The sequence below is a fragment of the Aythya fuligula genome, chromosome 11 (genome assembly GCF_009819795.1).
Source record: "Aythya fuligula isolate bAytFul2 chromosome 11, bAytFul2.pri, whole genome shotgun sequence".
NCBI classification, from domain to species: Eukaryota; Metazoa; Chordata; class Aves; order Anseriformes; family Anatidae; genus Aythya; species Aythya fuligula.
This window is the reverse complement of record NC_045569.1, coordinates 1959870-2031051: the sequence shown is the minus strand read 5'-3', so window position 1 is coordinate 2031051 and position 71182 is coordinate 1959870. Positions and strand designations below refer to the sequence as shown.

General features: G+C 42.0%; 3 protein-coding genes across 9 annotated transcripts in view; 1 reads left to right on the top strand and 2 right to left on the bottom strand.

Moving 5' to 3' along the window:
* Window positions 1–6255, bottom strand: part of LEO1 (LEO1 homolog, Paf1/RNA polymerase II complex component) — an 11031-nt gene extending 4776 nt beyond the window's left edge. For both annotated transcript variants that reach the window (XM_032195168.1, XM_032195169.1), the window contains exons 1-9: window positions 6183–6255; window positions 4776–5501; window positions 4407–4511; window positions 3583–3677; window positions 3002–3147; window positions 1503–1587; window positions 1047–1141; window positions 627–761; window positions 1–34 (exon numbers count right to left, since the gene is read on the bottom strand). The exon at window positions 1–34 is cut by the window's left edge and continues 102 nt beyond it. In XM_032195168.1, coding sequence (XP_032051059.1) covers window positions 1–34; window positions 627–761; window positions 1047–1141; window positions 1503–1587; window positions 3002–3147; window positions 3583–3677; window positions 4407–4511; window positions 4776–5501; window positions 6183–6240 — 1479 coding nt within the window. In that variant the 5' untranslated portion in view covers window positions 6241–6255. The remainder of the gene's footprint in view (window positions 35–626; window positions 762–1046; window positions 1142–1502; window positions 1588–3001; window positions 3148–3582; window positions 3678–4406; window positions 4512–4775; window positions 5502–6182) is intronic.
* Window positions 6256–6980: 725 nt separating this feature from the next.
* On the bottom strand, window positions 6981–32312 carry LOC116493348 (tropomodulin-3). 3 transcript variants are annotated; one of them, XR_004253744.1, is made up of 11 exons: window positions 32253–32312; window positions 27210–27396; window positions 25711–25867; window positions 17065–17187; window positions 16369–16458; window positions 15716–15846; window positions 14414–14521; window positions 12846–12989; window positions 12346–12490; window positions 11058–11199; window positions 6981–10070 (listed from the first exon to the last, which is right to left on the bottom strand). XR_004253744.1 is itself a non-coding variant. In XM_032194660.1 (10 exons), the coding sequence occupies exons 2-10, from the start codon at window positions 27333–27335 to the stop codon at window positions 10036–10038; spliced, it is 1059 nt and encodes a 352-aa protein (XP_032050551.1). In that variant the 5' UTR covers window positions 27336–27396; window positions 32253–32312; the 3' UTR covers window positions 6981–10035. The 3 variants fall into 3 exon arrangements, 1 of the variants encoding a protein (XP_032050551.1); XR_004253745.1 differs by lacking the exon at window positions 32253–32312 and adding an exon at window positions 31417–31435; XM_032194660.1 differs by lacking the exon at window positions 11058–11199.
* Window positions 32313–37123: 4811 nt separating this feature from the next.
* TMOD2 (tropomodulin 2) lies at window positions 37124–70350 on the top strand. 4 transcript variants are annotated; one of them, XM_032194615.1, is made up of 10 exons: window positions 37124–37181; window positions 47094–47299; window positions 48991–49147; window positions 60138–60260; window positions 61814–61900; window positions 64493–64623; window positions 65256–65363; window positions 65620–65763; window positions 66089–66233; window positions 68282–70350. In XM_032194615.1, the coding sequence occupies exons 2-10, from the start codon at window positions 47174–47176 to the stop codon at window positions 68314–68316; spliced, it is 1056 nt and encodes a 351-aa protein (XP_032050506.1). In that variant the 5' UTR covers window positions 37124–37181; window positions 47094–47173; the 3' UTR covers window positions 68317–70350. The 4 variants fall into 4 exon arrangements, with proteins under 4 accessions (XP_032050506.1, XP_032050507.1, XP_032050505.1 ...); XM_032194616.1 differs by lacking the exon at window positions 37124–37181 and adding an exon at window positions 46016–46136; XM_032194614.1 differs by lacking the exon at window positions 37124–37181 and adding an exon at window positions 46016–46136 and having other exon boundaries at window positions 46857–47299.
* Window positions 70351–71182: the final 832 nt, after the last annotated feature.

Here is a 71182-nt window from a genome sequence, read left to right as displayed (position 1 = left end):
CTTCCTGTGAGTGGCGCTGTCTGTAGAGTGTGGCCTGTTGGAGAATTTTTATGGGTTAAATACTTCTAAAAAGAATTTATCAATTTTCAAATGACAGTTGCAGGGCAGGAAGACTTAAGGTTTCAAAGATTCATCTGCACAAAAGTAAAAGCATTATTACTATTATTTTAAATCTTGTGCACTATAATAGGTACTGGAGACATCAATTCCTCTCAGCAAACTGGCTGCAGTCCACCACCACCCTAAATAATCATCCTCACATTTCACTGCAATATCCCAAGGCACAGTCACCATCCTGACGGCCATCATGCATCACAAGAAAGGTTAATTTCAGAGAATATTAATATTCTGATTCACATGAGGACTTGCACTTAAAAATAAAATTAAAATTTATAAAAAAAAAACAAACATGTAGTCTAGATACTGCGGTGAACAGCATATTAGCCTTTCAGACTGGGAAACCTACCTGAGGAAAAATCTTTCCCAAATATGCATAAAAGAGCACATTCTTATAAAACAGCTAAGCTCTGGAGGTTTACTAATTTGTACCTTTAATCTTTATGTACTAGTCACAACATTTATTTGCAAAAATACTAACATCATTTGATACGGAATATTGTGTTTACCTGAAGGTTAACTTTGTCTTGAAGACAGCCTGTCCTTGTAGACCTGTCCCTTGTCTGATAAACAAATGGTTGTGATCTCCCTGCAGTGGTGCCTTGTACACGTCAAAGACCTCATTTCCCAAGTGGAGAGACATGCTTAAAAGAGATTCATATTATCAGTTACTTGATAAAGTCACTGCAGTCTATTTTTTGCCTCGTTTATAAAAAGAGAAAGCCTTCACATTTCCTTTTTGTATACAGCCAATAATTGTATTTCAATCCAAATGAAGCAAAGCATAAAATTTTCAAAGCACCGAGACTAAAATAATTTCTGCTATGCAGAACTGACAGTGAAGTTTGTTGACCTTTCAATTTTGCACGCCACGGCATTTCACTGTAAAAACAACTGTATTCCTTCAACAGCAAGAAGTCCAAACCAACCTTCCATCCGACCACTTGACTATCCGGGCATTACTTTCTCTAATCTCATTCCCTTCCTCATCTCGACGCATCCGCCACCGTATTGTGTTTTCTACCTGTCAGAACATAAACTCCGTTTTAATTCATAGTTTAACTAATAGTAAGGAATATTCTGGTAAAATACTCTCTATAAAGATCGAGAATTACAGTTAGAAGGGTTACTCAATTTACTGTATGATGCAAAGAAACAAAGGTGAAAGGGATGGCTTTTACAGATGAAATGCAGATCTGAAGGGTTTGTTTGTTTGTTTTAGCATTACGAGAACTCAGCAACCTTCCTCAGCAGTGAACTGGTCCACGCCTTCATAACCTGAACCATAAGTCAAAACACCATTCTAAAATACCAGAAATAGACTTTGAAGAAATGTGGCTATTTGAGCATAATAGAGGAAAGTAAAATTAATATTAATATTATACCTTGAGTTTTAACCTAGTTCTACCTTCTTCATCAAGCATCTCCTCATCTTCAAATTCATCCTCATAATACTGGGGATCAAAGGGTCTGTAATAAATTATACAATAGTCTTTACTCTTCTAAAAAATAAGCCAGATTGTTCTTGTGCAAAATAACAGGTGCTTGAAAGGTTTAAACTATACACTGCACACAACAGTAGGCACTGCAGCTGTGAGACAGCCATTTCCACACTAATGTGATTTACTGCATTGATTCTACACCACAGGAGTCCTACCCAAGTGTCTTCACTACCATCAATTACAGCCACTTTAACAGACCCTCTAAATGGCTCTAGCTAAAGCAAGCAAGTCTGCCTCAAAAAGGTTTCCTCGGTATCAACATGATGAAGTCAGGGTTAAATTTACAAATAAATACACATAATTTTATACAGGGAAAATCAAAATGAAAATCTTTTATAAATGTGGTGAGCTATAGATTTTCTCAGAGCACAATCTTTTTAAATTTGAATCTGAGAATCAACCAAACAGAAATAAAGAGACTGTTCTTTTTCTTCAAAAAGAAAACCAAACCTAAACAAAACAAAAACACAAAACACCAAGAACCTGACAGCTGGGGAAAAAATAAGGCCATTCAATAGCTTAATAGTTTCAGGATCGCTTGCAATGGAAAGAAACAATAATCAGGCTCTGCTACTGTAAAATTCTACTTTCAGTCCTGTCTGACCCCAGTGATCTTCAGGACATCTATCACTGATTACAGCCACTAACTGAATTCTTAATAGTTCTCTCCTTATACAGTCTATAGCACGAAAGCTAGGGAGAATGATTTAACTCAGGTATGACAGAAACAATACCATGCTGCCAGGCAAGAAGAATAATTAAATAATCCAATACAGTTCCTAACAGAACACCTGAAGAGATGAAATTAACAGCAGTTTACTAGAGGTGCTGATGGTGGGCTTTGGGGCCACATTTAACATCACAAGCAACTCTATTAATCTGTTTTGTTTCTTCCTCTGAATTCCAGAAAAATTCTTTTGCTTGGGATAGGTAAAAAGTAAAATAAGTAACCACTGTCCCTTTTAATACTTAAATACCACATTTAGCACATGCAGGAAAAAAAGCAGCTTATTCTAAAATTCAGAATTTTTTTTATCACTCAAAAGTGCATAAAGATTCAGTGTGTTTGGCTTTCATGTCTCTGAGAGACTCAGACTTCGTTACTTTCAGTTAAATCATACATACGTATACTTGTATGATTTTAAAGACAAATTTTATTCAATCAGGCTGAACTCCAAGCTTCTAACATAGTTTCTCAGTTCTTGATTAGCTCACAACCAGGCAAGTATTACTATTGACTTACCATCACTAAAAGTATGCATCTTAATGTTAACCATTTTAAATATGACCAATAGATTTAATCTTATTGCTAAAACAAAAACAACATAGTGCAACACAAAAAAAAAAAAAAAAAACTTATCATGTATTTAATACAGAATTACCTGGGCTCCACACTAAGGAAGTTGGGCAGCTTCACAAAATACAAATCATTACCCAAGTCTGTGTTTACTTTTGGTATTTCAACCTCTATTCTTGTCTCTGGAATAGGCTCTTCTTCCTGCTGTTCTTGACTCAGCCCATTCTCATCCTAAGGACAAAAAAGCACAATAAGCAAAAGTGAAAAATGTCAGTCTGTCTCCTGGTGCTGTAATAAGCATTTATATTTTGCCTGAAGAAAAGCCATCAATATGCAGAGAGAGATCAGAAAGCTTCTGATAAAAACACTTCCACCATTTCCGTGAAAGCAATCCAATTCAGCATTTTCATATGATGCTTAAAAAATTTCAAATATCAGCACAAACTCAAGAAACCAAAGACAACGGAAACAGCAAAAGAGCTGCCACGCAGTTTTCAGCTAAGGATGGAAGAATCTGTGGGATAGCTTTTCTCAGATTTAAAAAATAATAATAATTAAAAAAAAAGCCTAATGTTTTTCACTAAAACATTACCAAACTCAATCAACATTCCAGACTTCAAAGTGGAATGGCAGCTTATTTCTTTCAAAAGTCACACGCCTACTCACAATGGGCTGTCCTGGAGTTGGTGGTTTGTCTTCTCCATCACTGCCTGAGGAAATGTCATCTGCACCTCCAAACAGGTCCATGACATCTGCATGTTCTTGAGGAGAAAAATTACTATTTTAAATACATATATATGGAAACACACACACCTATATACAAGTGCAGAAAAAAGGATCACATCCTTCATTCTTATTACCACTTAAAATCACCTACATTTTCCTATCTTGCAAGAAAATGCTTCCCCTTGTGTTTTTAAGCTGAAGATTCAAGGTATGTTTTCCTGGAAAGACCCTATCAAATGTAAGAATCTAGCTGAAAAATTATGACAGAAGAATCAAGAGTCTAAGTTTGTCCTCAAGTTCATACAATTTAAATACAAAGAACAATTTAAATATACATAAAAAACAACTTTGCTGCACATTTTGGAAATTTTATTTCTCATTAGAATCAACGCCTTTTTCTCAGCTAACTAAATGTCATAAAAAAAACAGTATAGGCTTTCTCAGGCTCTTCTGATAACATACACCATGTCTTGGTGTCTTCTGGCAACAGCTCATGAACCAGCACTCATGAAAGAAAAGCTCCATCTTTCACATAGGAAACTGAGAGACTGGCAGAGCTAAGTAGGAATAATCAGCAGACATACAGCGTGTTTTCCCCCTGCAGTGTTCTTGCTGTGCCATTTTGTCATTTCCATGGCACCACAGTTACTCCATATAGAAAATGCTATCAATTGTATCAAGTCCCACAGCAGATGAATGGCGTGCTTAAGATGAGAATTAAAAGACAAATGAACCGAAGCCCACAAAACAACCCCACCATTTACCTTTCTGTCCTTCTGTATCACTGTCCGCCTCTGAATCTGACGCAATTGGTTTCTTTCTCTTCATTCGCAGAACTTCATCCTCGCTATCGCTACCTCTTGCAGACTCTACCAAGGAGCATAATGACTCACAGTAAATCAAGAATTTTGTTGCACATATTTCATAATTCCTTTGTATTATTAAATTTGATTCAGATGGAAAGGAATTTAAATGGGCTTTAAAAAAGCGTTATAAAGATGACTGTAATTAAAAGCTATGTGATTAATGACTTTACATTTAAGTTGGAATCTTGTCAAGCCAATATGAAGTAAACAATAAAGATCAAAACAGGCCTATAAGAAGCAAATCATTACCCCTGTATTTGGTCCTACCAGATTTCCGCTCTTGTTCCTCCTCATCAGAGTGCTGGGCCCTTTCATCATCATCAGAGTTCTGCACCTTCTCCTCGTCAGAATGCTGGGCCCTTTCATCATCATCAGAGTTCTGCATCTTCTCCTCATCTGAGGCCTGCGGCCTCTCCTCCTCATCGGAGTTATGCATCTTCTCCTCGTCAGAGTTCTGGGCTCTCTCCTCATCATCAGACATCTGCGGCCTTTCATCTTCATCAGAGTTCTGCACTTTCTCCTCATCGTCAGAGTTCTGCTGCCTCTCCTCATCATCAGAGTTCTGCTGCCTCTCCTCATCGTCTGACTGATCACTCTTGTCCTCCTTGCCCCACTTCTCATCCTCTGAATGTGCCTTTTCAGAACCATCTCCCTCTGAATGATGACTGCCTTCATCTGACCCGTGCCCTCGATCATCCTCCTCATCGTCGTGAGCAGCTTCTGAAGCACTGTGCTGATCCACGTCTGACTGATCATTATCTTCATGCTCAGAATGTCCTGAGGCTTCAGAGCGATTGTACGATCTGTCAGAGTGGTTGTCGCTGCCTGTATGATGGGATGCTCCTTCATCCTCACTGTCATCTCCAAACAGTTCTTTATTACTAGGTTTTATTGCCTCCCTATCATCGTCCTGGTCACTGTCGCTTCCAGAAGCGTTACTACCAGAGCCAGCATTCTCCTGATCGGAATCAGATTCGGATCCAGAGTCGGAATCTGCAAAACAGACATCGCCCTTTTAAACACTAAATAAAACATCCCTACAGGGAGCCTCACAAGAAGATGAGTATCGATTTAAAAAATAATAATAATAATAATAATAATAATAATAATAATAAAAAAAAGAAACAGCAACAACAGAGATCTATAAGAAAGACGCACGTAAGTTACCTACGACAACAAAATAGAAGGTGACCTGAAATGAAAGGCGTAACGAAACCTGACAGGCGCCACGTTAAGGTCTCACCACCAGCTGCCAAACAAGATCCCGAAGTTTAAAAGGAATCAGTAATTACACAAAACTGGAAACAGCGAGAATTTTAACCACGTAACGGCAGTTTATGAAACCTTTCACGCCTCAGACCGCCGCCGTTCCCGCAGACCCAGCTCCCTCCCCTGCAGCCTCTCTCCGCCCCGGCGGGCCGCGCTTCCAGCCGGGCAGCACAAGGCGCGCCCGCCCCGCGCAGAGGGGGACGAACCCCTCCAGCGCCCGGCCTAACGGCAGAGCAGCGCCCGCCGGGCAGCGTCCCGACACCGCCGCCCCGCTCCCCGCCCTGCCGGCGGACAAGCGGGGCCGCTCCCGGAGCCGGGCTTCCCCGAGCCGGGAACCGACGGCCTCGCCGGCCCGGGGGGGGGCGAGCGGCAGCGGCAGGGCCGGGCGGGGCCGGCGCCGCGCACCTTTCTGCTCGGCCTCCGAGTCGGCGTCGCTGCCGAAGAGCTCCTCCATGTCGGCCATGGCCGGCGCCGCGCAGTGACGCGTCCCGCAGAGCCCCGCCGCCCACCCCCGGCTCGGGGCCGGGCCCGCGCACGCGCCCTCCCCGCGCGGGAAGGCGGCCCCGGGCAGCCGCCATCTTGTGCCGTTAGCGCCCCCCTGGCCCGTGCGTCCCCACACGCGGCGCTCGCCCAGCACGGGGGGCCCGCCGCGAGGTCCCCGTCTGCCCCCAGCCCTGCCCGGGGCCGCGTTTCTCCCCCGCTGCTGTTTAAGCACGCTCAGGTCGCAGCCCAGCCGCCCTTGGCAACGGTCTGCTTCGGGGCACACCGAAAAGGGACAGCCAGCGACGGGCTGCTGCCTGCACGAGCTCGGACGGAGCTGGATGAGACAGCGCAGGGCTCAGAGCGCTAGAGGAGGATGCACAAGGAGCCAGGGCCGTTTTGGAGAAAAGGGGAGTGGTGTAACAGCGCTGCACTTGCCTCCCACAGCTCCCAGCTCTTGCTGTGGCAGCATCTAACGCAGCAGATAGAAAATCAGGTAGAAAAATAAGGTGAAAGGAGAGAGGGGCTGTGGAGATACCCAGCTGCCCCAGGCGCTTCCCTTCCCCAGCAAGCCCAGCCACAAGTGCTTGAACCACATGGCTGAGCTGTAGCTCACAGGCAGACAACTGCAGCCAGCTTACTGCTGGAGTAGGACTACTCCAAGGACTACTACTTAAGTAGTAGTGCACTACTTAAGGGAAAAAAAAAAAAAAAAAGCAGTACTTTAATCATTCAAGAAGTTTACTGTTTTACAGTCTGACAGCATATAGTGCTGATAAGCTAAAAACACTCAATTCATATTTCCTCAACGGAAATTTAAATTGAACACATGCTCGTTTGTAGCTTACAAACAGCCTAGTTTTCTTTACAGCTTGAATAACAGTACATCTTTAAAATACAACAGTAAATATATAACTGTTTTAGAATATAGTATGTGTTTCCATGCTTAGATTGGAGCCAACAGAATCAACAATATGTGGTCATTTGACTTCTGCATTAAACCTGGAAAAGAATCTAGAAGAAAAAGTACCACCTCTTCTGAAAAAAGACCTTGTGTTAACAGTAGCTAGCTATCAGAGTAATACCACTTCTACACTTCAAAACAAAGTCGTGCATAAGATCCCACTACATCTGAAACCATTAAATCACAAGATTCAAGTTTAGACTGTTCACGACTCCTGGCTACAGACTGAATTCCTTCATTTATTCCAGAAAGGTTATACATTGTAGGCAGAAAAGTGACTTGTAACTGTTCCATGCACCACACCACGTGTCCTTCAAAAATTTGGAGGGCCAAACTCTTCTGATTAAAGAGAAAAAAAGAATCTATGCCCATTCTGTCTATCCTGAAAGCTCTGACAAGCAGTGGAATACTTTGCTGCTGTCTGTAGAGCTAAACCAATTAAGAGAGGTGCTCTACTTTTTTCTGTGACAGGGCACCAGAGAGTTGCAACTTTAAAGCCTGTCTTTGACGGGAATATAAACCATCAAGCAGCTAAATTTAATTCTATAAAGAAATAAGGAAGAGATTTTGTCTATTATTTCCATAATCCAGCCTTTCATTTTTTCTCCTTCATCTTCAAACAGGAGATAATTGCATAACTTTGTTTGATAATAGTAAGATAAGTCTCCATAAAATCACAAGCGAACAGATTTCATGAACATGTAACCCTTCAAAAAATGAAGGAAAACATTACAGTCTGGTTTTTGACACAAAATGATTATGGTGCCTAGCAAATAAAAAGTACAGTACAACTTTAGGCAACTCAGCACATGACATGCTTTGGCCACGTTTATACAGCTCTATCTGTAAAAGACATTTAGCTTGCAGAGATACCCATACTATAGAGGTACTTAAATTTCAAAAAATCTAAGAAGTTCTTGACAATTTATAAAAGCCCAAACCAGAAGAAGCCCTTTTTATTGTTACTTGTCAGATCGTTTCTAGTTGCTTCAAGCTTATAGTAATGTAAAGTCTTTGGTTCTAATACAATTAATTCCAAATGTCTTTTCAGAGCACACCTTTATTTGTAATTAGTCAATAAAAGGCCAATTTTGAAACAGGGAAAAATGTCATTCCATAATTATAAACCAGTTATATACATACTCATTGAAGGCACTGTAGTTTAGAATTCTCTGTACAGTTGCAATACGAGTGGAAGTCACCTCCAGAATAAAGTCTGTCTTTAAAATCCAAAATATGATGTGCAGCAAATTATAACGTGGGCACAGCTTCAGAGGATTGCTCTGTTGAATTTTTATAGTACATAATCCGATGCAAAATATCTCAGTCCTATACATTTCCTATATATAAAATGCTCACCATATTATGATCCTTTGATGAAAAACAGTTGTCAGTTGAACTCTCTTTGCTATAAATACAGCCAATCAGTCCTTTAGTTGTGAGTTTATAATCTCATGACAGCATTGAGTAATCTAGTACAATACAGTCCACACAGACCCACACCAGAAAGTCCAGATTTTTGTTATTTCAGAGAAGTCTGCTGTGATTATGCACAGAAATTGAAGCAATTCTTGTGGCCTTATTAGTTTGCTTAAATATAAAACTTGAAATACTTGAATAAGTACTATTACATACAAATATGACACTGCATATTGGTTATTTTCTGCGAGTCTTATGTCACATTTCAACATCAAGACGTAAGTAGAATAGAAAGATCCTTTCTTGAAAGTGTTGCTTCATTGTTTCATAAAAAATGACATATTTCTATGAAGCACTAATATTTTAATGCAAAAGCTTGAAAAAAGGATTTCCCCATTTGCCAGCAACTTACGACTGATTTTACTGGTAAGGTTGCTTTTCCCCATACAAAATTATACAGAACTTAACAAATGCATATCCACTACTTCTAGAGAAGTTCATACTAGTTACACATGTAGATAAGGATTTTTAAACAAATAATATAAACTAAATGCTGATGAGCACATGATAGCAGTCTAAAAACATATCCAGTTTAGATACAGAGAAAGATAAAGTTATGGGACATTTTTTAAAGAGACCTTTAGGACTTATGTCTAATAAGAAACCTCACTTTGCAAGGCTTCTACTTTTTTGGCAAGGCTCCCATTTTTTCCTCTTTTTTTTTTTTTTTAAATCAGTCCCTCAAATTCTCTTGGGAAAAAGGTCTTTAGACAATTTATTTTTGCTTGCTTTTAAGGGATGTTTACACTTAATCACAGTACCAAGAATGAACCAAAAATAAAAAAGAATCACAAATAAAAGTTGTGAAAGATTTCTCTTCAGTGCATATGAACAAGGATGAACAGCTCTACACAATGAGTCCAACTATTGTGTGATGAATCCCTCACTACTAAAGCATTGTTCTCAAGAATATACACACCCCTCCATGTAAACAAGCACCCCTAGATTTTCTGACAACCATTTCAATTGGGTCATTATCTGCCCAATGATCTTCAATATCCCATTCTTTGGCTGCAGACAACTATACCACTGATTCGTGATTACATTTTTAGTAGAAAGCACAGCCAAGGTCCTGAAATACAAAAAAAAAATCTTAAAACAAACAACAACAACAAAAAAAACTATGGTACAGAGACTGGCGCAGTTACAATGTGTCAATCTGAAAAATGTGGTATATACCAGCAGATTTTTAATATAGCTTTGCTTTAAAAGGAATGGGGTTTCCAGTCTTTTCCCTTCTAACCTAGGTAAATGTAGTCCAAGATTGCCAAAGCCCACAGTGAGGAGCACACCTTGAAGACCCTTGAAATCTCCACGTAGTTTTAATAACAAGATCTACTGGCTGTCTCCTTCAACCCTTCTCTTGCGAACTGTAACAAAACAAAAATATTTTAAGATGTTATTATTGCAGCTACATTATATATTTTTAACATCACCATAATGTGCTGTGCAACGTCTCATGCAGTGCAATCTAAAGCAATTAACATTTAGGATTATCCACCATTTTAAGCTTATGTTTTAGCAGTGCTTGTTGTGTTACCCATAAACAGATTCAAATATTTGTGAGGAGTCTTACAGGAAACGTTAATCATTTTTCATTTAGTAAGCAGAGTTATTTATTTTTTTATATTGCCATTTTCTAGTGGTGGACAAGTAAGTTTACATGGCTTCATAAGAAACAATACAGGACTTTCAAACTACACCTGATAAGATTTATACACATCGCAAAAAAAACACCTAAGATGTTATGTTTAATAGCCTAAGCCTAAAAAAAAAAATAAATAAAATCAATTGTCAGAAGCACAAGAGCAACAAAAATCCATGAATAAAATCACTGATGCTCACATGCTGCTTAGACTTAAGAATATGTAAGATTCACTGAATGACTGGAGTTCTGCAGTTTTATCTCTTACAAACATTTGTGATTTGAGTTGATCTTCCTTAACATCAGATCAAACAGAAGGAAAACTATTTTGCTTCCCCTCCCAACTCCTGTCTCAATAAATGCTTTCAATATGGTCTAAAGAAAAAAAAAAAGTAGAATCGTTAGAATTTGACTCTTTATAAAAAGCCAACATGTTGCTTATTTTTAAAGTAGTCCACAGTTGTTTTGTTTTGTTTTTGTTTTTTTTAATTTCAATTTAAATCTAAATATTTTTCACTGGTGACAGAAATTCTGCATGCCTGTTTTCATCAAATTCCAGGAATGGGCGGAAGACTTTCCAACCTTAAACTTCTCCAGTCATGCAGTTACAGGTAGTATGTACACAGTTTCAGACAAACAAGAAAAAGGAAGTAGTACAACACAGTGTAGACAAGGGAGAAATACTTTTTTGGTATATAAAGAAGAAACATACAAAGACAGAAATGAGAGGCTTTGAACATCTCAGTTTTCAGTGCTTGATACCCAACTGGGTACTCAGAGTAACCTGTCTCTGTAGCTTCAGGGCTGGAGAGATGAAAAGGTATTTGCAGAAACTTTTACTCGTATACTCCAGACTAAGAAAGCAAGGGAAAAAAGGCAAGATATCAATAGAAACATAGATTTCTACCAAACACTAATATGAGAATTAGCCAAAAGAGAAACCGTGAAGGAGACAGACATCTGGAGTGCAATGACAAAAAAAATTGGGCTGAAATCCATTTTGAGAAACATTTATGCATATCTAAACACCTTCATTTTCTCTCTCTGCTCTATTTTACCTCTCACACCTCCTCTCTTTCAGTGCTATTCTCCTTCACTTTAAACTTTACTACAAGGGGAAGCAGATCTGTAAACCCAATTCCACCTTCCTATTCTCTATTAGAGGGGATTAGAGCTCTTCCTGTGCTAGCTACTTCTACTGTTGAACTGCTTAGCCCATTTTCACACCAAAGAAACGTGTAATCTGTAACACATCACCAAGCATCTAAAGTGACAAAGTTTAATGAAATGGAGTTTTACAACATACTTCTATTAAATAGATTGACCACATTATCTTGTCATAGTTGAAAGCGTCAAGCATTTGACGCTATCATACGAGTGCTTTCCATTCACATGCCATACTGCTAACCAATTTTCTGCTGTTCCATTTAGTTAGGATTCTAACAGATAAGCTCCAACAAAATAACTGCAGCAAATAAAGATACCACTGCTACCATCTACCCTAAGAGAGGCAAGGAAGGCACCTGTGCATTAACAGAGCTCTAAAGGAAGAGACAAACAACCCCACCCAACCTCTGCACATGACAGTACATTCACTCTCCTTCATCGAGCTTTCCAAATGAGACTGGGTGCACTGGCATGGAGGAGGGCATCTCACACTAATAAATTCATGTACTGCCTTCATTCAAATAAGATTAGTCTCTTTAATCAAAACTATAATTTTTCCTCCCTTTGCCACAACTCATCTGGAATATGAATCGTCTTATTGTTTCTTGACTATGACAAAATCCTCAACTCATACACCTGGACATCCCAAAACAACATAAAAAAACATTGAGCAGCAACAGAAGAGCAAGAGTAAAGCACAGGAGAAATCTGAAACTGATTTTACTTGTATTTTTCTATCCTGGTTATATCAACAGAAAACCTGGAAAAAACAAACACCTTTAAAATTTGTGCCATACACATCATTTGAGTTACATTCTACTGACAGGTCTTACCCAAATCGTTGTTTTTTGTTATAGCTGCAGCTGCCCTGGCTCGAGGTCCCTGTTGTGTGAAATGGTATCCAAATTTAAGGATCTTGGTGTTTTCTTCAAGCATTTTGGCAATTTCTACTTCTGCAAGTGTGCCCAGCTGCTGCCTCTATTAAAAGATGCACAAAGATAGTAGAGCTTAAGTGGTTTCACTCCTCATAAAAAAGAAATCAATACTCTCATCATATTAGTGAATAAATATTTATTTTTTTCATTAATCTAGAAAGTATAAGCTCGTAACATGTTTGTGCACTTTAAAGCACATGAAAGTTCACAGAAGTGAACGAGGAATCACCTTCAACTAGATGCCCACGAGAACCTTAAAGACCAACATGCATGGGGTTAATATATTTAAAAGTAAAGTATTTTGGAATGTTTATCACAAGATGCATTCTAAAAATACTCAACTAGGACAGACAGTGCACGAGCACTGATTGTAATTATATTACCATAACCTCACTTACCTGATTATCAATTTTGATCTCTGTCAATGTTTCATTGTCTTTCAGTGCATCAACCAGTGCCAAAATTCCAACTCCAGTGATGAAGTTTGATTCTATGTTTAAACTTTTTAATTTCGTGTTTACTCTAAGCATATCTGCAAGAGCCTTTGAATGAAAAAAAAGGCATCATTAAACTTTTTAATTGTCCTATAGCACATCATAGGACACTGCAATGACAGTTTCCACTAACTAGTTCAATAGGAGCAACATGGTCACAGATACACAGTGTAACTTTGCAAGTATTCACTTTTTGAGACAATTTGAGAAGTGAATCTTCAGGCATATCTAAACACCTTTTTTTTTTTTTTTTTTTTAAATAGTTCTTAGTCAAGAAAAAGCCCGTCTTATTCATGCTACAAACTAAAAAGCTACATGGAATGTAAATTGTCTGAAATTAGCATATTCCATTTTGTAAGCCTTTGCAGCATACAACAATGCAAACTGCTAAGTAAAGGCCAAAGAAAGGGGGGTTAATCAACTGAAAGGAGAATTAGATACAGTTAATTTGTAAACAGAAGATCTGACTTTCAAAATGCTTGTCTCTACAGATTTGGTAGGAAGCCATGAAAGTCAATGCCCTGAGCACAGTACTAGTACGTAGCTAAGAGGATACTTCTGTGGAAATGGCATATACCTGATCTTGTTTCAGAAAATAAAATTAAAAAAAAAAAAAAGGTAGCTGCTGAGGCTTACTATCATAAAAATCGTAACTTTTTTTTTTTTACTGAGTCACAATGCAAGAACAATAATTAAAAAAACACCACACCCCAAAAACAACCCTCTACATTTTTATTACAAATGTTTCAGTTCCACTAAAAAGGAACTTTTTTACTGACCGAAAACAATGTTTTCAAATACTCATTTGTTCCTTTAAACTAAATTTGAAAAACAAATGCAAAGGATTGTTCCAGAAAAACAGTTAGTGCTGTTCTCTTACCTCTTTACGTTCAAATAAATAAGGAACTGCTTTTGATTCAGTATAGAAAACCAGGACCAGACAACAAATACTTAGGTTTCAATTTTGTCAAATACCTTTATACGTCAATGCTTTGAGCTAAACTTCAGTACCAGGGAGATCAGAGAAAGAGGTATTTTGTAACGTTCTTCAACCAAAACTCTACTTAGTTGAAAAAAAAATGATGAATATTTTCAGTCTCAAATGGGTTTCCTTTAAAGGTAATTTTGAACATACTATTACTATTCATTCCATGAACTAGTAACTATACAATCATGAAAGAAAGAAAAACAAGGAGGTTATCAAAATTAAAAATTAGGGGGAAGGTCTGGCAAAAAAATCTCATTTATCTCATGCATCCAATGCATTGCTACGTATTCGTCAAGAAGTAATTGTTTACCAACTTTGACACAGCAAAGGTTTGTTATAGTAAACATACTATTCACCGTGAAAGAATTTAATCATTTTCATCCCTATATAAAAGCATGACTTGATTCAATCCAATCCCTTACTGTCATCTTTCACTCCTAGCTTCTCTTGCCCCCCACTTAAGCGAGTTTACAAAAGTACTTACAACTGCAACAGGATCATTGCTTCGGGTGGCCGCAAGGCTAAAATTCTTCACATGCGTGTTGGTTTCTAGGGCTTTTGCAAATTCTTTCAGCGTTGGAATTGGTATGTTCTTGAATTAAAAATAGCATTTCAGTCTCTTGAGATACATAAGTTTAACCCCAACTCTCCACCCCCCAACTTCTTCTAGTGCCTGATTCTCCTCACAGCAGAACGCACTATTATCTTAACAGTTACTGGTCTCCTGCAGCCTCACAGTACAGGCTTAGACACACAGCAGAGCTACACACAAGATGCAATGGCTGTTAGCCACCAGTTCTATAAAGTAAAATCACCTTTACTACATCTGTGCCATTGCCACAACACAAGTATTAAAAAAATATTTAGCTGACATTTACTTGAACTGAATGTTCTGTTTCCCATCAGTATCATGCTAACCTCTCAAAAATACATTTAGAGCTTTAACTTGGTGAAACCAACAGAATTCTATTCTGTGTTTACTAAGAATAACTCCAGAGTTTGCTAATTTACTGTTTCATCATTTTTACAGTGTAGTAGCAACAAACTGTAAAAGGAATAATTGTGGATAATTAACGAAGGTAGCAAGTTTCTCTGTTTATTATAATAATCATTTTGTTTTGCTACCTTTTTAGGCATTTATTTTGGTTAGTACTTCTCTATGGTGCAGTGTTCTTAAACCATTTATTTCGTTTGCTTCCTTCAGTAAGAGCAACAACTGGCCTAGCTTGCTAGTGAGACAGGGCAGAAAGCAGTGACAGGCTGCTAGCTGTAGCAGGTCAGGAGTGGTATAGTTCTGTTTTCTTTCATGCAAACATACAACGAATTTCAGTCATGTTTAAAAACACAACTGTTATACTTATGAGCTGCTAATTGCTGACTATTCTTTTGTACAAAAATCAGGAAGATGTTAATACAAACACCACTTCGTTTGCAGTAGCAGTAACTGAGAGCACATTGCTTCATAAAGCACAAAGAATTCAAAGAAGTAGTGAACTTCATCATGGTGAGCTGCTGGAAATGTCACCAGCTTGGCAGCAAGAGAAAGCTGAGCTGGCAGTAAGAAAATCTGAGGTTTTTAAGTACGCTTTTGGCAAAAGATATCAGGATGGCTTATCAGTTTAGCTGCAGGTTTCTGGTCTGAGATAACATACGCTGCAACATTTAGCAAGAAGGCTGCTGTACTTAAAAGAAATCCACCATGCCCTCTCATAGTTTTACAACTTTACAACAAGTGTCTTCTACAGAGAAAAGGCAACATATGGAATTACATACTTCATGCAATTACCTTAATATTATTTAGATTAACTTCAACAAGACGGGAATCATTATCTTTAATCCTTTGCAAAGTCTCCTCTACGTTTGTGGGATTTGGCGGTTCATCAAAAACAGGTAACATTTTTTCACCTTTTACTATATCTGAAAAAAGAAACAAATGTAATCAAACAGCTCACTGTGAACAAGTGATACATACACTAAGTACTTACTGTATTTAAAGACTATATCACCAGTCTTTACATCCTCCCTCCCTCCTCCCCAAGAAATATACCACCCCCTCCTGACCATATTTTCATAAAGTACAATTCTTTTCCAATGGTCCTCACAGCCTTCCTGCTCTTCTTGCACACAAGTTTTTTTTCAGAAAGCACAAGGGAGTTTAATTACAAACATACATATTAAACCTAAAAGCCAAGGCACACAAACATATCTTTGCACCCACTTTTATCCCTTCAAAAAGTGAATTAGCTGCAGAATAGATTTTAGTGTGCACAGCTACATTTCCAGTCTTGCCAGAAGTCAACTAGAAATGTTATAAACATGTTTCCAACTTAAAACTGAATATTCCATCAAAAATGCTAGTGCAACAGAAGATAGTTAATGCTATAGTAACTGTGTGCAGTACAAAGAACTCATTTATTTAGGACTTGTGTAAATACTTACTTGAGAAGCTGTCTTTGTCTACCCCATTACTGCTTCCTACTACATCACAGAACTGATTGTTTGTTATCAAGTTGGACATTCCTAGTATAGCTGTAAAAGAGAGAACAGTTCTTTTAAATAACAAAAACTAATATCTGTAAAACACCAGATCACAAGACCAATATGCTATTGAATCTCTTAATTTTAAGAAAAGTAGAAAAACTCCTTTCATTAATTACAGACTTCTTAGTTAGATTTCACATCTTGGAAAGCTTCAGCATCACCAAGTTCAGGCATCATAGTTAAAACTGTAGTTCAGTTAAAAAAATCCTGACCAAAGCTTTAAGCATACAGGTGTGTACCAACATAAATGTATGAAAAAGCAGTAGCGTACATGTAACAAAAAACAGCCAGTCGAAGGAATAAACCGAAAGGTTTTGAGTGTAAAAATTGGGCATCTTAAACCAAAGTAATCCACTTTCTTACATATTCTTTAAGGTCCCCTTCCAACCCAAACTATTCTATGACTGTATAATAGCCCAAATCAATAAAGATGTTATGCTGCAAGCACACTGGTATATACCCCGATCTAGTTTCTACCACAACCGTGACTTCATCTAGTTACATTTCAGATAACAAATACGTTATAGCACACCAGCCCATTCACACTTTAAAAAAGGGAAAAGAAAATTGAAAAAAAAAATCCAGACCACTAACCTGCAAGGTCACATAGTTCTGTGTCTGTGGCACTAGTCAAGGCTTCCTCCAGTTCTGGATCTAGAGCAATTTTTTCTTCTGTATACGACTGTACAGGCTTTTGCTTGGGGATAAATATTTTCCCTATAGTAAAGAAAATTAAAAGTCTGATATTACTTTTCATTATATAGCTACTTATCTTTAAATTTTTCTATACATAAGGAGTACATACAATATTTAGAAAATCCTGAGAAGAACAGCAAGGGCAACATAAAGGAACGAGGTTTCTTCTGTTTGCTCTTGAAAGTCAGAGATGAAAGAGCATGAACAGCAACATAATGTTAACAAGATCACAAATTTCAGTAGTCTGTATCATGACTCCAATCTTATTTGTTTCTCCTAAGTATTAGAAAGTAAAATACAAGCCTACATTAAACAGCCTATGAAAAAGTGCCATCCAATAAAGTTTACTATTGCTGGAAAACAATGACTGAAGCACTTAACTACATCGAGGGGAAGAGGGACCCAGGGAGAGCTGTAACTTGAGAATGTCAGAGAAATAAGGTGAAATAAGATAAGAAAGAATCATCTCAAATCATGGACATGAGCATTCATTGCAGTTTTGCAGCACATACCAGATTTCAAATTTGAGCAAGTACCTGAAATCGGAAGTTTAAAAAAAAAAAAAAAAAGCGATGCCTGAGCTGCTTAAGAAAACCATGGATTTGTGACCAGCAGAAAATAGGATGGTAATTTGCATCATCTCTAACACAAACTGCCAGAAGACACTACTTTCTAAATGATAATTAGACAAAAGATAGGTCCCAGAAAATTCAACGAGGAAAAGGAGCAGTAGTGATGCTATATTCTGTACCAACTTCTTAGTCATTAGACAGGTGAAGGGAAAACTTATGTTGGGGGACATGCATTATAAAGAGGTGTAGGTACGCGGTGTAATTCCTGCACGTGTCTTAGGCTGAAAAGTTAGGGTAAGAAACTATTATATAAGAAAGCTATTCTAACAATTGTTCTGAAAAAGAATTCAGATTTGAGTGCTATAGAATTAGCCTTTCAGAACAACACAAAAGTTTACAGCTGCATAAGAAAGAACAGATTAACGTGGAAAGGAAAAGCTTTGGTACCGGATGACTGAACAAAACTGATACATTTGATAAAAGTAATTCACAACTAGGAAACTTGAATCTAACCTTGTTAGTTATTCAAAGTTTTTGCATATAAAGTGACTGAAAGTGAGATAACAATATGAAAACAATACATGTATCAGACAGGCCCTGGTCTGATCATTTTGGCCTAGCACACTGCATCTCATTAAAGCAAAGCGTGGTGCACCTCGGCCACCGCAATCCCGGTACAGCACCTGGCGTATGCACAGCACCGAGCTTCCTCGCCTGCGCCGACAGAAGCCAGAACTGCAGGATCCGGCTTCCCACTGCCTTTAATTATTTCCCAGGGTAGGAGGTGACGCCAACAACCTCCCTGTGAAGTCTCAACACTAATTCGGAAACCCATCCTCTTCCGCATGCACAGCTAGAGTGCACTGCCACAGGCTCCCACGGGCCACGCCAGCCCGTCCCCATCGGGCGACAGCAGCCGCCCTGCCCCAGAACCAGAGCAGCTGGGCCGGAGCCAGAAGCCTTGCATTTTTTTCCTCATACTGCACACAAGTGTATCTCATGGCATGTTTGGACTAAGCCTAAATTTAGTATTTTTTAAATACCTTCTAGTGACAAGAAGCTTTACAGGGATATTTCAGTTTTAATTCTGGGTAAATTCTGACAAACCTGGGGTTTGGTTTCACCATTTCTGGAGCCAACTGATGACAGCTTCTGTGTGCTACATCAAACACAAACACAACTCCACCTATCCACCTTTTCTCTCTCTCCAAATCCACACCCTTGATTACAATAGTTTGTGGTTAATTTACTTTTTAAAGGAAGTCAGGCATCACCTCTAGCTATCAGTTTCTTCTCTTCAAAACAACAGTCTGATGACCAAGATTTGTTGCTAGCAACACAGTATTTTTGTTCCCGAGTTGCTATCACTTTGGAAAGTTGTATAAATGGTCATTATCCATATTTAGAAGCAGAAAATAGATCTCCTTACATAACTGTACTGACTACAAACAGCAGCTGAAAGCAGCTGACATGCATTGCCACAGATTCCTTGGTTCTGGTGGCCAGTTTAAAAGAAACAACGCTTGTGGTAATTCAGGATTAATACAAAACCTTCATAAATTGAAGGCCTAGGTGATAAATGTCTAAGATTACTTTGATATAATTGACACAGTACATTTTCTACCCACGGTTTAATTTACCAGCATCACCTACTGGGGAAAGAATAACTTTCAGCTTAAACCGAAATTTTCAAAAGAGGTATGAGGACATCCGGCAAGGTTTCCATCAGACTCTGAAGCACAGCATGGACATGATCTAAAGCCTTTTGTCATCTACATTTGTGGTGTTTTCCCTCAGTAATTCAGAATAGTGAAAAAGGTGAAGCTTTTGGAGTACAAGAAGGAAGAGAAGGAAACAGCGAGACTGAGTGCCGGAGCCTTCATTCATGCCACCTGATTTACAGCATCAGAACATTTCATGCTCTTTTTTCCAAATTAAGCTGGCTTCTTCTGTGAGCACTACATGACTTCTGTCTAGAAATGTAAAAAACACAGGGTATCTTAAACAGTCTTGTACATCTCAGTCATGCAATTTAATAACCAGTCTTTTCAAAAAATAAACACCTATACTTGTAAAAAAAAAAAATTAAAAGAATTAAAATCAAACCACTTATTCAGAGATACCAATGCATACAGTATTCAATTCTCATTCACTTTCCCAATGAGAAAAGAAGAACGACACTTTGCAAGAAAGTCAGCAAAAAAAGCACAACCCAAACAGGTACAGATTTGTGGCAACAAGTGTATAGCAGTCTAAGAAAATATTTTACAAAAAGCATTGAATGATGTTTTCTGACCTTTTGAGACTACTTTGAGCAACTTAAAGTCAAGGATTCTTATGTTTTCAGAATCTCTTTCAGGACAGTTCTAGAGTTCATGCTTAGAGCTGTTTTTCAGCATGCATCTTGCAGTGCAGTGTAAGCATCTGAAGAACAGGAATCTGCTTTAGCAGTATTGTGGGATCTCTCCCCAGTCTTCACACCGATTCTTGACTAAGCCATCTGTTCTGTTTGTTTTGGAAAGAAGTCCAGGAAAGAATCTAGTTATCCATCTGCAGATCTGCACTAATGCTTTAGGTCCACTGACACTTCAGCCCTATTGCTGAACAATCCAAAAAATAAAAACAAAAAATTTCACAACCCTTTTCAAATCCATTCATTTACAACTCCTATTCCCTACCTACACCCTATCACACAGCACCCATCCACAAAATCTGCTACTTTTTCTGATGTTAAGTTAGAAACTTCAGGTTCTAAACATTTGCTTCCTAAAAGACTAACTTTGTCTTAAGAGTCAGGCTCATATGGATAATCTTTAGAAAAAATAAAAAGGTAGCATTTTTATTTTTTATTTTTTTTAAAGAAAAAAGCAAAAAATGTTAAAAGCTGCTCCCTGCCAAAGGAGCTAATTACAGCAACTCCACGCACATGAAGTGGGTCAGGAGCACTTTTTGTTATAAAACAGGTCACACCCTTGTATATATAATCTCTCATTCACTGGCTTCATCTTGTCCTAGGCCAGAGTTCAGAGATTCACAGCACGTACATGAGAGCAGGGAGCAGGTCCTTCCCTGCTTCTTGTAACAGACAAACACTTCAAAAAAGAGGACCCCTGTGTCTCTAGGGACAATGATCTAACTCAAGGTCTGCTGCCAAGGCAGTTTGGAGATTTCCTCCCTCCCCTTACTGTAAGCTTTTTTTTTTTTTTTTAATACACATCTGCACAGCCCATAGAATGAATAGCTTTCTTGCCTCTGAAGTGGAACTCTTCCAAACAGCAGGGATTTGATCACATGAAGAAACAAGACATCCTCCTTGCTCTTCAGCCAACAAGGATACCGCAAAGATTAAGCAATACAACATAAAAAGGCAAATTTCAGAGATGATCACGTCATTTCTGTAATAATAATTACATATTCAGGTTCTTTATAGCTTTAGCTAACACTTTAAATGATGCACATCTTGGGATTAATTCACAGGCTTCCTTTGCAACAGAATGAACTTCCAGTTTCAAGTTACACGCTACTGTACTCCTCTAAAGGCAGAAAAGGCGTATGATGTCTACGAGGTGTACTAGACACACACACAGTACCTAAGATGAGACCAAAAACCTTGCAAAAGGCAGGTGCACTCAGCATGGCCACGCACCTCTAATGGCTAGCACTGTTCTCCCAAACCTCACGGTCCAGGAGGCAGCAAGCAACCACGAGCAGCAGCCAGAACAAATTCCAACATCGGTATGGCAGTACCCTGATGTGGAAAAGGAATCGCATGTCACCTGAGGACAACCTCTTCTCATCAGTGACTTCATGAAGAAGAGCAAGCAACAGCTGACATCCCACATGTCCTGTGTCCACTAAAAATTCATCTGTCCAGAAACTGTTAATCCACACCTCACCAATCACCACTTCTTACCATAAAACAGGCTTATGTTTGCTGACTTGCTTTGGGTACAAGTTAATACTAATTTTTTGTAATTCAACTTACGAGCAACGTCCTTAGTGTCTTACTGAGGAAACAGTGCTGTTACTTATCTGGTTACAGAACACGTAGCTGTGAGTTAGAAAACTGTTTTACATTAAGGCTGGTGTATCACATGTTATTTTGTTCCAGTGTTCTTGTATGGAGAATGTCAATTTGACAAGTTGTTTCTTCAACGCTCCTACAGGACATTAACTTCATTTCACAACGCGCAGGACATTTCCTTTAAAGACTAGTGATTGAAGGGCAAGAGAAGAATACAGCACCCCAAGTTCTGCTGCTGCAAACACAAATGGTGGCTGAGAGCAACACAAGCTGACTGAGCAGGTCTGCACAAAAAAGCTCTATCCACGTGGTATCAGCCTAAAATATTATCTGTGTGATAGAGCAGAAAAAGAAAAAGTTAAAACTTTATGAAAAGCAAACCCACACAGAACACAGCCTGGCAGAAACGCTGAGGGAAAACTGGAAGAGAAAGTCACGAGAGGAGCACAGAGCCCAGAAACACAGAGCCTCGTTCATCTAGTATTTCGCTGAAGCCCACGCAGCAGAAAGCAGCCACCAACGCCAGGCACGTTTCTGTCTCGGATCAGCTGCAGCGATCCCTGTGCTCGGGGCCGTGCAGAGCAGGGGCAGCAGGACAGGACGGCTGGCTGCGCCTTGCCTGTTCACATCTTCATGGACACAGACTGAGACAACGCCAGTGCTGTTGAAATTATTACCACATCACTTTCACAAATCTCTTGCTTGAATTATTTTTCAGGCAACAATGCTTTACTGTATGGTTCGACACTTAATTGGAACGGAATGTGACTGAAGTCATTAAATCCTGTTTAAAAACAAAGTACGTTTTGAAGGATGCTTCTAGAAACCAAGCCAGAAAAACACAATATAACAATATGGAGACTGTGAGGCTTCGCATTTCTTTAGCGCTGCTCATCTCACTGCATCAGGACACTTGATGTGATTTCGCGCCTTCCACGTCTTGTGGCACAGCAAAAAAAAAAAAAAAAAAAAGTCCAAAGCACTGGAGAAGTCAGAGCACCCACCGGAGCAGGGGATGCAATACTGTTTTACTAACACATCTTAACCCAAAATGACTTAGGGCCACTGGAAGACAGGATTTTGTTTTACACTGTAGTAAGGAAACAAGATCACTGGGGCTGGCAGCAAGCCAGGATGTTTGAAGCTTACCCAGGGTAAACTCCTTCAATGAACCCGCAGCCACCATGCTGACAGCAGTCCTACTGAAACACGAAAACAAGAGAGAAGGAAGGGTTTCACCCCTTCTTACTCCAAGAAAGGAATAATCAGACCAAATTAGAACAGTGAGACCAGCTAGGCATATGGAAACATGTCAGCAAAGCCTGACCCACAAAGATGGCACCAAGAAGGTGGCTGCAAATCGAGCCCATCTCTCCCTCAAAACCTTTACACCTGAAGATTAGGATTGTCATTTTCTTCTTCTGAATCAGCAGGATAACCAGAGCTCCCCACCTACCCCAATTCCACAACTTGCTAGTTTTTCTCCATGCTGCATTTACCTAGCCAAACAAGAGTTGTAAGCCAGCTTTTTTTTTTTTCATTTTAATGTTAGATGAAAGCACATAAGGACATTTTTTATCCACAGAGAGCTCTTATCCTCACCAAGAAGGAAGTTTTACTCCATTCCCTCTCCAAGTTTCACATCTAGATGAAAGATTGTGATTCCTTGATTTAACCAAAGTTACACAGACTTGCCATTTTTGCACAAAATGGACATGAACACAGCAGCAGGTCAAAGCTGAACTACAGAGTTTGCAAGAGGGGAAAAGAAAACGTTATCCTCCACCTACTCTGCAAGGCAGTTAGTCATCTTGCCTCTTCCCCCCATTTACCAGAAGCACAAATTTCCACACTGAACATTTGTTTCCACATTTTTAGTTTTGATGAAAGTAAGCTCTTTTTCCATGCAATTTTCTCCTGTTATGCTACTAAAAAACAGTAGAAGTTACTATATAAATAAATCATCATTAAAAATTACATGGATTTTTACTAACAAAGCTTGCATGACATATTGCAACATCCAGCCTGCTATTTAGTAATACTTCATTACATAAAGGAAATGACATTTGATCTTTCTTAACCAAGATCTGTATTACAGCTGGACCCTTCTACTTTTTTACGTGATTCTCACAGATTTTGTCAACCGAAACAAATAGTTCTGCTGTGTGCATGCATACATAAGATGGCTTTAAAGCTGGCTTTTTCTTTTTGTTTGGGCAAAACAATGGAGTGCTAATTAGAGGAAATCCTCCTCAGCCAACCTCAGTCCTGAAGGGGCTGAAAGGGATAACCCAACACAACACCAATGCCACAGGGACACTTGGACTCATGCATTAGACCATTTGGCCACCTCCAACACACCGATAGATCTTCCAGGCAAGGATCAGGACAGAGAGAAAGGGCAGAAGCATGCGCAGGAAATGGGTACTCGCCTGCAGAGGCAGCAAGGGAGGGAGGACCAAAATGCTGCTGTGTAGGTGCCTCCCTCCACCCTTGGCACTCAGCAATACCCAGCATCATCCTTCATGCTGTTACTCATACAAAGTCGGGAAATGACCGCTCCCCTGTCAGCAACCAAGCGCCACACTTGTCTCTCAACAAAAGCACTGTTAAACTACACAAGTAACGCAAAACAGTGTGTTAAGGAAGTAGGACAGAGCGTACAGCACATGCTATGAAGTGACAATCTCTGTATTCCTTCAGGAAAAAGAGATGGATGTCAAGTGACAGTTATCTGTACAGGCAGAGAAAATGCAAATATCCACACAAAAAAAATCACTGCATACACTGCACAATCAAGTATACAAATTCAGTAAATGACTGAAGACTCAGGTTTCAAATAAGCAATGATTCACAGCAGACATTTCAGTAGAATTAAAGGGTTTGGCAGCAAACCCTTAAGAAGAGAGGGACAATTCCTAAGAGGAGCCTATTCATCTTGGGCAACCGGAATACAGCTTATAAAGCAATTTTCTCAAGTCTTACTGCAGCAGATCTGACATGGTGCTGGGGATGGTTTGGACAAGCTAGGATTCACAAGCAGCACACAAACACTGTGGCAACAGCTGAAGCCTTGGCCTATGCATGTGTCCAGCACAGGGCTGTGAGTTCCTGCCCCTACCTTGCTTTATTAAGCACCACTGGTAAGTTTGAGAACTCATCTGTGGAAATAAGCAAACAAATAATCTATTCTTACAACATTTAAGATGTGCATTCTTTTTTTTCCCCTCCTCTCCTGAAAATGAAAGTAATTTCTGTCAAGTCAGTGAGAAAACTAGAATCCAAAACAAAGATTTAAAATTCCAGGCTTTAAAATGTCTACTTTATTGGGTCATGGTTTCCATGGCTTTCAGACTACAAGTCACTGCCAGATTTCAAAGCTTTCTGCAATGTTAACTATGTAAATAACTAATAACAACTATGCAATCTTATTAAAACCTTTCATCAAGGAGACTAGAAAGACAACATGACTACGTAGACCACTTGCCTGGCCTTATCAGTCTACAGCATCTTGATCACTACTGGGTGTCTACTGCGATACATCATTCTGTTGCTGTATTTTAAATTTTAAACCTAGTAGTACAAATACTAGGTTTACTTGTACACAGCACCACAGGGCATAAACCACAGGCACCCAGCACTTGTTATTATTGACACAAACCTGGCAGTAGCTCTTCCTTTGAAGATGCCACCCCATCAGAACATGGCAGCCTTTGAGGAAATCTTATTTCCTTCCTGTGCCTCATGCAAATAGCACACCAGCCACAGTGCACGCAATGCTCGAACAGGAAGCATCCTGCCTCTGCACAGAAGCACTCATTAGGAAATGTTGTGAGATAAAAAGCAGTGCAGCTGCTACTATGTCACTAAGCTTTGGCTCAGAGTAACTCTGAGCTAGTACACTTTATGAAATTTCATAACCACCTCCACAGGCAAGGGTGTTGTTACCTTTCTTTTCTTTTGTAAAAGGCACATAGTCTTCCCTGTCTTTGTGCTCAAGAGCCTGCTTCTCCAAATAGGCAAGGAGTCGTTCTCTGTCGAAAGGACCTGAAGCCTTTTTAGCAGTCTGGTCTTTCTGTCGGAAGCCCGCGGGAAGAAGTGCATTCTGCAAAACAACACGGAGTACATAAGTACATCTTAAAAAGCCTGAGTGAACACCTGTTCAGATTCATTTCCCCCCTTCCCTATCCCTGAGGTTCAAACCCAACACATCGCCCTTTCTAGGCAATTTTGTATCCCCTAGCAACTTCCTTTTTTTTTTTCCCATCTGAGTGGGAAGGGAGGTAGTACTCTACTCTTTGGATACCAAGAATACAAACAAAAATAGTGCATACTGCACTCTGAATGGGAATGAAACAATTCTTTAAGTACAACAGCACCAGACTTGCTAGTTACTTTACAGTTCTTTTCTAGAATGAACGCTGCTTAAATGACAAGTAAATGAAAATTTGCTATTTACAATTTAGACACGCAGTAAGACTGCTTCCTCCACCATGAATATCCATGTGTTTAAAACAAATGTCCATACTATTTTGTCAAAGTATTTCTACTTTTGACCTGACTCAGGTTGTTTTGCACAGCTAAAGAAAAAAAACAAAAAAGGAGAATATGCAAATTGAAAGAGTATATAGAAATTCAGACTCAAAAAGGCAACCAATCACTTTTGCCAGTTCACCTCTGTTAAAGTATCTGTAAACCAAAGCCAATTAGAATATTGCTGTGCAAGAAAACAGGTGACCATAAAATTCTTATGTAATCCTTGAATATCAACTTTAAACTTAATCCCCATCTTAATAAAGGCAACTCAGACTTTAGCTGCAGGATCTGTGTAGGTCATGACTCAGTTCATCATTAAGAGAAAGCTGAAACATTCCTAATTTAATACTCCATGCTGACAAACATCCAGGTGTAGAGAAATTATTTGCCTCCTTTTCGCAAAGTCTAGTAGCCTTTGTAAAGGCTATTGGATATAGGTTGAGGAATCCTTAGAAGTTAGTACCCTCCCTCTCCTGTCCAACAGTAGAAATAATAAAATAGAAATGGATGCAAAAGGACTGTTTACCACACAAAAATAGAAACAGGAAAATTCAACAGACCTTTCTAGATAAACTTTCTTTTAAATAACATCACTAAGAACAATTTTTCATTTACAAATATATCAGGTGGAAGCCTCTCCTGACAATCCCTTTTTCTATTTTCCTCTGATGTGGCTGCATTCACAATGCAAACAGGAAACATCCCATTGAGATGTTATATACACACATGTATCCATAAATAAGATTGTTAGCAGTCCAGGAAAAAAACTCTGTCCAAGAGTATACTGACTACAAGCAGAGTTGCAGAGTTTTAGACAAAAAAAAAAAAAAAAAAAAAGGTGTTAAATTACTGCAGACCAGTTTCTGTACAAATTAAAAAAAAAAAAACAACTTCTCTCTGTTATTACCTACCTCTGGATCAAGATCATCCAAAACTGTTTCCAGTTGTTTCAGTTCTTCTTCTGACAGTTTGCCAAGAATTTCATCCTCATCAAGATCTTTGTATTTGTCCAAGTCCTTTCGAAATGGGAGTGTCATGACTTGGGCAGTAGCAAGTTCCTCAAATACTTCAGAATCTGAGTCTTATTCTCAACCAGATCTATAAAAAGAAAAAAAAAAATGGAAGAAAGCCACAGTTCAGGTAAATGTCCCAATTAAAAAGCATCTTCAACTTCTCAATGCATTTCTAAAAGGAAAGTTTTTCATCCAGTATTCATGTCAATCTGTTGTTCTGTGACAGATACAGAGCGATTAGAAGCCTTGCTTCCTCACTGACCAGAATCCCATTCTGCCATGCCCTTTCCCATCAATAACTAGAATAATAATAATAAAAAAGCTCCATATATATTTGAAGATCTATGGCGTAATTTCCGCGGAGCAGGGCAGGCTGTGGGATGGGGATGAGATGCCAGTTATACCTGGTAACTATAAACCCATCTTAATGCTATTGTTTCTACAGATACTCAGTCAAAAGAACAGTCAAGATGCTTTATACTTATTGTTACTGCTGCTGTTCAAGGCCAGTAAGGAGAGCTTCACTATAAAAAGGCTATTTGGTTATTACTGACTCATATCCTTGCCTATTATCAACAGAGGAAGCAAAGGATGTTTGTTTATTACATCACTGCAATTGAAATAACATTCTGTTCTGTCAGATGAAAATTAAAGTACCTCGATGAAAGGCTTAAGGAACATAATACCTAAGCAGTCCATTCAATCCTACTACCAAAAAAATACGTAACAGACTGTAACTGCCCACCAACTATTGCACTTGGAAGAAATCAGATAACCTTTGTTCTAACAGTCAAAGTGTTTGAGCATTTGACTTGGAAAACACACACAGTCACAATGGTGTTTAAGCAAAGTAGTTAATTCCTCCTCTTTTTTTTCTCTCTAAGAAATTCTGGGATTCACCTTTTGCTCAGCCAAATTCCTGCTTCAATCTGAATGTGTGCACACAGGCACAAAAGGGTGACCTGAGTGGCTCCCTGACCTGAGCAGGAGTTTCCACAACGCGTTTGGGGAGGAAAAGGTAGATCGACACATCTAGGCTCATCAGCACCTTTAACTCCTTTCTCAGCTTGGCAGAAATAACCGGCACAGGAACCAGGCATTCAGCACACGCTGCTTGCTCTGTCGAGCCCAAGTGCCCATTCAGACGCTCACGCCACATACACCAGGTTACTTCAAATCCAGACTTAGCCTCTACCTCAAAAGCAGAAGAACCTAAAGTTATTGCCTCGTAAGTAAAAGGAAGAGCAGGGACACACAGACACCCATGGGATCCAGTTCACAGGATTCCTTCAGCTCAGTGGTGTACCTCCAGAAAGGCCTCCCTTCCCTTTGCATACTGGCTGCCACGCTCGCTCACTGCAATGCTTTGATTCGGAGACACTCAACAGGCACGAGCCTGTCAAGGTTCACTCACTCAGTCAAGTTTACCAGTCCTATGAAGGCAACTGTTAAAACCAGGTTTACTTTACAGGTAAATTTCTAGTTCCTACCAATATCTGCAACCCAACCATGAATACATTCACAGCTATTTTCAGCATGTGTGCTTTGAAAACTACGTCTGGTGTACACACTAGGACATGCTTATAGGCCAAGGTTGACGTTGACAGAACACATCTCCAAAGCTGAGGGTCAGGTCTCCCGAAAACAACAAGCAGGAGGAATTCTCAATGTCACCCTAAGTTACATCAAGAGCACAGTGTCTGGCTTCCCCTGAACTAAAACCAGTTGTTCACACCTTTCAAAAGAGACCACAGAGACGAAAGCATCAGGACCAGAAATTACTAGCAGCAGAAGCACAGAGCAATGCACCCGTGCTTCTCAAAGCCAGGCTCCAGCAGCGACCAAGGGGGCGTCTCTCCAGCCCCATGCCACCTGCTGCAGCTTCCACAGCCGCGCAGCGCTCCTTTCTCACAGGAGGCCATTAGGTAACTGCAGCAGGTGCCACACGATCTGCATGCAAACTTGTGACTCCCGGAGCCTTAACGCTTTCCTCTTCTTCACAGCTTAAGCCATTACACTATCATCAAAGAAAAGCATTTCCTGCAGCCAGTTACACAGCATTGCTCGTGACCAGGCTGCACGGTCTGAACCCCACATCAACACACTGCCATTCACCACACTTCTGCATGGCCATTTGCATCCACGTATTAAGAGGTGTAATTTTAACCAGTAATTAAAAGGAGCAGAGTCGTTAGCATGGGCAGAACAATGCTCCCCTTCCTCTGACCGACAGTAGCACTGCATAGCCACGCATTACATCCAGGTATGCTCTATTTTGTCTTTATGAATAGCTGTAAAATGCTGTCGCCCCAAATTAATTACCTTTTACTTACTGCATTTACATCTTTCATATTGGAAAACTACCTGTCCTTCATAACACACTAATGCTCTGGTCATAGCCCTTGTTCTCACCTGTCTTTACACAAAGATCAAAGTATCTACCTCACAACCTGAACTGCAGCAATCACACAAAAAAGAAGAGTGGGAGGAAAGCAGTGTAGCATAAAACACATTAATTTTGTAACCGACTCTTCTCTTTAGCAAGAAGAGACTCACTTGTTACCTAGCAAATTTAAAGTGTTTTGGACACCCTTTCTAATACCTGTCCATTTATTTATAAGAATATTAAAGCATACTTTGCATGAGGCACCTTTAAAAAGTTTTAATGGTAACACTGACTAGCATGTCTGCATTACACAGGGTTTGTAACAGCTTTCACAAACACTCTCTGCAAAAGAAACCATGGCATATATGACACGTATATATAATGAGCTAAAAATCAGGTTTTAAAGCATGGTGTCAGGAACTCTCATTGCTTAGACAGGGCAGAAAGGCCAGCTGAAGCCACAGCCTGATCAAACAACCTCTCAGCCTCCCATTAAACACATTCGCTCTTGCCTTCTGTCACTCATTTTAACCGTGCAGCGTAGAAAAAGACATGCATAACAAATTACAGTTTTTAGAAGGGGCAGTTATTTAGACTGTGAATATTTGTGGCACATCTTACTGCAAAATCACAGGCAAAACAGTAACCAGCCATTTTGGCTTTGCAGATACTTGGCACTTTTTGATAAGTAGAGATGGTTTTCTTCTAAGTATCCTTCTTAACTTGACCGTAAAAATACTTTATACATTAAATGCCAACAAGGCCGATCTCTTTATCAAACACGTAACTATAATATAAAGCTAGAACTTTATTCCAGCAGCTTGATAGACGCAGCAGAAACATTTGACATAATGAAGACAAAGCTGTCACTTCCAATGAATCAAATTTCAAATCTCTGGCTATTAAGCAGAAGTTAGAAAAGGCTATGAAGCAGAAGTCAGAAAATTAGAAGCGAGGATATTGTGACAGACACCGAATTTAAAAAAAAAAAAAAAGCCATTATTCTTTCACCTTAGAAATCCATGAACTAAGGAAATTAGAAGTGAGTAATAACTTCATTTTAGGCTGTTTTATAATTACCTGACCGATCCATTGAATCACTGTCAAGCAACTGTCATACACCTATCTACAATTAAAATATTTTTTTCTCTCCTACCTAAAAGGTACATTAAACACTACGAGTCTAAGAATAGCCAGTTCCCAATTTCCTTTGCAATTTCCTATTAAATTTAAGGACACAGTTTCTTGGGACCCTAATAGGAATAAACCCTTAGAAATCTCTCTCCCACAGGACAGGAGTCTTGCTAAAGTCCCCCGTAAATGGTTTCCATAACTTGGATTTTAAAATAGAAACAACTTCAGGAAAAACAAAGCGAGCCAGTTTTGGCCAGCATGTTCAGGGCGCTCACTTCAATCCCACCCATTCCCTCGCAGCCTCCCCTCACGCCCAGCCAGAGCAGGGCTCCTCGGGTGGCCGCTGTCAGCGGCCAGGGCCCCGAACCAGCTCCCGCTGCCCAGAGGCTCCAAAGCAAAGCTGAGGCTTCCCAGGGAGCTTCCACGATGGCAATGGCTCGAACCTGCAGCGTGCAAAACAACAGAGCTGCTCGTGAAGAACGTGTTGCACTCTAAAGAACTATCTTTATTTACCAAACCTGGAAGAAAAATGACTTAAAGCGAGTCCTGCCATAACTCTGGCACGTTCCCTCGGGCTGTACGCACCTCAGCTGAGCAGCACAGCTCCAGGAGGCTCTCAGGTGTACCCGAGCCCTGCACACCCCCGGCCTGGCGCAGGGCACGGGAGGGAACCCGCTGCCCCAGATGACAGCCACCCCCCGGCCCCGGTGTCGCCGAGCCAGCAGGTGGCACCTCTCCTTCGCCTGCACTTCTGGTCAGGGCAAGCCGCGTTTTCCAGGAAGCAAGGAATAGCTATTTTGGGCTCCTTTCCTACATAAACAAGCCCGGGGCTTCGCTCTGCTCACGGAGCCGACTGGCCCAGCTTCGTGCGGGGCGAGCTGAGCCCCCCCGGCCTCACCCTGCTCAGCACGGCGGCACCGGGAGCGGCGCGGAGCGACTGACCGCAGCGCGGGGCCGGCAGCGGGGGGCTGCTCACCAGAGGGGGCTGCCCACAGGCACGCGGTGCCCGCTGCGGACAGGCTGCCCGCAGAGCCTGCGGTGGGAAGGCGCCGCGGGACACGCGGGCCCCTCTCCGCCGCCCCGGCACGGTTCTGGCCCCCCGGGGAGCGGCGGAAGGGCGCTCCCCGCGCCTACGGGCGAGGCCGTCGGAGCGCGGCGCCCTCCGGCCGCGGCCCCTCGCCCCCGCTGCCCGCTGCCGACCCCCCGGGCTGGGCGCTCCGCAACGCCGCCGGGGCGGGGGCGGGCTCGGCCGGAGCGGGGGCACCCGGGGGCACCCCCCCGGCCCCGCCGCCTCCCTCCCCGGGCAGCGGGGCTGCCGCCGGGCTCCCCGCCGCGCGGCCGCTTGCTCCTCTTCCTCCTCTCCCTCCCGCCCACCCCCGGAGCGGCCCCCGCCGGGTCCGGCCGCGGCGCCCCGCACTCACCGGCCGGGCGGCAGCGCCCCAGCTCCCTCCGCCGCCGCCGCCTCTCCCAGCCGCTCCCCGCCGCCCCGCCCCGTTCCGCGCCTGCGCGCGGCGCGCGGCACGCTGGGAGTTGTAGTTCCAGCCTACGCGGAAGCTGCGCAGACAAAGCCTCTGCGGCGCGTTGCCCTCACCGTGGGTTTAGGTTTTTTTTTTTTTCTTATTTTTAAGTTGGAAGCCGTTAAACTTTCCACACACCAAAATGAAAGGTTAGAGTTAAGGCAGTTGTCTGTCATGGGCATTAAACTTTTAATTGGAATATTTTAAATTCTAGTAATTTATAACTAATACATCAATTAAAGATGTTTTACAAAGTCCTGCCTGTACTGAAGTCGTTAGCGAGGCGCTTACTGACCTTATTAGAGACAGAATCACCCAGTGATCTTCCATGAACTGCATTAAAAAAACCTGCAGAAGCTTGCAATGGACCAGTCCAACACGTGGGGCTGAAGCACCTCCGGGTGCTCCACTGCCAGCACACGCCGAGGACGGGTTTGGGCACACTGAGCAGTGCCGGAGCTGGGCTCCATCACCACCGTGCCAGCCCGTGGCACTCGCACTCCGCCTGCGCCGGAGGCAAGAGACCCACAAAACAAAGAGCCGCGCTGGCACGCAGATGAAGGGTGAATGAAGACACTTCTGTAACCACAAGAGCACTTCTGTAAACGCTTAGCAATAGATTCATAATCCTTCTGCCGTTAGAAGGCTGGCATTTTCCAAGCTGACAGGCCAATGTGGGTATCAGAGGGCAAACATAATGTTCTCAAAAGGATTAGGAGAGAGATTTATTTTTCAAAGGCTGAGATATAATTTGAGACAATTACACATGGGTGAGAGAAGTGTAGCAAATACAAAACCTCAAAGGACAGAGACCTGGACAACAGCAGAACTTCCAGTAGTGCTGAAATGATACAAGGCGAGCCAGGAGCAGAGCCAGCGCACACCATCCTCGTCATCATTCACTGAGCTGTGCTATGCCTGGCAGGAAAAGAGATATGCAAAGCCTCAGACATTATCCTAAACTGATTAAATCATAATATATTTACTTACTCCAGTGCTGATGTGGTACAAATGAAGAACACGGATTCAGTGTATATGGCCCAGCACGTAAATACTTCCCTGCCTGGGAACTGACACGGGATATAGACAGGAAGGATTCTGTCTGTAGACTACGTAAAAATTAAAAGCAGCACCTGGACCCTCTCTCCTAGATAATCTTTATGAGAGTGGCCCAGCTCAGACTGAAACAAATTATGAGTGAAGAAATCATGTTCCTTCCAGTGGTAGGAAAGGACACAGTTTTGCGCTGGTCCTTGAGACGCAGCCCTTGTCATGCCCTCAGGCGATTCCTCTCGCCTTTCAGCTTTTTGGAGTCTCAAGGCTTGAGGCTTGTTTTCCTGGCCCTGTAGCATGCCACCAAGTGGGCCCCAGGCTGACAAAAGCATCTGTTCTGTATCTCGCTTTCCACACCCGCAAAATGGAAAAAGTGATTCCATTTGAGATGTTCCACCGCAAATTATTCAGTACAGATGAGGTATTTACTATCACTATCACTACCACAGCAAGTACAGCGCCCAAATGCATTTCTTTGAGATTTGTGGTATGTGTGGATATAGAAGGGTTCACAGAAACAAGACTGGGTGGCTGAAACATCAGCTGAGTTTAAGTTAGTGTTATTTAATGTATGCTGTACTCTGCCTTAGAAAACAGTCCAACTAAAGCCTATTACAGTCCAACCACTCGCCATGCTGCTGGCCAGCGCTTTATGGCCCAAACCACCAGGCTCTTACGGACTGGGGCTGACCACATTGCCTGTTGTTTCTGTCTGAACACCCTTTCAGGAAATGTCACCACCACTCAGTAATTTTATATGAAAACAAGAGTCAAATTTTAGCTTTAGCCTGGGTCTGAGACTTGCTGATCAGTCATTGAATCGAGAGTTTTTAAATACAGGTCACTGAATTCAATCAACAGCTGGTCTTTCAGTGAAGAGAACAAAAACACGCACAACACAGTAATCAGGACCAGATGTTTGTCTAAAAGATGTACCCCAGTTCAAGCAGGAATTAATTAAGCAAAGGCTTACAAGCTGTGTTTTAAAGCTATCAGATGAAAAGATCACAACTGCCCCTCTGCTTTTATATTAAAAAATACGATTTAAAGCAACTGACCACATTTAGGCTGCAAACAGTTCAGTGAAATGAGAGTTGCTTTTGGATGCCCCAGTTAAACATTTACATCAATGTGAGCTGCTGGTAGTAAGCTTGGTTTAGGCAGTGCTGGAAAAACGCCAAACCTCTGCACCGCATGCACTATGCCATGGCTCCGGACCAAACTGGCCAAAGAGGAGGCAGAGCCAGGCAATACTTTGTTTCGGGACCCACAGGACTGCTGACTCTTGAAGGTGCCCCCCAGAGTGGAGCAAAAATTGTTCTAGAGCAGTTCTCCCCATGGGTGTTGTATCCTTACAGTGCTAACTCCACCACTGCTCTTCTTCCAACCAGCCAATTTCAAGGAGGCCTAGGCAGGCACAATGCTATGCAAAGAATCCTATCAGGGATAAGACTATTTTGCATTTTTTTGTCTGTATGTCTCATTCATACAGCTAACCTGTATCTTTTCTTAGCCAAAGACTGTTCATGTTACTTATTTTTCAATTGCAAACTCTATGCATGAGCTAAAAGGAAGAAAGACAGAAGAACGCACAGCCAAAGAAGAGAATTCAATCCAGCCAAGCCCTACGCTCCCTGCGGATGTCTTACACTGTTAGATTTCTAACAGAAAGTAATAGGAAGTGAATTTGTCAGCTGATAAAAGGCAAATACAAAAGGAAAAGTTAGCATGGGAGGGGTCCTTCCCATTGGCTTCAACCAAGAAGAGAGTTTCAACTTAACAAATACATTGTAAGATGTGACAGGAAAATAGAGTAAAAAAACTTACAGAGGTTTATCAAAAAGCAAACACCTCAAAGTTAACTTTTGTTCTTTGTTGATATTGTACGTTTCCCTTTACCAGTATTTGTATAATAATAATTTGAGTAACTCATTCAACCCCTGATTCTACAGACCAAGATTAAATCCCCCAGGATGGTTTAATCCATGTTAACAACTGAAGCCACATTTCCCTGTCTCATGTCTGACTTTGACCACGTTCACTGTGAAGCTTCCACCCAAACCCAAACCAACAGATCCATCCAGCCTGAAGCACCAGCTTACAGAGCAGCAGATTCCAAAGCACTTCCTTGACGGTTCCCTGACAGTCCTGGTACTGAGGAGAGCCAGGCAAAGCCATGGACACAAGCCCTATTTTATCTGAAGGCTGCAGCATAAGGAGAGAGGGCGAAGAAAGACTAAATGGATCTGTTTCATAGATAACCACACCTTCGGAGCTGCTGAGTGTTCTGCACTGCATTGGGGATACAGGTGCCTTCCCGGCTAGCAGTGGCGAGCTGCCCAAGACAACGTGCAGAGCCTGCAACATGCTTCCTGCCGCACGCCCACACAGGTGCCCGAGGTGTTTGTGTTTGGCAGGGTATGGAGTGAAGCTGCAGGCATTACATTTCTTAGCTGTATTTTTTTTTTTTAATAGGAAAATTCAGCTCCAGTGCAGCATCTGCTTCGTAACAAGAGAATGTCTCGTTTTCCTGCCAACACTTCATGAAACTTAAAGACATTTTAATCACGGGAATAGCTTTTCTGTTGCTCATGACTCATCATGTAATGCTCAGAACCAAGTGCCTCACTTCAGCTAAAACATAGTGTCCTGCAAAGGCAATCTGTTAAATTAGATTAGGGACGTACTTGATTACAGGAGGTACATTCAAATTATATTATATATCATACACGAACTCAACCACTGGTTAACTGGTATAGCATCAAAGCCCAAACATAAATTAGAATGTCAAAACTAATTAAAAGAAGAGAAGAAAAGCATCGGAATAGTCTCTTCCTATATGCTGTGTGAAGATGAACGTGTTCTCCGCGAGGTTCTCACCTCACGCTAACACCAAAACCGCACCGCAGGACGATACGGCTGGAGCTGTCCTCAGAGAGGCACCAGGCTGTGAGGAAGTGCCAGAGCAGTGGCTTGTCCTTCTTGAACGGAGAGGAGCACCAAGTGCTCCTGCCCTTTTGGCCTGTGGGTGAAACCCAGAGAGACCTCTCTGAACCCTCAGGAAGATGGAGGAGAAGATACTGAGGAGTTGTTGTCATCATCCTCGTCGTCATCGTCCTCATCCTCCAGCCGTGCCCTGCAGCCCGGCCGCAGCCTGGCAGGCTTTGGGCTTCTGGAGCCTCTTGCTCCAGAATGGGCTCCCTGAAGCGAGGTGTGGCCGTGCGGGGCTGGTGCCGGCGGTCTTCTGTGGCAGGACCCATGTGGCTGGTCACGGAGGGGACGTGCGAGGGGCAGGCTGGGCTGATGAGGGCCTGGTGCCTACCTGTGCTACCAGAGCCACCCGCTACAGCTGCCGGGGCCTCGCGTCCACACGCAGGGAGCTCACCTGCAGAGAGCAACCCTGGCCGCGCATGGCGGTGTGAGGGGCAGGGCACCCAGCGGGGCACCCAGCGGGGCACATCCACGGCTATGGAACCTCACGACGGGGGCAGGGGCTGGGGGACACCTGCGCTCGGGAGGAGGCTCGGGCGGGACCCCCTCCTCAGCCCGGGGGCAGAACGACGCGGCCGGGGCGGGTGCGTGGGCCGGGAGGGACCCACCGGGGAGGGAGCCGGGGCCGGCGGGGCCGGCGGGGCCGGTGTCCGCGGCCCCCCGGCAGGGCCGGACTACGAGTCCCGGCGTGCCCGGCAGGGCCGGGGCCGCGCTGCGCAGCCGCCGCGCCGGGCACCCACCTGCCGCCGGCGCCGGGCGCGGAGGGGCGCGGAGGCGGCGACGGCCGGGGTAAGGCGGCGGCGGGCGGCGGGCGGCGGGGCTCGGCGCGGAGCGGGGCGGCGGCGGCACCGGCACCGCGCTTGGGGGCTGGCACCGGGGGCGGCGGCACCGGGGGCGGCGGCACCGGAGCATCCCCGGCGAGCGATGCGATGAAATAGGGCAAGAAGGCGAGCTTCTGCTCGCCTGCCCGGGTCTTTTGTGTGTCAGAGCCGGTGTGGGCGCATCCCGCACGGCCCCGCCTGGTCAGCCCCGGTGCGGGACCGCCGGGAGCCCCTCTGCTCATCCACGGGGCTTGGCTCGGGTGGAAGCCTGGAGGGAATTCCTCTCGCCAGGGGAAAAAAAAAAAAAAAAAAAAAGCAGTCGTTGAGCAATGGGAAATGTGGAGAGAAATCTGAGGAGCGCAGCAATGGAACGTAAATGGAAACTGGTTGGATGCGTGTGACTGCCCTGTGAGTAGGAATAATAAACCTATGAGAAAACACTGCAACAGCATTAGGGATGGAACAAATTCAGAAAGGTGACGATATCAAATACCACTTCAAAATAATTGGAAGCAAGGTATTTGGCTACCATGAGTGATGCACTGCGTACATCTCTGCTTCTGAAAACGTTTGGCAGAGGGAGTCACCGGGTCGCGTGCTTGAAATACGAAGGTGCAGCCTTGTCAGCTCCCCGTCACACACAAGCTTCTCTTTGGTTGAGTATTCCCAGAAATTGCCCTTGAACTCCCTCTGTTCTGCCCTGCAGGTAGGAACGTGTAATAGGAAAGAAACACCTGGGACCGACTGGCCTTAATATCGCCTCTGCTAAGTCCTTGCGAGGGATATACCATTATTAGAAAAATTAACTCAAATTCAGGGATGTGTAGAGCTTGTATGCATGTATTGCTATTCTGAAGACCTTATCATCTTTTCAGTATTATTCTGCGCCCATGTGCTAGCTAACAGACTGCCTTTGCTGTGGTGCTGTGTGCAATGCAGCTCTTAACTGAACTGCCCCAAAATATATAGGTATTTAAATGTTTGCCATTAGGTGGAAAAGGAGTAAGGTTATGTGAGGCATTTAGTGACTCTGCTGACATAAGTCCCACGTGTATCTTTCCTCCCATTCATTTAGCCTGGCTGGATTTGTCCAAACTTAGCCAACAGCTTCTCTCATCTTGACAATCTAAATAATTTTGTTCAAAATGGTGCACTTTGCTCTTTTGTTGCGTAACTGTTCTTCCCTTCCCAAACTGTTATTATTTCCACTGTTTTACAACTTCTAGCAAGCAATGTTTGTGCATTCTGGCTGTTATTGATCAGCTCTAGTTTTTTGAAGCTTTTGTAGTTTTTTTCCTGATTGAATCTCATAGTTTGATGTTTTCCTGTGGCTGGGTACCCTTTTGACTGAGGCTGTGGTAGCTCTGCAGGGTTTAGCATTAAGAGGCATCAGGCGGCATCCTTTAGCCACATGTACTTGCACATGTCAGGTTCATAGCGGGGTGAATGCATACTTACTATCTATTGAATGTAACATGCAGGTGTAGCAGTGGTTTCTGTTTAACAGTGGGATTTGATGATTTGATTATTTGATGGTACAAAAATCTGTATACTTACTTTTAAAATTCTTCTTTGTTAAGATTATTTCAAGGAACAGGTGGGTCTGAAGGTCCAGCTGCTGTCCTAAAATAGGAGCATCTGAAAAGGGAACTGATAGAAAAGTAGCACCCTATTTGCTATCTGTTGTCAGCACAGGTGGAACAATACTTCTCTTAGTATTAGCCAGCATCCTTTCTTCCTGCTGATGTTCCCAACATGTGAAAACAAACAGTAATGTTGTCTTTTCCAGGACTGGTCTGATCTGTTTTATTCTAAAAATAGAAAGCGTATTTTCAGGTATGTTTCCTTCTATTTGTTTCAGCTATCAGGACATGCACACCATAGATGGTTTCCATTATTGGTTTACAGCTACAAGGAAAAAAAAAATAGTTACGAGTCCTCTGCACACAGTAAGAACTAAAAACAGCTTAGGAAGGATGCAAAAAGAGTTTTTTTTGAAATGATCTAACAGTGATCATTATCAATGATTTGTCCTGTGATCAGCAGTGTGCACTCTTAACGCAGCCTTTGGATCTCTCTGAGACTCTTTCACCTGGCATGTATCATTCATTTAAAGATCCACTTACAGGAATGAGACTGTCCATGGAAGAAGGGACAGGTAGAGAAAGGAAATGGTGCCCAATGTATGATATCTGGAAGACTGTTCAATTCTTTGTCATTCCACAGACTTTCCATTTGACCTCAAACAAGGCATTTCTTTTCTCTGACAGGACAGTGAAATTGAGAGGTTTTTGTGTGGTTGATGGTGTTTAAGGTGTCACAAAACATGTGACACCTTAAACTGGTCACTGGTTCCAGAAAAACGTGTGCAGTCAGTGAGGATACCAGAAGCTGGCCTTTGGCATCCCCTTGATGCCTTTTCACATGTTGGGGATAATTCCGGACCCAGCGTGTGCTTGGCTTTGCATTCATGGTCGATGTGCTGACAATGAGAATGACAATTCTTCACACAGCACAAACTGGGGAGACCTAACTGGATGCAGACACTTCTGTCTAAACATCCCAGTGGTTACTGTAATGTGCATGATCCAGGAACTGACTCATCCGTGTTCGTCTGGAGACTGCAGAGCCATGGGCTGCTGTGTCACAGGGCTGGGAACATCTGTGCTCCGAGGAGGTACAAACACTTATTCTAAGATAAATCAGCACCTTCTATGGCAGGATCAGACCTGCAGAGTCTGGAAGGTATTGAAAGAAGTAAAAATCGCATCCGTGCCCCACAGGAGAAAATGAGGCTGCTTCCTTGCAGTTGCTGTCACACAGGTCCTTACACTGAACAGACCAGCATCACTGCTGGCAGTAATACAATGATATTAAATCTGATCCCTGTGACCAGCACTCAGCAGTCACTTGGACAGCTCAGCAGCAAGGTGTTTCTGGTCGCATCAGAGCTGAAGCTCACAGATGACAGATTTTGGGTGGAGCTGCCACTTCATAGTCCATTTAATTTGTATAAAAAGATTTTGCTCTCCAGGATTTTCAGGCTAGTGCTTTACACCACTCTTAGTTTCAGACAAGTAACTATTTTATGTTTTTAATTTTAGAAAAACTAATATTGTTATGGTTTTATATATATATAAAAAAAGTTGTGTAAAAACAATGAGGGGTAGTTAAAATGAAACACAGATATCCAGTGAAAGCTTACCAGACTGCGTTTTAGGAAGTAATTCCACTAAGGAATTGAATTTATTTTTTCCTGGGGCTCCATTCTAATCAAACAGCTGCTGGATATAATGCCTGGTGAAGGGAAGTTGAGGTCTCAGTTCTGCCTTTTGTTTGAATGCTGATGGGGGTAGCCATCAGTCAGCCCAGGCAGTGATGCAGCCTCAGTGCACCACCGTGCGTGGATTTCCTGAACGACCTCTCAAGTTCTAAAGATGCAAGAAGCCTCCGTTCCAGCTCTGCAGCTACCAGTCGCAATGAGCAGAAATAGAAGATGATGGCTTTGTTATTTCATCACCAAAGCTTCACCCCTGTCAGACCAAAGTGGAGAAGCTCTGAGGAGGAGACAGGACGACACACGGACAGGTCCCTTCTGTCCTGTCCCATATCTCACACTAACACAGCACTGGAGTGCCTGAGCACCACGCTCAAGTTCTGTCAGCAATCTCACCGGTATCTGGAGAGCTTACGGTTGTCCTGTCCTCCTGTAGGCAGGAACTGAGTGATTTGAAGGTTGCTGTATTTTAGTAAGACTTGCTTGTGGTCCATGGACTATCATATGGTCAGTGCCTAATTAGTCATTATAATTTTTTATATGGAAACAATTCTAGTGGTTATGATCTAAATATAATGTCATCTAGAGACAGGTTATAAACTCATTGTAAAGAAAACTAGTTTCTTCCCAGGACTTACTTTGGTGTTTTGAACGGTTATGAATAGCATCACTAATGTTATTTTAGAAACAATTAGAAATTACTTATATAATAACTTTATTCTGCATTGAAGTAGGAGAAGCGTTCGTGTTTCATCTTTCTTTTATTGCCAGTGAAAAACCTCTCACATTATCTGAATCAAAGGGACTGCATCCCTTTATATCTTCTGTAAATAACCATACTGTCACATGGATAATTTTGCCATTTACATGATGGTTATTTTCTTATAAAGGGCATGATCAAACTCCAATTAAAGCAAACTGTCTCATGTTATATTTGAAGAGGAGTTGTCAGTCCCTCAGTAAAGAAGCTAAGTGCAACATAAACTACAGAGAGGCATAAGCATAATCAAGGTTTAGAACGGCTCATCCAATTATGAAATGGAGTTTTTGATCACTGAATGATCATCCTAAAGGTTCAGGCCTAGTCTAATATTAGGACAACATAATTGTTAATTATTTACCAGGCTCTTTATGGGACTATACCGGTTGCTAGGAACAGAATGTGAACTAGCCCTAGATTAGCCCTGGGGAGAAAAAGCATTTACATAAAGTGACATTTTCTGCCAAACAGGTTTTAGACACACAAATAAAAATGTAATGAGACAATTTGCCAAAGATAAAACCAGGAGCCACACATCATTTTTTAGAAGAAATGCATCCTTGCTAACACACTACTAGCATTTGGTGGTAATTTTAGTATCAAATGGGTATCTAATCACCTCGCATGTTTATCTAATAGTAAATCAGGATAAAAGGAAAATAATGCTTTATGGACCAGGATTTGCAAACCTAGAAACTGTATTGGTAGATAGTGATTCTAACTTAGGGAAGCAAGCAAATAAACCAACAAAACTCTTTTGTAGTCTTGGGTTAGACATGGAAAAAGAAACGTTGGGTGGATTCTAGAAGACCAAATCCTTTTCTGTGGTTCTCTTCTCCATTTTCTACCTCCATGAGTTTATTTCATCTCTCTAGTACCTCTTATTTACATCAGGACCTGTAGCTAATACCATTTTCACCATACACACAAAAAATTCAGTCTCATAATGCTTCACTGTGTATCACTGCCATACTTCTGTGCTATGCTGGACCTAATGCACCCTTTCTAGCTCTTCTGAGATTTTGGAATTGCCTAGTTCTAAACCAGAATGAAACGTTATACCACAAACCACAATCTCCAAGTATGCATCTCTCTTTCTTGCTTTTCACATTTACGTAAAAAATAAAAAAAGAAACATTAGTTATATGTCAAATAACAGAGCATTTCTCAAAATACATATATTTTTAAGTTTCAGCTTTCAACAGCCTCGCCTTATTTTTCATAGCAGTTCCTGGACAGTAGAGAGATCATCTGCCTGGCACTGGATTAAGGCATGTTGTTGGGAGCACTCCATTGCCTGGCTGGTGCAGAACGATCGCATGAGTTCCACCGAACATCTGCTTGTGTTGCACAAACACTGCTCTTAATCATAATGGCCCTAATCCTATTCATTTGCTCCAGTATCAATTTAACCTAGGATTTATTCTACCTGTTTCTTACTTTTGTGCTTATCCACTTGAGACAAAAGAAAGTGAAGGATTTTTCCACATTTACAGATCAGTTTTGGAGATATTTTTCAAAACACAAGTAGCCGTCACTGTGGATATGGAGATAGTTCAAAATAGATCATGCATCAGAACTTCCTTTCTAAGTAACAGTTGCCATGATTTGCAGAATTAAGAAGAAAAATTTCTTAAATTTGATTTAAAAAATATTTTTTTCTATAACAATGAAAATAACTCTTGGATCATTTCCCATCTAGCGCATCTTTTTTTGCTTAATAAGTGCACATTGCCATGTAACTTTATTCTTAGCTTGTACACGCTATCAGAAACTAGGAATTCACATCATCTGTATCACAGCATTCTCATCACTATGGGACCTCTGAGATGCTATGTTTTTCTGGGTATACAGCCTGTGTTTTAAAAAGCACGAGCCTTTCTAGCTTCTGGTCCACAGAACATCACGTAGTTGAGGTCATCCTAACTCTTCTCAAGGCATCCAAGCAAATGAGCGTGGGAATACTCCATTAATGCCCATCTGACATTAACTTAGCAGAGGACTGATTCCATCTCAAAAAAGAAATAGCAGTATCAGCGGTAGGAAATTATGGCAGTATTATGGTATCAGCAGAAACTACAGTCTAGCTACTCAAGAAAACCCTTCCAGTAGCATGGGAGGATTATAACAAAAACTACTTATAGAGCATAACAAAGCAAAGAGGAGTTATATCACAGCAGGTGTTGACTACATGCAGCAACAATGATCGTATGCAGGCTGAGTAATGACACCTTTTTTGTCTTTGAAAACATATTTTGAATTCTCACAATGGTAGCCAAGGGTAAAAAAAACCTGCCCCAAATTAAACAGAAATATGTATTTCTTTCCTTACAAGGAATCAAAGGCAGAAATACACCAATGGAGTCTTTGAAGCTCACTGTGAAGCATCTGTGCTCCACAGAGATTTAAAAGTAGCACACAATTAGCAGAAGTGCTACTACTTAATTTTGTGCTATCCCGAGTCAGCATCAACTTCACCTGTTGGGCATCGAGCAGCATGCTTTGCAGTGTGACAGCGGGTACTTGAGCCCATGGTATACTGTTGTTCAGTACTGAAACTAAATGGAAAAAGCAAACAGAATCTGTGCTCCTCTATTTCATGCTCTCTGTATTCACTCTTCCACAGTCTTACCTATGGCCCTCATTCTGCTTCCCTCAGTGTCCCTAGTGCAGGGCCACATTCACCAGCACATTGCCTCTGCAACTAGGTTGAACATCTCTTTGTGGGACGCCTGATCTGCTTTTGCAGACACAAAATAACAGTGGCTAGGAGTTGTTGGTTGCTTACAATTGCTTCTTTCAGTTTGGAGTATGTTTGTGTCATGCAGTAACCATAACAAAAGAAGCCCAGTGGATATAATCTGTAAAAACTAAACAGTGTGTGCACACTCACAAAAGTCAAAGCACACTAAGGAGCAGCACAGACAGCATATGGCCCTGTTTACATACAAAAAATTAACAGTAGGGAATCCAATTAGGAAGGCAGAGATAGCATCAGAGATAGCATTAGAGTGCAATTTCCAGGGTATGTCAACTCAAGACTGCAGCATTTCCTTTCCAGACTGATTGATGCTGACTTGTTACATTTATCTTATTCCCTTGGTTTCTGATAAAGTGATGGTGGTGAAAGGTCGACAGGAAGCGTGAAGGCTGCGCAGAGATGGCTGGCATTTCAGCAGCGCTGCCAGCGGCCTGTAGCGCAAGGGGCAAGCTCCAGAAAAGCTTTGCTACCTGCAGGGATTGGGGACAAAGAAACTCCCTAAGTGGTGTCTTTTGCTTTTGTTCAGTCACTGAAGAATTAGGTTCAGTTGTGAAAGGGAAAATATCACAGGAATTTCTGTCACAAACATACGCTTGGAAGAAAAGCATGAATTGGAACTCTTCCATGCAGCACTGATGTTAAGAAGGGTTTTCCAGCACAGTGCTTCATGCCGGGAGAGGAGGCAGGCTGCTACACCTCATGTCAGGGCTTATACTGCTCTTTGGGCAACCTTGCTGCGCGTGGTCACATATCTTCTCTCCCTAATGATTAAAAGGAAGCAGTTATGGTATTGAGAACCATCACACATTGAAAAGCATCTCCTGACATGCTTCCCTTTGTGGCTAAGCACTTAAAGAGTTCACAAAGTAAGAAACGAATCCTACTCTGCAGTAAATAGCCATTAACATCAAGATTCAGTTTTGCAAACCTTTTCACAGAAGCCATTCCATACAAGGTCTAGTTGATGCCGGAAAAAACCTTTCATAGCTGCTTTCCTCAATTTGCCTGAGCAATGCCCTAGAGCCTGGGGAGAGCTGCTGGTAATGGGCATCCTCGGTGTGCTCCTGCCCTCCCATGTAATGAACCCAACCTCGGGATTACATTTCTGTCTTTACCAGGGATGCAATTAAACTGCAATAAAATAAACATTTAAACCATTAAGCAGAGTTTTAAGGAGCTCTAATCCCCTCAAAGAAACTTTTCAGCCCTGTTAATGACTGCTAGCTGAAATGCTGTGTGTTTAATGAGTTTATCCACAGAAACTTTGAGAAGGCGCCTGATGCTTTAGTACACAAGTGCTGTACTGCATCTGAATTTTTTACAGTTTAAAAAAATATACTGCTCACTTTTAATTAAAATACTTTCATTTTTTAACAAGTAGTTTTGATAACAAGTTGGATTCATTGAACGCATGTAGAACTTGTGTTCTCATTTAGCACCAAGTACGTAGAAATATCTCTTTTCACTGTTTTTTTTCCCCCAAAATATAGCTCACTCATCACATATCATAGAATTTTGATAATATAAGATTTTTTCTCAACTACTGTAACAGTGAAAAACATCATAGCTGACTGACTTCCAGAAGGAAACTCACAATTTAAAGAACTGTTGAATTTTACCGTGAAGTTTGGGATGGCCTGACAATAGTGGCATGCTGTGAAAACAGAGATAATACGTAGAGCAGCAATAATTATCTCTGTGAAAACAGAGATAATACGTAGAGCAGCAATAAGACAAAAGTTTCCCTCTATAGGGAAAATAATGCTTGTGCCTGGGATATCATGTTTGGGTATTTCAAGGGAAGGCTCATTATACCTTGTGGTATTCATGTAATTCCAAATTTTTCAAATCTAATTCTACGAGTTATTCTCTTCCTTTTCTATAGGCTGCTGTTTTCTAGTCTTATGATAAATAAGATAATGATATATGCTACAATATTCAATATTTTAATCATGAATCTGTAAGTAAATGTATCATTTTTGTTTGGATTTTGAATAAAAGGAAAACCAAAGATCAGGCTTCCAGCTCATATGAAGAGTGACAGAACCTGCATGGATTTTGTTAGCTTATGACAACTGAAGGAAGACCTGGCCAAAGGAAATTCTGGTTGTTAGATAAGCCGTATGTAAGTGCCAGTTGGCTGGTTTCCATATCTTTGAAATTTGTGCCTGCAAAAACTAAGCTGTAAAACTGCAGAGCAAACTGTGTGTAATTGGGAGAGATCTGATGCTGGGGTGAGGAGCTGGGCAGACTTGGGAGGGCCTGGATCACATTTAAACTCTGCAGCTGATGCTGTGCCTGGTTATGCATTAATTCTCTTTCACTCCATCCACTTACAGCAGATTCTAACTCTAAAATTGATTCTGGAGAGGAAAAAAAAAGGAGTAAAAACAGAGTTCTTTGTCATATGACAAAAAATGTGACAATGACTAACTGTTGTGCCCACATGAATGACAAGTGATCCTTTGAGCTCTAAGTAGCATATCCCCGCTGCAAGACCTATTTTGATGAGAAGCACCACCACTCGTAGCCACAGTTTCTGAAACAGCACTGCAAACCACCATAGTCTAAAGCTGCTTAGGTAGCCAAAATTTACCAGAAAGCCTGCCAAGATGATGTGGCTTTTGATGTAGGCTTTTAGCCTACAGCAAAGCTGTAGTAAGATTGGATACCTCAGGCATAACATTTGGCAGAGCTGGACTGTTTTCTGTGACTCTGCCTCTTTCCTCTGATGCTTTTCATGCCATTAGCCAAAAGAACAAGTAGATACTGCTGTTTCTAAGCAAATTAAATAAAACATTTATCTCTCTGGAAAAGGATAAGCTTCCGTTTTTTTCTTATGTAGGTCTCAAAGCTTCTGTTTGCCACTGCACATGTGAAGCTCCCGAGCAAACCGTGCCAACCCTTCCCACCCCTCGGATACTGCTGCACAGCCCAGCGCATCCCCACGCTCCCTCAGCAGAGCCAGAACATCTTGCTGCTTTGTTTTCGTTAATAAAGTGTAAATGTGGCTCTCAGCATGCAGGCTCTTCAGGACTGTGTCTGCTAACTGGAGATATTCATAATGCTTTATTGTTAACAGTGAGTGAAACCGCAAGAAGCTCCATCCTCCTGCATGGTTGAAATCCTGAAAAGCGTCAGCTGAGCAGTGCAGCAGGAGACATGTCTCTGCCTTTCCGAAAAGAGCTGGAGAAATACAAGAATATCAATGAAGACGAAATACTCAGCAAACTCTCGGAGGATGAACTGAAACAGCTAGAGCATGTTCTTGATGACCTTGATCCTGAGGTTAGTAGTGGGGGTCAGAAGGCTTCCAGTGCAGAAGCTGTTCGTTATAAATGCCACACACTGCAGCATTTTGATTCGTACTGTTACAGGAGCGGCAGCGTTCTCTAAAGGGTGAGCAGCTCAGCTAGGGACATTTTGGTTTCATTTCTGCTATGATGTGCTACTTGCTTTTGTACGAGTCACCATGCTTTCTCTATCCCTTGTCTGTTTAGACACAAGCCTGTCTGCAGTCTAAATCTTTAATCGTGTTTGTATACTGCAGCATGCTGAGAAGCTTTTTATGGCTGCTATTCCTGAGCACAGAGCAACAAACAAACATAATGTGTGCTTGTGCTTGTGAAGATCAAATCTTTTGAACTTAAGAAATCTGTTGCCTATGTCATTCATCACAGATATATTTAGCTGAAGAGAATATATTTAGGCATAATTAAGGAAAATAAGATTCAGCTACACAACTCATTTTCTAGAGAACAAGGATAATTTGGGTATTTGAAAGCACTATCACAAAGAGCTTGAAGATCTCTGTCCACAGAACCACTCGGTCCCACAATAACAAGGTTACAGTCACAGATCTTGTTGGAAATTTGACTGTGCCTACCCCAAAAACTTCCAAACTGGTGTAGGAGTTTGAAAATTGGCAAGTAAACTAGCAGATAAAACCCACTTACTCTGGTGACAAAAAAATCTAGAAGAAAACAACGGATTTATAGCCTGTAGATTTATAGCACATATTTACCTGGAAATTTAAGGGTGGGCCTTATTGTTCTGCCTTTCCATGCTGCCCACGTCCCTCACTACTACCACTCCTACAGTGCATTTTCTGGTGCTTTCAAGTATGTGGCATCTCAAAAAGTGCCACATTGATTTGTGGCCAAGCTGCATACATGCTGTAATTTGTAGTGCTCCAGGCATGTTTGTGCATGCACAGATGAAATGCTTCATGTCCTGAGCTCACTGCATACGCTCTGAATTTGCTGTGTATTTGCCATGATCAGACTTACTATGTGTGGTCCGGCCTGCGTATGCACTGCAAAATCCATGTACCTGCATCCCTTCCTGGGGTTTCCTGGACAGAAATGTGCAAGCGGTATGCATCTCCCTGTGCTGTGGGAGGCGGATGCAAGCACATAGTCACACAGATACGTGTTTAAAGTGGGACTTCATCTGCTTGCTTCCTGCATACTCTACATAGCTGACATCCACATCATTCACCAATTACTTTCTGTGCGTTCCACTCATTTTTGAAGTCCAAGGGACATCTGCATTAGTATGAAAGGAATTTTTGAAAAAAACAAGAGAGAGAGAAATGGTAGGAAAAACAAGAAAATGAGGAGAAGAAAATGTAGAGAAAGCTGAGTCTATTTACCTGGTCTGTAAACTCTATGGTTATAGTATGTGTAACAGAAAGGTCTATGGTCTTGCTCTGTTCTTTGGTGTTATGACTGTAGGAATGGTTTGTGAAAATATTAAGAGGTGTTACTAACGAGAAGCCTGGAAGAGCCCCTGGTTTCGATGGGTACATTTAGGTACCATGTGTTATTGCTGTTGCCAAGGAGCGTTATGTGAAGTAACATGCAAGGAACAGTTCCACTTGAAAAAAAAAAAAAAACCACTAAAATTTAATTCGGAAGACTTTATGAAATTGCCTCATCTCCTTTCCATCCCTCCTTCTCTTCCACACACCTTCACAGAATGCCTTGCTTCCAGCCGGATTTCGGCAGAAGGACCAGACCACTAAATCCGCCACAGGCCCCTTCGACAGAGAACGCCTGCTTTCGTACTTGGAGAAGCAAGCGCTTGAGCACAAGGACAGGGAAGACTTTGTGCCATTTACAGGGGAGAAGAAAGGTAGGGCCAATCTTTGTGTCGGGGTTGCGTTATGACCAACCTGAACGCTCAGGGCCCTTCTGCCCAGCCCTCCCACCCAGCCAGCCAGGCAGGAGGCCATGGTGGTGCGGGGCAAGGCTCGTGAGCCACGTGTGGTACTGGTGTTGGAGGAGATGAAATGGTGCTTTTGTCAGTAGCGTGGTGGCCTGCCCTGCTGCTCTGCGGTTCCAGCCACAGGTTTAGGTCAGGCTGCTGTGGATTTGGGAGCTCACAGCTGCCTGGGTTCAGGCAGCGGCCTGCAGAGCAGCAGGGGGCTGCGGCTGCAGGGAAGGGCAGCACGGGTGGCCTCGCGCCTTTGTGGGGACTGCTCCCACGAAAAGGGTGCTGTGATGGGGGAGCTGGTTAGCAGGAAGAGTACCTTCTACGAGTACCTTCTAAGAGTGCCATTCTAAGTAAGTATTGCCTGCAATTACTGTAAGCAATAGCTCAGGGAATGCATTCACAAAAAAAAAAAAAAAAAAAAAGTGTTTTTCCACTTGTTTACTAGCACATCTGGTAATACTATTCATGCAGACAGATCCTCTGTTTCCCATTGCCCTACAGCTACAGGAGGAAAGAGAAAAACAGGAAAACTTTATTCTAATCACCCAAATGTTGGTAGGATAACCTTAGGGCAAGAACAATCATTCTTTTAAGCAAGCAGTGTTCCTATAGCACCATTTCCTCATCTGTGTACAGTGGATAAAAATGCTTGCCTCAGGCCACTCCTTCATTCCAGAAGAACCTGATGCCTGCGTCCATTTCTGGCCATCTGATTATCTGCCCTGTTTCAATGGGACCTGCTGAAAGAAAAGCAGGTATTTCAAGACAGTCAAGTGCAACATTTTTTACTTTCTGTGTCATTATTGAAGTTATAAAATGTCATTTGCAGGGCAAGAGTTGTTGTTACTATCCTTACCTTGTGCATTCATTCTTTGGAATAATGGGTTTAGACGAAGGAGACAGTTTCCAGCTAGATCTGTTGGCTGCTTTATTTTATCCTGCAGCATATTTATTTACCTCCATTTTTCTCCACTGTAACTTGAGCTCAATCCTATTCATAGGGTTGATTCTGAGCCCTGCAGAAATACAGGAACATTGCCGTGTTCCTGCAGGTAGCAGAAGGGGTCGAGCACATGCTGTACAGAAAGGAGAATGGTTTATTGTGGTGTGGATTTATTACCAATTGTTTCCCTTTCCCAGTCTCCTACGCACCATTGTGTTAGAGCAGCGCAAGTTACTGCTTGCGGACCTCTGTATATTTGTGCCGACACCTTCGGTCAGGTCTCACCTTACTGATATTTACTGACTTTGCCATTTTGCACTGTAGTCATGTCTGCAATCTCCAAACATAAAGACACAAAACAACAGTGGTGTGTGGAATTGTGTACACCCACGCGACTGGCACTACAGCTGTATAAAGCTAATCCTGGTGTCGTCCATGATAGAGCTATTCTGCAGGCTGGCCTGTTTATTCTACTTGAGTTTTCTTCCGATGAGGCTAAACCAGCATTTTTCCTATGTTTCCTATGCTTCCAGATGTCCAATATATGACACTATATGCTAGTTTTTAAGAATTAATAGTAGTTTTCCAAATCTGAGTAATTATCCCAAGATAAATAGTTTATATTTTGAAAATATGTAAGAATATGTAAATATAAGAAACTACAGAAGAGTATCTCTTGGGGAAAAGCTTATTCTTCACCTTATGCATGTTGTTGGGCTCTAAAGTTAATTCACAGTTTGGCAAATATTTATATAATTATGTTACATTTACGTTTGTTAAATGATTTCTTATGTTATAGCAACACTATAATATAGCCATACCATAAATAGCCACAAATTCATTTTATGGTAATCATGATAGTTGAAAATTAAGTCCTGGTACAGCTCCGAAGTACAACCAGTTGTGTATAATTAGATGTGGGAAGTGCCAATGCCAGTGTGCCATTTGGCATTATTTACCACCTGAGAATATTTGCTTGTTGGTCGGATTAGGAGATGTCAGGTCTTGTTCAAGCTTTTGTCACTGTTTCATACTTTGATGTTTGTCTTCCAGTGGGAAAGTATTTATTTTTCCAAATTTAGGAAGCAGGATGTTTCTACCAAATGTTAAGTGACATTTCTACCAGTTCCTATGTTTATCATGCAAATCTAATACTGACTTGAAAATTCCATGATGAGCTGAAGGTGGCATTTAAAGTTTCCTCCTTCCAGAACAGTCTATAGTACATCATTATTTTTTTTAGTGTCCCTGTTTCTCTTTTTCTGTTGTTAATGTTTTATTGGAGAATTCCAGCCCAAAAAGCAATACCAAGCAGCTGCTGAAGGACAAAAATCAGTTGTCTTTGTGGGTCTCTATATGCTCAACACAACCATAAGGTTTTGATTGTGCTAGAAAACAAGCCAAAACAAATTCCAGAGTTAAGGGGGATATTCAGCGTGGTTGGAGCACAGGAAGCATTAAATATGAGCTCAAGGTGGGGGGCTGGTTGCACAGGGAATTGCCTTGGTTTTGATTGTAATCGTGGTTTTGAGAGATTGGAAATGCTTGGCAAAAACAACCAAACGTATGGCATGCATTAGAGTTTTGGTCCTCTGCCACATTTCAGCTTGTTAACTTACTACATTAATTGCCGTACAAAAAGAAGGTTTAAAGCCTGTATGGGATGGCTCTCAAATTTCACTGAAAACCCAAGTTTTGTGCTAAACCTGGGCCAGAACATTCACAGCCTGGCAGGAGCACACCCAAAGCGGCCACTGAGCAATTCTTCCAGAGCACTGAGCCCTGCACCTCTGTGACACAAGTCAGGGGTGGGTACTCGGTTTGAATGTCCCTGTTGGGAGTGCTCGCTCCCATGAGCAGTATGCAAAGGATCGCGTGGCTTTCAGGAATCCTTGTGCCGTTAATCAGCTGTTAATCAACCATTCCCACAAACGGGGTTCATTATTAATGAGCAATGGAGGGATAGGGAGTTAGGGCTGATAATTGTAGCCATAGTGATTGGCAGCCTGTAAGTGTTTATTTTATGTACTTTTGGACTAGTTCCTACTTGAGATAGATGCTCCAGAAATCCTGACATAGAAGCCAACGAGGTTGTTCAGACTGACCCACTGCAGCTAAGACACAAGGCTGGGACAGCCGCCCATCGCACTTAGATCACTATGAAACCTTTTCAGAGTGGTCCAGGAATAAAAGATGGAAAGAAGAAGGGCTACTGCTGGCTAATTTCTCAGGCAAAAAATGTTAAAAAGCAATGTCAATGCTACATGGTTATAAAAGAAGGAGACAAGAATGAGTCTGTGTTCACAGTGGAGAGAAGGTCTGAGAGGAGGAAATGATCATTTTATGTCCTACGATCAAAATTAGCACTTGAGACCTGTCCCGTTTTCTCACAGCCTTCTTGTGATTGTCCTCAAGTTTTCTTATCTGTCCAATTCCAGAAAGGAAAATAACCCTCCATTCTTCACTTGTCTTCTTTGTTGAGATGGGCCAGAAGCTTTCTCTTACTGAATGTGTGTGCAGCTGCTCTCAGTTAGGATCCGAGGACTACTGTAATAGAGGCATATACTATTAGTCACACTTCTGCTTCTGCTTTGTTGCAGTGATTCTCTTACTACATGATGCTAATGAAACATAATTGAAAAAAGTTCTACTGTGAAATATTATTAGATATGAAAAGTTGGCCATGCCCTTTTAAATTGCTGTAAGCATTGCTGTTTCAGTTCTTCACCACTGTCTGTTTTCTGCAAGGTCTTCCACTCCTTGCCAAACCATTTCATTTTGGGTCTGATCCAGTTCTCATCAAAGTTATGGAAAAGCTCCAGTGGATTGGGCTATTATTTGTGGCTAGAAAGAGAAAGGGAAAACGCTTGTATGTGATTAAATGCTAACATTTTCAGTGAACCAATAAAAGGGAAAAGGAAGAAAATGATGATTGAACCAGAGAACTTCGGGGCAAACCCAAAGAGTTGCTCTTGCAGAGATCTATCTTGTGTGTGGTGCTGTGCCCAGCACAGTATCAATACTCAGCAGTAGTGATAATGAGAGTCGTTTTCAGAAGGTCAAAGTATTAGAACAGACGCTAATGAGTTCCTGTTCCAGTTTCTGTACCAGACTGTACATAGAAATGTCAGGGTTTAGAGATATATCTTTTTTTTTTTTTTTTTTTGATCGACAAAGGCAGCCTTTTCACCCCCAAAGCTGAAATGGTTTGTTTAAGTTTTGCCACCTTCTTCCTGTTCTTCAAGGCTAAAATTTAGAACTGGTGTTCATCTCCTAAAGCATGGAGAGTGCTGCTGTTGCTGACAGTAATGCCTGTAGCCAATGTCTTTCACTGCTTGCTTTTGTAAGACCTTGTTTTAGTTGCTCATGACTTTGCCAAACTCGCACAGTTTACACTGAAATTTCCCATGCTGAGAGTCTGCCTCAGGCTGAATTTTTGGAAAGTGTCAGCAAAAAGGACTCAGCTGTTTCCAAGAACAAGATTAGGAGAAAACACATTGTTTTAGCCATCTCAAGTAAATTTTTCCAGCTGTTTTTTATGAGCTACAGTGCCTCCATACTTTGAAGACAGGACCTGAAATATATGCCCTTTGCAATCTCCAGGGAAATATACTTGAACTTGGAAACTTAGAGACACTGTACTTGTACCTCCAGTTTGTTCCAGTAATCTCCAGATTCCTCCTGCAGTGAGCATTAGTCATGTCCTCGGAGCTGCCTCCATGTGCAGACAGCACATATGACAACAGAGCAGCACCCAGAGACCTGGTGTGGTCGGCTCAGGGCTGCGTGGGCAGTGCTGGATGCTCTTCACAATTGCTCATCTGAGAGGCTGCTGTCACACCACAGCTGAGGCAGGGAGATTCTCGTTCTGACGGTGCTTTGCAAAGGAGCTGTACAGGAGAAGAAAGAGTACATGGCCAGCAGGGAGTTTGGTGCAGAGTTGTGGGGGGATTGTCTTTGTGAGGAGCTGTATGAATATGCTCAGGGTGAGGGACTGGATGCGGCAGCTCTGGGGAAAGGAGCTGTAGAAGACAGCAGTGATTGGAAAGAGAAGGCAGAGGAAAAGGAGGTGGTGGGAAGGGTCAGGATTCAAAGTTACGCAAGACCACAATACTCAGAGGATGGGAAAGGAACAGCTGTCAATGGGGAAAGGAACAGAGGGAGGAAAGAGGGCAGAGAGGAACTGGAGCTTTGCCCAGGTTTCAAGATTCTTTGATGCCCCTGAGAACCTGAAACCCAGAGACAGAGCTCAACTGTTCCTCCTCTGTTCCTCCTCTGCTGCTGCTCCACATCAGCCATGAAAGCCTTCTGCTGCTGTCAGTGACCTGGTGGTAATCCAGAGGGCTGCCAGAGGAGCAGCGGGAGCCTAACTGTTGTGGTGATCCCTGTGAGGGTCTGATGAAACTCTGAGCTCCCTTCTGTCTTAAAGATGATAGGTTGGCTCTTCTTTATTTGAATTTGAGAAAGTGTAATTTTCAGATGAATTCTTCAAAGGGCGTAATGAAGGTGGCAGAATCACAGCATGCTGCTCAAGGCCAGGTATGCTGGGGCAATTTAACGTTGCTCTGGGCATATGCACAATATATATAACAACTTTGGAAAGCTAAACTTTGCAACCTTCCTATTCCATTATCCTGATGTTTAAGGCATAGAACATGCAGTTAGTAATCCAAGAGTAACAGCACAGCAGCAATTATGATACTGCATTTTAATTACTACTGGCTTTCAGCTTCACACTTATTTGAACTTGGCCTGCTTTGTTCTTCGTAATAGAAATACAGTCTTGGTAAGTAATAATTTAGCTCTGTTTTCATAGAATATTTGTAAGGAAGAATTTAAGTAAGCCTCAAAAGAAAAGAATAGTTCAGAATGGAAAAAGTGAATCGGGTGTCTGTGACTTATGCAAGGCAGATTTCCAAGATCATTGAATTTCACTTCTAAGGTCAGTGCTCTGACCCTGGAGTTACAGCATTCTGTAACTGAGAATAAACAGGCACTCACTGAGTCAGTGGTGCACTGAACAGTAACAAGTAATAAGTGTAACTGCATATTTTCTTGAAAGTGCAATAATCTGAGTTATGGTTTACAGGAAAAGAAAGTAATTATTTTACAATCATGGCAGAAAAAGCATTTGTATGATAAAAACAAACAACTATTGTTTGTAAAACTGATAGAAAGGACATTTTTACAACTAGTAAAAATGAACTTATTTTCCATTACTATGCACTTTGTTGGGTCATTTGGGCTCGTACAAAGTAGTAATAAATACTAAGTGAATAAAAACGGTGGCAATTTATATTTATTCATAAAAGTCTGATGACATAAGAAGCAAAGCACAGAGAAGACACAGCAAAAATGATGTTCCATATGCTGTAAACTCCAAGTAAGATGAAATCCTCAAATTTTATTTTAGTGAACACACTAGTAAAATGCTACCAACTATGCTACTCAATTTCCCGTTTTTCCCCTGAAGTAACAATATGCAAATAAATGTATTTCAGCAAAATACACCTGAAGTAGTTCCTTGTGCAATTAATACCTTTTCCTATAGATGTGCTTACATCTAGAAGCACATATATTGTTATAGCTAACAATAATAGTCATGTAGTTAACTATTATTGTGTAAGGAGATGGAGTAGGGATCTGTCTTATTTCTTTGCTTTCTTTTGACGTTGCTTTAAAGGAGGCATTTGTGTAATGCAGGAAATCACAGCTTCCTGAAACCAAATGGCAAAATCTCAGGGTTTAGGACTGTACCCAGAGTACTTTTTTTTTTTTTTCTTTTTTCCCCAGAAAATTTGTTTTCCTTTCATCTTCTAAGTCTCTCTGAATTTCATTCAGTCCTTTTCTGAATTTCATTCTGTGTTTCTGAATTTCATTCTGAGTTTCTGAATTTCACTCTGTGTTCTTCATTTCTTTCTGAATTTCATTCAGTTCCTTTTTCCTTCCTTCTGGTTTTCAATGGACTTTTTTTTCCCCGAACCTCTTTTGAGTAAGACACAAGCCATATCCTATTTCAATTTGAATAGAAGTTTTGCAGTGTGCGAAAAAGAATAGTTCTGCTGTTATACTGTGCCAGTACAAATCTCTGCTCACTACACTCACAGTCACAAAGTCCCCTGCATTATAATAAGCCACCTCAGTTGTCATCCAGGTCACCACAGGCACCTATCTCTGTTTGACAGAAGGAAGGGGAGAATTCCATCGATTTACATTTAAAATTTCATGTTGAAAAAAATCACCTTAGATTCCAGATCTTTTGGGTTAAATGCACGTGTAAAAATAAAACGAAAATGTAATGCTTACAAGTTTGTTTTTACCAGAAAGGAAATTTGTTTTGCAGTTAAATACAAATATGTGTAATTTTGTACATAAGTATGGTTGTCTTGGTGTTGTTAACATTGAAGAAGGTTGGGTATGACACATATAGACGTAACTTTTGTTGCTATGTTTCTGTCACTACTTTGGTAGAAAGATAAGCTATTAATACTAAGACTTAGCATGGGACATTAACATATTCTGGAGGCAAAACAAACACATTCTAACCAAACTCAACATAACTAAATTCTAAAATTCAACATGAATAGAAAGAGCGATATAAACAACACTGCGAAGAGCATCCTTTCTTCACAAATCTAATTTTAAAAATATAACACTTCACTATTCCTCCAAGGCTTCAACATATTTAAAAATAATACATTTAAAATTTAAGCTGGACCACTGAAACAAGCAAGCCACGATCCATATTGTTATTAGTGAATTCCACGATGGCACTATAAAATGAATTTACAACATATGGATAAGGGACCAGGAGGAACTCCTGGATATTTGAACTCTGTCCTTAAAATAATGAAGGAAAACTTGTTGACAACCATACATAAAGACAGGCACACAGTTTTGCTGCTGGTGGAAAGGTAATGAATTCCTAATAATGTGCTAAATGTATAATAAGCTCTTCTAAGCTGTTAGGCTGCAGAATCTCTTCACAGAGGGCTAATGCAAAAGAATGTTCTTGTCTAGATAGCAGAAAAAAAGAATATTTTTATAAAGCCATTGGATGCCAGAAAAGCCTACATATATTAAAGATATATATTATCATCTTTGACATGACCTTGCCCCTTGAAATATTTCATATAACCAGTAATAGAATATTTTTTCTAAAATGTTTGCCAAGAATGTTTTAAATGAACCTATCACTGAGAGTCATGTACACATCTAAAAAGATTTGGGCTGCCATCCCAGAATTACATATGCCTGTAACAAATGCTTAAAAATTATATTCCTATATATGTGAACTTCATGGAAAAAGTATGAGCCTGCACTGGTTTCCATTACCCCTGGATTTCTGTCTACACAAGATGGCCTGCCCACTCCAAAGTTCACAGAGAAAGCCCAACTGAAATATATACTACGTCCAGTTTACCCAAGGCTTTAGGTCCTCTGTCTACTTAAAGTATTATTTAGCCTCCTCTTATCTCCCAGTTTGAGATTCTGAAATGGAAGTGTCCTGCAGTCCTGTCACCAAATACAGCCATGAAAAGATGCCTCTCAGAAGCTGTTTGAAAGGAGCTCCGGGATCAAACAGTGCCCTTGTGAATCAGGGAGCAAGACAACCCAAAGACATTTTGGGGTCTTGGGCAGCCTGGGATGGGTGCTATGAGGAGACGGATGCTAAAGTATGGATTTCTGTCAGCATTTGTTAGCAGTCTGGCTGGGCTTTGGGGCTCTGAAGAACCACTGGCTGCCTGAGATGGTTCACACTGCTGTGGCTCCGTGGAGCATATCTGTTAGAGGATAATGTTATTGGTCGGGATAAAGATAAGTAGGATTTCCTCAAGATCTTAAATGAGCTACTGATTACTGACAGCTCCTGGGGAACCACCAGTTACCTAAAAGGAAAGCATTTTGCAGGCAGTACCCTCACTATTGATTTAGTCAGATATTCTGATTAATTTTGGTCTTGTAGCTTCCAACATAGTCATGTTTTTTTTCCTGCTGCATTGTCCTAACCAGTCATGTTCGCATCAGCTAACTCGTGGTCAGTGGTATCTGAAAATTGCCACCCAACACATCAGATGAAGTAGCAGTACAGAGAGAGTCTTAAATCTTAGCACCTGTACTGTTGTGAAATCTGGGCAGCATGAGTAATCTGTCTTCTCGGAGGGAGAGTACTTCTCACCCAAGTTTGCCACTCGACTTTTTTGTTGCCGCTGGGATGGCTGCCTCTGATTCATATCTCATAGCGCATGGTGAAAGTGAAAAGGATTCTTACCCTTGGCCTTCCAAGGCTTTTATCTCCTTGAAGCCTCTTGTTAAAAGACTTGCTTAAAAATTTCGCATGAAAAATGAATCGTAATACAACACTACTTTGTCTTTCTGCATAACCTTTTGTCCAGTTTTGTACTCTGAAATCATTTAGCCTTGATACAAAGACCTCTAGAACAAATGAGTCAAATTCTGCATCAGTAAACCTTGTCAGCTTCAGAAATTTCCTTTTTTTTTTTTCCTGAGCCTATTCAGTGATGTCATTGACAGTACAGAAATTGCTGTAGACAAATTTGTATGAAAGAGATAGACGAATTGGGTATTATCTAAATAGCAATGATACTTTGAACCATGATGGGAAAAATAATGAAGTCACGTAAGGATGCCAGTGTTGAAAAAAGAGGCAAAAAGTCTGTAACTGAACAGTAAATGCAGTTCTGGTATTTTGTACAGGTAACAAAATTAATATTGCCGAGACTGTGAAAATTAACCTATTTTAGAGGCATTTCAAAAAGCCACAAGATGCGCTTCCAGCATTACATCTAGAATGTACAAAGCTGTACAAACAAGACAGTTTAAAGCAGACAGTGGGCCAAAGCCACCTGCATCCAAAGGCCATCACTGCTTCATTCCAGTGGGATTGTACAGCCTGCGTGAGAAGTAGTAGGCAGGGACAAGGTGAGGGAACCACTCAGCAGTGGACAACAGAAAATGGGAATTCACGGACCTGTCAGAGCAATGACACCATGTGTTGCACATGGCATCAGCTAACGTATTACTGACTGTATGAGCTTTTTCTCCCACTATGTGGGAGAAAAAACCCAGTGCCACTGGTGACTGAAGTGCAGCCCTAAATTTAAACTCAAGGCCCTCAGTTCATGCAGTTACAGCATCTCAGCATTGATACTAGCTCTAGCAATGGGCTAAGGGAGTAGTTTGACTTTATGTGTTGTTCTTGGATTTACTCTGTAGTTTCTCCATTTCAGCAGAAGGACCGATGATCTGTCTTTGGGCAATGTCACAGGGAAATTCCTGCTGCCACCACAGCAGCAGTAGCAGCCCAGGAGAGATGAAGCACAGCAAACCAATAGGTCAGGGAACAAGTAGCTCTCGAGGAACACGAGGTTCGGTTCTGTCCTTTAAGGCCTGCACAGATGATCAGGAGAAGGCTACGTGTGTGAACGATCATCATGAGGCAGAGAGGGGAAATGCCAATGGGAAGGCTGGGCATTAAGCTGAATCACTTGAAGAGATTAGGTTTGCAGAGCTTTCAGGCTCCTGCATGGAATTTGTAAACTGAAAGGTTCTTGCAGAGGGATGGTTTTAATTGCCTCTGGTGCCTTGTTTAAATCTCAGGACGAGATGTCTGCAAGCTTTTTGTGTAGACCTGATTCTACCATATACAAGCCCACAGGAACTTCAGAAAAATCCCAGCTGTCGCTGCTCTGGGGGATTTATCTTAGGAAACGTGCTTCCATAGTAACAATCACCAACACAGATCACAAGTCTGCACCTTTTATTTTTAGATTCTTATTATTAAGGTCCTGGTGTTGAGGATAGCATCGAGTGAGAAACAGGAAAACATGCCCTTGATATTTTTCCAAGCAGTTCCATTGTCACAGACCTATTCCCTTCACTGCCAGGAGGCAGACGGGTTGTTACAATAACTCCTTACTCACTCTGGCTATTTTCTTCTCTTAGGAAAAATATTTATCCCTAAAGAAAAGCCCATAGAAACTCGTACAGAAGAGAAAGTGACCCTGGATCCAGAACTAGAAGAAGCCCTGGCCAGCGCCTCAGACACTGAGCTCTACGACCTTGCAGGTTAGATAACGTGCAGGTGTGAGCCCCCGCAGGTCCGGGCCTCCCCCGCCACACCTCCCACCAGGAGTGTCCCACCGTCACGTGCCAGGTACCTGTGGTGTCACCGCCCCTGAGCACTTCAGGCATAACTCAGTACCTGTGGCATTTCTCAGACCTCTCTCTGGTCTGTTTCTAATTGGTGTGGCTGGCAAGGAGAGAAAACAAGGCAGCTAATGTGGTATGGGGAAGGGAAGGGTCAACAGGGTGCAGGCAGCAAGCTGGGGCATTTGCAGTGTTGGAGACCACTGATGTTACTGCATGCTGACGTGCATGCTCCGTGCTTCAGGGCTCTAATCCATGCAAAAACTTTGGTGGGGAAGTTTCAACTCCATTGACATTTTTCTGTTTTTCTTTAGGAATTCTAAATGAAATATTTCAATATATCCCATTAATCTGAATCTGGTTTGGAACAACAGTAAACTCAAAACTCTTGTAACTACTCCATTGTCCCATTAAAGGACATGATCTTGCCATTATCTTCTGTAATTCTTGGCTACACCACACATTTCTGGATGCATTAGGCTTGTGTCTGACTGAAGTGTGGTGTATTGCAGGAATCACAGGGTTACAATACAGCTGGCACCTCACACGAAGTCTGAAGTTCACAGCATCAAGTTCCAAGTGCTGCTGAGCTTTGGCTGGGAGCCAGCCATTCAGGACTGAGTTTGTAGGTATCAAAGTCTAATTAAAACCAGGAACACACCTACTGCCCGGAGTTCCAAAACCAGTCTGTAACAACAACTGTCAGTGCTTACAGAACAAAGAATACTGTTCATAACAAAAACATGACAATAAATGTAAAAATCTGCATTAAGTTAATAACCTCTAACTCATACATGATCCTATAGCAAAAAGTCCGACCAGACAATTTATGGGAGAAATACCAGCAAACAGCACAATTTATTCTCTGACACTGGGGAAGTTCTTTTGCACAGAACACAATTTGTCTGAAGCTTCTTTTATGGAATTTTGGTTTCTTTTGTCATTTCTCTCATAGTAGCTTACTGTTTATTTTAAAGTGCTGGAATATATTCTTCCCAAGTGTGTTAGCATCTATAAGCTTCTGTAAGAACCCCCAGCACGAACACCAATTTATTAAGCTAACCACATGTAAAGCCAGAATCTTCCCCGATGTGCCAAACAATACAATGAGGAGCAATAAGAAACTCAGGCTGTACATTACTGAAAAATATCATTAGTGGTGTTAGCAGTGAAGCAAGCTACCCAAAGAGATTGTGGGATTTCCATTACTGGATGCTTTCAGGATGCAGCTAGACAAAGCCACAGCTGACCTGGTTAGTGCTGGCAGCATGCCTGCTTGCAGTGGAAGCCGGACAAGGTGACCCCCACAGCTCCTTCCAGCTGGCATTTCCCTGGCCTGCATACTACCCACAAGCACCAGGCAGAGTTCAAGTTTTATACGGGGTTTCTTTATCTGGGGAACAGATACTTGTCTGCAATCTTTGTTCCTGCCATTAACATGGTATCCTGTTCTGCTATTTACACATTTATAGCTGTTCTTGGAGTGCACAACATGGTCAACAACCCTAAATTTGATGAAGGAGGAGCCCGCAGTAAAGATGGAAAAGAAATTGTGAGAAGTAAGCAAACATTTATTTTGTGGGCTATACATCAATCTTTTAGACACCTACAGGTTGGGTGTATTGGTTTAATTAAGCAATAATTAAGTAATGCAACTTGGCTTTACTTTGATTGACCTAATTAATCATAAGGGGGAGTTCTTTATAGGAAATACGATCTTAGAATTATTTATCTATAATGACAGCAGTACTATGCAGGGAAATGATTCCTAAGGAGCTTTGTTTTGCTGGGGAGCAAAATCTGGCTCTGCAGAGCTGTTTGAAAGGATGGGAGTATTTAAGAAGCCAAGACATATTTTTATTACACTTCATTTTAGGCAGCAGGCAGAAAATAGTGAGCTGTAGGTAAGAGATGGCCAGAGCACAGGTCGTGCTGTCTCACCCTGAGTACATACATTTACACAAGTGAAGAACAACTGCTAAGCACTGGGCTCGAACCTGGCAGTCACATCTCTGGCCAGAATCATCACATCTCGCTGCAGCCAGTGGCACAAACTGCAGGAAGGTGTTCCTGCCCTGGCTGTTCTCTCGGATCTACTTCTCCCTCCTATTAATTCTGTGCAGCCTTTTTAAACATCTGTTATGTGCCTCCATAGGTACGGGAAGTGTAATCAGTTGGGAAATCCCCCCCAGCAGAAAGAACTGTAGTTATTAAATACAGAAATGTGTACAACTAAATAAAGCAGACCTTGGTGTATCAGACCTTTGCTCAACAACTGGCGGGGGTGAGGGGTAAATCTGCACTCCAAGTTTTGCTTGTCATAGGCTTAAGAGCTGCCAAGCCTTGATCAGGGCTCCTCAAGCTCTGGGATACCAAGTAGGGTAGCTTTGCTTTTTGAGACAAAATTGTGGAATGCCCTTTACTGAGGAAATGGTACTCAAAAGTGTTTTCTTCTTGCAAGGCCATGAGAACAGCAAGTGTCTTGCCAAGGACTTTTGTTTCCATCCGTCGTTGCTTAAAAGGAGGTGGGAAAGTAGACAGGACACTGTGCCACTTTGTCACTTCATTTTTCTCAGGCTTAAGACACCCTGCAAGCTCCCTAGTGGGGCCCTGTGCAAGCTGCCATCTATCTTGTAACAGGCAGCTGCATACATTACTAATCCACATAGATTTCAAATTATTTTAGTTGCACAGAGTCACAATGTCAGCTATGTGAGTCAGCTAAACTATGCTCCAAGAGCAGCCTTAACAACCAGAAAATGGCCCTGCCACATCACTTTATTCTGTGGTCCAAAAGCAATGCCCCCCTTGGCCCAGTGACACATGACAGGACAAGATGGAGACGCAGCTCAGAAGTTGCCCACCAACGTGGCAAAACAGCACCATGATTAAAGAAACAAGGTAAAACTCCTGGGAACAACAAGAAGTAGAAAATGAAGACTACTGCTGACTGTAGACTGAGAGCAATGTGCTGCCTAGCCCGAGGATGGGGGCCGGTCTGTCCCCAGCTTCCAGCTGGGTGTCACTACCAAAGCCACGCTGCTGGTTTTTCTTTACTTCCCTTCCTTGAACCCAAGGTGCAACAAACTCTCTAAGTGTGTTGTACCTCTAGTTTTTGACTTCCTAATCCCTAGGAAGGCTGGAGTGTTAGTCAGGCATACGCAAGATCTCTCAGGGAAATGGTAAAAATAAAAATAAATAAAAATGAGTTAAAAGGGAGTGAAGTGAAAACCAGCTCAAGGTTTGTGTATGACTTCATCTCTTCTAAGTTCTAAAAAAATTTGGTTTTGTTTTGGCCCACGATATGGGATGAACTTTGCACTGAACAGAAATGCATACTACATTGATCTGTCTGTGACAGAATGAACATACTTTTGGCCAGTGACAGATTGCTTTCTTGCCTCTAGAGGCTTGGGTGGTCAGCAGTTATAAATTAATCCCCACAACTATATGCCTGGGAATTCGAAGTACTAATTGTGTTCTAAACTATGATTTTTATGCATTTCTAAGAATATTTACAGCTCACAGCTGCCAGCAGTCAAAGTAGTATCTCTTTGGAGCACGAATACCCAATGACTTCATATATCTTGGTGCTGGCAGACAGGCTTGCTTTTCATACTTTGATAGTTTTATTATTTAAAAAGTGCAGATGTTGCAATTTTACAAGAGCTAATTGCATTTATAGTAAGGCTGATAGCATCGGGCTAGAGAAGGGAACGGAGGGGCCTCCTCACCACCATCTGTTCGGTTAGCACAGGCTATCTGGAGGTGCAGAGAAGTCTTCTCGCTAATGCAATGACTGTGTTCTGAGCACACCTTCCTTTACAGGTGTCAGAGTGAGAACAAAGCAGCCCTTGCTGTATATTACATCCTATACCTTAAAAGCTGCTTTGGCTCTAATTGTGCTGGGACTTTTGTACCTGAAGGAGGAAACTGCCCGTAATGATACCTCCTGGCTACTGCAGCTGCAGCCTCTGGGTGCTCAAAGGGGCAAGGGGCAAGGCTGGGATGCATGGCTAAGGCTCCTCTCCCAAGTTCTGGGGTTCATGTAAACCCTTTCTTGAGCACAGACCTAAATGACAGCTGAAGAGCCAGACTTACTGATCCTGCCTGTTCCTTATGTCAACATTTAATGAGCTCTTGTGTTGCAGATGTGGTCAAAGGTGAAAAGGTCAAGCCCATTTTTGAGGAGCCACCTAATCCCACCAACGTGGAAGCAAGTTTACAAAGGATAAAAGCAAATGATCCTAGTCTCACGGAAATTAACCTGAACAACATAAAGGTAGATTCTGTGGTTTCATTTACATCCTCATAGAAGGGTTTATTCAAATATTTCCAACCCCCTTTTAGCTTTACTTTTTTTTTTTTTTTCTCTCTGTACTGCACAGAAAAAGCAGGACATATAGGAGAGGGCAGTGGAGGGAGTTGTTTGAAGGGCTCCAAGGTCATCAATGCTTGATATTGAATCAGATACCAATTAAAAGCCCAAGGAGTGACTGCTGGCTGCCTTTCTTTAGCAGCTCATAAAGCAAGAGATCTCATGGGCACCATACAATCATCACTGCCCTAATTCAGTTAGCCCACACATGCAAATGGAGGAGGAGCTGGGATGCAGAGCCTCTGAACCACTAGCAGCAAAATTGGAAAGCAGCTCAGAAATGGGTCACGTGCTGGCATTGGCCTGACCCAGTTAAAGGCACTGCTGACAAAGCTGCCTAGTGCTGGTGGCCGCCTGGGCTCAGAGTGCTGCTCGGAGCACTGCGAGCCGTCTGTGCTGGGGCACTCGTGAAGGCACTGGGGATGGGTCAGTTGCATAGCCTGTGGCTACTGATCAATCAGTTTGCTAACAATTAAAACCGGTGTCGCATGTTGTGACCAGCTTTCCTAATTACTGGATTTATCTTCTGAATACAGAACATCCCTATTCCAACACTGAAAGAATTTGCAAAAGCTTTGGAAAGCAACACACACGTGAAGACATTCAGCCTTGCAGCTACTCGAAGCAATGACCCCGTAGCTATTGTAAGTTAAATGCTGTTTGGAAAACAAACAATGTTCAAGTAGGTCAGTGTATGCTTTAGGATGCATCTGTCATTTCCCTTGCAGAATTTCCCTGATACTTTGCATGATGGAACTGCAATCTATTTTCATCTATCTCTGTTCTTCTGAGCCTATATGTATTTTATTTCTTTGTAGGTACTAAACCACGTTTTACAGATTCTGTCATTTCCTAAAGCTTTTAGGAAGTTGATCTCATTCCCTCTTTTTGACCCCTCAGGCATTTGCAGATATGCTGAAAGTGAACAAAACACTGAAGAGTCTGAATGTAGAATCCAATTTCATCACTGGGACCGGTATTTTGGCATTGATTGATGCACTGAAGGAGAACGAATCCCTGACAGAGATCAAAATTGACAACCAGGTAACAAGAGAGCGTTGAACTGCTGTCCCTTTTTGTCTCTCTTCTGTACGGATTCCTAGAGGGTTTGCCTAGAGGGCTATGGCAAAGTCAAGGTAGCCTCTGTGGCTCGGTCATTCTGCAGCTTATGTCCCATGCAATGAAATCATGGAAAACATCCAAATAAAAGTGGTCAAAGCTAAACATAAAACCCAGAGCAAATGTGCGGAGGTGGTGAGAGGGATTCTCTTTGTAGTTTGATCACAGTACTGAAATATTACCACTTCTCTCTCATTTGAGAGCAAATCTTTTCTTTTCTTCTGGGGACATTTCACCATGTCACCAACAGAGGCAGCAGCTGGGGACAGCTGTAGAGATGGAGATTGCCAAGATGCTGGAGGAGAACTCCAAGATTCTCAAGTTTGGGTACCAGTTCACAAAGCAGGGCCCAAGAACCAGGGTAGCAGCGGCGATCACTAAAAACAATGATCTAGGTAAGATACTATTACATCCACTCATCAGCTGTTCTGGTGAGCCAAGCTCAAGACACAACTCTTCCTGTCTGTATTCAAGGCTCAATGTTAACTTTTCAACATCCAATCTGCCCTGTGTGAGGGGTGATGCATAGCTCCATAAGCTATGTAGGACAGGACAGCAAAGATCTTACTGTGATTAAGAGCTACTATCCTTCTCCCACTAGTGCTGGGAAGGGGGGGCCTGCAGCCTTTTCCGTGGAGCACCCTGGATTCCCAGCTGCCCCATCAGCTCTTCTGGCCAGTCAGTGCAGAGAGCCAAACCCATCCTGTTTGCTCAGGGAACACCCTGGTCCTCACCTCTTTGCCCTGACCACAACAGAGCATGCCTGGCCAACCGAGGGAGCAAGGACGACTTGCCTGACTGCCTAATTGCAGGAATGGACAGGAAAGCTTTGCACATTTTACCTGAGTGCGGTGTGCTCGGCCCTGTGTGCCTGATACACAGCACAGGGAGGAGATGACTAGGCAGTACCAGTTCATGGAAAAATAAAGAAATACAATAAACTCTACAAAGTAGAATTGATTGATAACACCAAATCATGATGCCTTTGGTTGGGTTTTTCTCAGTGAAAACTAAGATAAAAATTGAACTGAAACCCACTTCTTTAATGCATAACATTATGTTTTAGCAGTTTCCATGATAAACTTTTGTTCCTGAAACTATTAGCCTTTGTAGAACAGTGTTTAAAACATCCCACCAACAAATAGAGAAAGACATTTTTTTCCACTATTTAATTGACTGACATTAGACATACCTCCTGTATCTAATCTTCATTTTCCTGGTTTTGTATTGTATGGTTTTATTCAAGATTTAGCAGGGCAGAACACTTTGAAAAAAGCAACAAAACACTGAAAGACACGAACAACTGATTATATGATGAAGACTTTGGAGTAGTATGATCTGTTTGCCAAGAAAACACTCTGAAATAAACCTTCTGATAGCAAAGTAACAGGATTTTTGTAGTTATACATGTATACTGTTGCTATTGACTATCGTAGTGAAAAGTGTTCATTCATCTAGTTTTACTGCTTTTGTTCTTTACTAAAACACTTTAATATCAGAAAACAGGACATGACAGTTTGATGCAACACCAGCTTGCATCACACGAACAGGAGACCCTCGCTAATCTTATCTGTCCACGTCAGAGGAGACTCAATGCATTTTTACTAGAGTACAGAGCAGCAAATGCTGCCTAGCCACACCTGCTCTATACCAGCTGTAATCTACTTTAAGTGCTGTAAACATTCACAGGGGTCTTCTTGCCAAAATAATCCTGTCCATAACACAAAGCTTATCTCAGTTTTCTTTGCTAAATGGCAATTTAACCCTACTCTGTTTCTAGTAGGAATCTAGAGTTACTTAAGGTACTATTTGATGGCTGATGTGATCACAGCATGTGAAGTTTAAACACACACTTTAAGGTCCAGTATGATATTTTTCTCATTGCCAGGACTCACCGATACCGTCACTTCAAATTATTTTGTAAGAGATTATGAGTGTTGCTTACCTACAACAGAGACCCCTGCAATTAACAAAGTTATTCATTTTTGGTGCCTAATGCTTAAGTAATCCAGAGCACTGCCATGCAGACCAGAGCAGACCAGTATCAACTTGGTTGGAACACAGTGGTTGGAACACAGTGGCTTTAATGAGGGCACTAAAACTGTAATAAAAATCTAAATGGAGCCACTGGGAGGAAGCACTGGAAATGGTGAATTCTCCATCATCTAAAAGCTCTCCATCAGAATCTGATTTTCATAGAGAAGTTATTGATTTGTACACTTGGTGAAATCCTACAGTCTAGAAAAGTCCAGTTTAGATAGCATTTCTTTGTTTAGCAATAAGATCTGTTAATTATGGCATTTATGGACATAATACGGCGGGGTATTTGTTAGAAACTCCTTCGTTCTTATGCACATTAGAGGGAAGAGTGTGTCACTGAGAAAAGCACTCGTGTTCTCAGGAAAGCCACACTGACTGCTCTTTTCTTGTTTTATTGGCCCAGTTCGCAAGAAGCGAGTGGAGGCAGAGCGGCAGTAGCCACGCCACGGCCGATGCAAGGCAAGACTGGAGCCTGCCAGCAGCTGCACTCTCAGAGCGTTCACTGGTCAGAAGGCAAGACACTGGAAAACCATTGCAATGGGAGTTGCTTGTTTCTGTTAACATCTCCTCTTAACCTTGAAAATGCAGCCTGATCACTTTTAACTTCCATAGTTCATTTAATTCTTGTGAAAGATTCATAGTTGGTTTTAATTTAATGAAAGTTTCACGATATCTGAAACCAATATGCAGAATCTTAACTGTGTTACTGAGCATAACGTATAGTGGCATTGACCCTTACTTTAGACACTTTCACGTGTTAAGATATGATCTCATGTATGGATAAGGTTATCCTCTGCTGAAAATAGAAACTTTAGGGCCAAGTCCTGCAATGCCTTATGTTTGCAAATAATCAATCCTTACTTCTGTGTGTACAGTCCTGCTGAACCAAATCCTGCAACGGGATGCTCCTAGGAGTAGATCTAGTAACGCCACCACAGGTGTGTGGGGTCTTACCCCAAGCCCCTCTCCTGCAGCAGGACCCAGGCAGGGGAACGGCACTGCACAGCACCCTGCTGTGGGGCTCCAAGCGTCCCAGTCCGAGTGCAGGATCACACTGAGGTGTACCAACGTTGTCAAAGCGTACTTGTTTACATAAGCTTAGGTGGATCGTTTTGCAATGTTACACTGGCATTTGCTATCTTTACCCCAGAGAGTAAAGGAGTAAAGTAATGGTAGTGCTGCCAATCCTAGATACTTTGAATGTTAGATGTTTTTTTTGTTTGTTTTTTGCTAGGCCAACAGTTTTTTTTTTTACTAGAATGCACAGTTTACAGCTATTAATCTAAACAAGTATTCTACACGATATTTGTTTTGCATTGAGCCATGTATTTGACCTTTTTTTAGTTGTTATTTATGTACATTTGTTAGTATTATAGAACTGTTCTCAGGACCTTTTAGATGAAGGTTAATTAAATAGTTAATCCTGGACAGCAGCTGTGCCACCAGGAAAAAACATGAAGAGGGTAGTTGGACCAACTGCAGAACTTTATTTATAGGCTTCAGTCAGGTATTTGTATTAGTGCTTCGCTAAGTAAGGGCAGTTTTAAGCATAGGCACAAACGCTTTGCTAAATCAGGCCTTAACTCAGATGCTGTACAAATTCTTAACCCCGTGGAAAGCACTTGTGAAGCAGTGGCTAACCCCAACCTGCAACAGCATCAACATTTTAGTAAGAATTAAGTCTGATGTTTTGCTTTGTTCTCTACCACTGTTTTAACACTGCCAACAGTTGCCTCCGACAAACAGCCAGGGGTTCATTTTGGCTGTCTGTAAGAACCCTGGGAAGCTAAGGGAGACTTGGGTTAGGCATCTTGTTGACTCCAACGCTTGCAGAAAACCTCCAGGCATCAGGAGACCCCAGCATGGGTTTGGCTGCACAGAGCTGGAGTGCAAGCTAAAGGGATGCACTCTCCCTCTGTGCCTTTTTCATGGAAATTAGTAGGTCCGAGGCAAGGCTCTTCCTGTAGGATACTTGGGGGGGGGTCCACAATGACTAATATACACTTCAATCCCACCTAAACTAATTTGCTGAAGTAGGCTGCTGTGTTGGAATCTGAAGCACGGTATACACAGCTGACTTCCCTGGAGAGCTCCTAGTCTTTACGGTTTCCATCTCTCCTTCCCTTCCTCAGAAAAAGGCCGAAACCTTTGCTTTGCAAGTAAAAAACGTAACACAGGGGAGTCTTGCTGAAATTTTCCCTGGATCCATGTAGGATTTGTTGTGGAAAAAGTCAGATATTCCTTTAAAAATAGCAAGTTCTGTAACACAGTCATAACTCTGCATGGTCTTAAATAAGCAGCCCTTAAAAAACAAGTGGATTAGCATGGTGATACTGGGCTTTGCAGTAAGAGTCCTCATCCCCAGAGCCAAAAGATTTTGGTTGCTGACAGACCTCAGTGATTAGAATCACACTGTTCCTATTTCCTTCTTTTATTTTGTTCTAACTAAGGGAATTCCAACTATCATTTTTTTTAAATGTATTTTAATTTTTTTATTGGTAACTTTTTTTTAAGGATGGTACATTTATGCGTGCAAGGGAAACAAGTGCAATCCATTTCTAGTCTTAATTGCCATTTCAAGCGTTGGTGTTTGCATGCAGCCGTTCTGTAAGGACGGACTGGCCTGGCTGCTTCTCCATGTCTGCAGCATGCCGTACTGTGTAGCTTTGCTCTGAGCCACGCAGGTGCTCGCGCCGTCAGGCAGCTCCGTTCCTGCCAGCTACAGTTTGTGTCATGGACCAAGGGAACCGCTCGGGAAGGCCAAGCGGCCGCCTCCTTCCCTTCACCTGCCATGCTCTTTGCACAGGCACGTCGCCTCTGCGGGGAGGACTCTCAGGCACTCGAGCACCATCTCCAATACCAGCCCCAGCAGGCACCAGCAGGCAGCACCCGGAGCCACGCAGCTCTCGGTGGGGCCCTGCCTCCTTCCAGCACGTGAGCAGAACTGGTGGCGCCTGGCCCTTTCTTCCAGGCAGCCTCTGCCAGCCTCTGGCCCTCTCTCAGTGACTGGGGACATCTGTCCTGCCTCTCTGTATGCTCCACACAAAGGCTTGGTCAGCCTCTGGCCTTGAGCATCACAAATGATGCAATGATAAAAGGATCTGTTTGATACAACAGCACACGATGGTGATGCTTGAAGGCAGATTTCTGTATTTATAGGGTGATTTAGCTGGTTAAATCCCTGCAAGTAACAGGAAGCGGGGCAGGATGTGACTAGTCCCTTTTAGTGCTACACTTTCATCTAGCATACTTCACCCTGAATGGGGGACAGGGACAGCAAACCTTCAGGAGTAACTTTGTCTAC

Bases quoted from the DNA above. Each gene is read 5' to 3' on its own strand.
- LOC116493348 (XM_032194660.1), bottom strand. From the start codon at position 27,335: ATGACACTCCCATTTCGAAAGGACTTGGACAAATACAAAGATCTTGAT. The intron at 25,868-27,209 runs GTAGGTAATAAC...GTTGTTTTGCAG, and splicing joins TGGATGATCTTGATCCAGAG to AATGCACTTCTTCCCGCGGG. The intron at 10,071-12,345 runs GTAAGACCTGTC...GTTTTGTTACAG, and splicing joins AACAAAAAACAACGATTTGG to TTCGCAAGAGAAGGGTTGAA.
- TMOD2 (XM_032194615.1), top strand. From the start codon at position 47,174: ATGTCTCTGCCTTTCCGAAAAGAGCTGGAGAAATACAAGAATATCAAT. The intron at 47,300-48,990 runs GTTAGTAGTGGG...ACACCTTCACAG, and splicing joins TTGATGACCTTGATCCTGAG to AATGCCTTGCTTCCAGCCGG. The intron at 60,261-61,813 runs GTTAGATAACGT...ACACATTTATAG, and splicing joins TGAGCTCTACGACCTTGCAG to CTGTTCTTGGAGTGCACAAC.